At 41.5% G+C, this 72,089-nt stretch overlaps 1 protein-coding gene across 1 annotated transcript; it reads right to left on the bottom strand.

Moving 5' to 3' along the window:
* Window positions 1–33,958: 33,958 nt before the first annotated feature.
* Window positions 33,959–71,756, bottom strand: RAP2A (RAP2A, member of RAS oncogene family). The gene is made up of 2 exons (XM_052650285.1): window positions 71,443–71,756; window positions 33,959–34,196 (listed from the first exon to the last, which is right to left on the bottom strand). The coding sequence occupies exons 1-2, from the start codon at window positions 71,754–71,756 to the stop codon at window positions 33,959–33,961; spliced, it is 552 nt and encodes a 183-aa protein (XP_052506245.1).
* Between the last annotated feature and the right edge of the window lie 333 nt (window positions 71,757–72,089).

Genomic DNA, 72,089 nt, shown 5'->3' with positions numbered 1-72,089 from the left:
GAATTCAGCTGAATTTCAATTATTTAGATCCGACCATGGAAACTGCTTTGGAAGCACTAAAACCTCGCATCTTTGAACCTGGAGAGTTCACCTGGACCTTAATTGGAAACAGACAATCCCAGGAAAGGGAAACTGACTACAGCCTCTCCACTTGGTCCAGCAGGCTCCCAGATCTGCAGTCAAGTCCGCTGACACTCTCTCTGAGACGGAAGATGCCTTGCTCCCCTCCCCCGGCCTCAGGCTCCTCAAAACACAGGGCTTCCCTGACGCCATCCTTTGTCCTCTGCGCCCATTTTGCTCTGTCTTCTGCCTCACAGGACTGCCTCTCATGCCCACGCGAAGCTAAGAGCTGTAAAACGGCCCACCCCCACCCACCGAGTGTTCCAACTGGAAACTTCTCTCTTCGGCCACCAGCCACTTCTAGTTTATCTTCAAGTGTCTATTCCCTTTGGCTGTGGTACTTCCTGTGTTACCAGGAAGCAAAACCTGGCAAACTGTTACTGACTTGGAGAGTTCGGTGGGGCTTGGGTTCCACAGCCAGCCCCACGGGAACCCTTGGAACTGTTGTCAAGAGAAAGCCATGAGTTTGACTTGTGGTTGCCAGGAGGAAGGATAGGGGGAAGGGGTGGTTAGAGAGTTTGGGGTGGACATGTACACACTGGCCTTCACTTGTGGCTCAGCTGCTAAAGAATCCGCCTGCAACGTGGGAGACCTAGGTTTGATCCCTGGGTTGGGAAGATCCCCTGGAGAAGGGAAAGGCTACCCACTCCAGTATTCTGGCCTGGAGAATTCCATGGACTGTATAGTCCATGGGGTGGCAAAGACTCTGACATGACTGAGTGACTTTCACTTCACTTCATGTACACTCTGCTATACTTAAAATGGATAACCAACAAGGTCCTCCTGGATAGCACAGGGAACTCTGCTCAACGTTGTATGGCAGCCTGGATGGGAGTTTGGAGGGAGAATGGATTACATATATGTGTATGGCTGAGTCCCTTCACTGATCACATGAAACTATCACAACATTGTTAATTGGTTATGTGAGTGAGTGAAGTCGCTCAGTCGTGTCCGACTCTTTGCGACCCCATGGACTGTAGCCTACCATGGGATTCTCCAGGCAAGAGTACTGGAGTGGGTTGCCATTTCCTTCTCCAGGAGATCTTCCCAACTCAGGGATCGAACCCTGGTCTCCTGCATTCCAGGCAGACACTTTAACCTCTGAGTCACCAGGGAGCCAGGGAGATCACTTTTTTCACTTTTACTTGGCTATACTCCAATATAAAATAATTTTTTTTTTTAAAGAGAAAGCCATGAGTTTGAGCCTAGGAGAGGTGAAAAAATAACAGGGTCCAATTGGCTTTTGGAGATGCTTCTTACATGTGAAGAGGAGTCCTGAACAGCGCAATGGCTATTTACTGAGCAAATATGAAAACAGGCAGCCATGGATTAAAGCATGCTGTGCAAAGAGAAAGGTCTCGCGCTGCTGTGAGGTGTCACACTGGCAGAGAGGTCCATCATGAGCTGCCCGAGGATTTGCTAAAGAGGGAAAGACAGGAAGAAAAAAAAAAAAAGGAAACAATCGATTTAGAAATGCACACTAACTGTAAAGTTTCCTGTGGGAAACATAAGCAAGTATTTCAAACATCAGAAAGAAAATGCCGTGGGGAATTTCCACCCTTCTTAAATACAGTATGTCTTGGCATGAGTACAAGAAGAGGACTGGAGGAGTTGTTACTGCTCCCAGGCAGGGCATCCCAAACGGTCATCTCAGGCACCGGGTCACAGCCCGACTGTTGAACGGGTGGACCAAAGGGAAGATTTTGTCAATCTACATCTTGTAAAAATCTTAAGAACAATTTTAGGTAACTTGTATTCCAATTTGGAGTGAGGGGGCGGAGCAATAAGGCCCGGAGAGAATCTAGGGATTAAAAAGATCCTTTTTGTTCCTCCTGCCTAGAGTGTGGGAAAGGGCAGAAGTCCTCGGGAGAACCGCGGGATCCATGATGTTCCTTGGGAGCGCTCTGGAGGCTGTGTTGTGTGGAGGCTACAGGAAATCCTGACCTTACTGGTGTTAACTTCTGGAGCGTGTCCCAGGCCTGGGAAACCCGTGGTCCTGCTTCCAGACTATGGGGACCTGTTGGCTCCTAGGCGACCAGGGGAGGTGGAGAAGGGGCCCAACCAATTCCAGAGAGGGGGCTCAGGAACTAAACCTTCAACCAGCGCTCTGAAGACTGCGGGAACCAGTTCGTCTCCGTCCTGCTGCAAAGTGCCCCTAGGAACATCATGGAGCTTTCTACAGCCCTCGCCAATCTCACCTCCACTCTCATTCAGCACGTCACCTGGGGCTCTTGGATGGGAGTGTAGGTCATTGAGCATCTTCCCACCTTCTGATAGAAGGCAGGTCGGATTCTGTTTCAGCTGATGCCCATGGCTCCTCTCATTGCTCAAGGCGGGTGAGATGGCGGTTAGGTATTTCCCCTAAGTCCCTGTCTCTGCACCATGCTCCTAGGAGTGGTGAGCGAATCAATCTAATTGGCCGAATCAATTAAATTAATCAAATTTTGGGCTGAATCAATTAATTAAATTTTTGAGAAGATCATTTCTCATGATTTTCAGTGTGTTCAGAGTATGCTTCAAACTCGCACCCTGTCCCCAGGCCCTGCTTTCTTGTGGAGCTCGGCACCACTGGGTGGACCTTGGCAAGCACTCTGGAGTATTTTCATATGTGGCCCCCTCAGCACTCTGATCAGAATTTCTGAAGCCCTGGGTCCTTCCATCTGTTTGGAAGATGCCTAAGAAATGAAAGGAGTGTGAAAAGATAGTTGCCTGGCTCACAAGGGTTTCTGGACCCAGTGAGAAGATGTCTACATCAGTGTGCGTGCACGCGTGCTCTGTCCGTTTCACTAGTGTCTGACTCTTTGCGACGCTAAGCACTGTAGCCCGCCAGGCTCCTCTGTCCCTGGGATTTCCCAGGCAAGAATACTGGAGTGGGTTGCTGTGCCCTCCTCCAGGGAATCTTCCCGACCCAGGGATCGAACCCAAGTCTCTTTTGTCTTTGGCATTGGCAGGCGGGTTCTTTAGCACTGGCACCACCAGGGAAGCTCCTATATCAGTGTGGCGTCTCCAACAGCCAGTAGCAGTCATCTTTTGCATTCTGCTTCCTGATTTTCTGGTTAAACCAAGGTATTGCTTTCACTTCACCCAGTCCGTTTCATCAAAGGCACACATCACGAAGTTCAAGGCCAGGATAAATTGCCACTGTAACAGCCCTAACAATTTCAAACCCAAGCAAAGCTGAGTTTTCAGTAAATGAGTTTTTCCCCTTTCACCCTGAAATGAGGATCCGCTGTTGCTGCTGCTGCTGCTAAGTCGCTTCAGTCGTGTCCGACTCTGTGCAACCCCATAGACGGCAGCCCACCAGGCTCCGCCATCCCTGGGATTCTCCAGGCAAGAACACCTGAGTGGGCTGCCATTTCCTTCTCCAATGCATGAAAGTGAAAAGTGAAAGTGAAGTCGCCCAGTCGAATCCGACCCTTAGCAACCCCATGGACTGCAGCCTACCAGGCTCCTCCTTCCATGGGCGTTTCCAGGCAAGAGTGCTGGAGTGGGTGCCATTTCTTTCTCCGGAGGATCCGCTAGCCAACTACTTCTCTAGTGCAGTGATGTTTCTTCTTATAGCGTTGACGTTGAGAAAGGAAAGAGCTGGGACTTCCCTGGTGGTCCAGTGGTTAAGAATCTGCCTTGGAACACTGGGGACATGGGTTCAATCCCTGGTTGGGGAACTAAGATGCTGCATGCCTCAGAGCAACTAAGCCCATGGCCACAACTAGAGAGGCATGCGCTGCAACAAAAGGTCCCACATGACACAACGTAGATACCTTGTGCCTGCCGTGACCAAGACCCGAGGCAGCCAAATAAAAAGAAAAAAGAAAGGAAAGAGCTCGTTTACCCACCGCTACAGGCATCGGGTGGACCGAATTTCAGATTATCAATAGAGATTTCTAACACCCAAAGTAGTCTGTGTGACATTTCCCCCACCCACAGCCCAGCACTCTCTACCACCTCTCCTTGCTTTCCTCTTCTCCCTGAAACTTACCACCGTTTGACAACCTATATGTTTGATCGTTGCAAACAAACATTTTTGCCTCACACATGAGTGAATGAATGTCTCCGAAAACAGTGTTTCCTCGGAAATGAAGCTTTTGACCTTCTTTCCCAACCCATATACTTGGAAGCTAGATCAATTGACTTGCAGTGACATCGCACCTTATTTACAGCAAGATCCGAGAAAGACCCGGCAAATAGCCCAGGGGCACAGTCCAGCCTGAAGGTTCGAAGCGTTGAGAGACCCTAGGTCAGCCCTGGGGTCAGTCTTCATATACCGAGTCAACATTCCAGACACAGAACTCACCCAGAGAACGGAGACTGGATGAGAAATGAGTTCACTCTACACAGTTGTTAACTGCTTGTTTTCAACTCTTCCTCCAACAGTCCCAATCAGACTTTTTACATGAAGTGAGGGAGATAAAGACTTGGCCCTGTGTGATGTGACCTTCAGAACACACCAGGGGTGTGACTACAGCCACATGGCTTAAGCTTTGTGAGTCTCTGTTGCGTCATCTCTAAAATAGGGGCTGCTGGGAGAACTGCATTGGCTGATATTTGTAAAATGTTTAGAACAGTGCCTGGTACACGTGAAGTATGCTGTGTGTGTGTGTGTGTGTGTGTGTGTGTGTGTGTGTGTGTGTGTGGTACATGTGAAGTATGCTCTGTGTGTGTGTGTGTGACTATAGCTCACCAGGCTTCTCTGTCCATGGGATTTCCTAGGCAGGAACTCTGGAGGGGGTTATCATTTCCGTCTCCAGAGGATCTTCACCAGGCTTCTCTGTCCATGGGATTTCCTAGGCAGGAACTCTGGAGGGGGTTATCATTTCCGTCTCCAGAGGATCTTCCCTACCCAGGGATCGAACACACATCTCCTTCAATGCAGGCGGATTCTTTACTGCTGAACTACAGTGGAAGCCCTCATGAAGTACGATAGGCTTTAGCTGTTATGTTTATTGGAGGAGACACTCTCCTCACTATCTTTCTTATTGAAACTGCTTGGTTATGCTTGTGAGACCCCTTGCCCCAGATGCACTTAAAAAAAAAAAAAAAAGGACCATTACAAGGCACAATGACCTTGTATACTTTGCAGAGATTTTTTTATATTGGGCCGTAATATCTTAGTGTAATTCAACTCTCAGTCAGTGAGAGTAGAATATGCCCTCTTCACTGTGTGTCTCGAATCACACTAGCTATGAGAGGCCAGCAGCCCTGAACAAGAAAAACCCAGTCCTCACCTTCATGAAAGTGCTCCAGAAATCTGTAGCTCAGGCTGGGAATCAGATGTCATCAGAACTACATTTAATTTAAAATCAAGCCACTTGAGAAAATTCAGCTGTAAGTTTGGCCTTCTCTCAGCTCCCTGAGCACAAGGCAGCAAGCTGCAATCAAGCTGAGAGTTACTCAGACTTTTCCATCAAGACCTTTAAGTTCTTGCTGTAGATTCCCTTGACACGAGAGTAAATAGAATATCACAGGTCCTCAGTGTCTCCACACCAGAAGAGCCTTCTGGCCGCACGAATGGATTTTCAACATAAAGTGCTTGAAATCAGGAGAAAAGGGCTTCTGACTACTTTTTCTGCACTGAACATATACTGTTTTTGTAACGACAACTGAAGATGTTTTAATTTTTAAAGAGTTTACAGTTGCAATAGAGAGTATGCTTGTGAAGCACATCATAAATTAGATACAAGTTAACACTCATATACATTTGAATGATATAAAACATGTAAGGACATTCTCAAGTGTTAATACTTCTCTTTCAACTTTTAAGTTGAGAATTGGGAACACCAGGATGAAGGGGTAGACTGTAGAAGGCAGTGTAGGCAGGTGCACAGAAGAAGTAAGACTATCTCCAAGAAAGTTAAGGGATGTCAGCAAAAACACTTCAGCTTAAAATTGAGCTATAAGGCCTGCAGAAAATATGGCTAAAATTGCATGACAACATTTCTCACTTGCTTGGTTTGGGAACACCTTGTAGAAAGTTGAAGTCAACACTTGTAATCTGACTAAACTTGATCCATTTCCCTTCTGGCCTTGTTTACTAGCAGAAGTGAAATTTCCTGCTATTCACCAAAGGGACTGATGGTGAGTCATGCTTGGCTTACCTGGGACTCTGAGACTACTCTTTTCCCTTCTGTCCAAGGTCTAGAGACCAGAGACGGTATTCTATTCAATCTTTATATCCAAAGGGCCTAATGTGTGAGTGTGCTTAGTCGCTTAGTCGTGTCCTACTCTTTGCTACCTTATGGACTGTAGCTTGCCAGGCTCCTCTGTCTATGGGATTTCCCAGGCAAGAATATTGGAGTGGGTTGCCATTTCCTACTCCAGGGGATCTTCCCGACCCAGGGATTGAACTCATGTCTCTTGCGTCTCCCTCACTGACAGGCAGATTTTTTACCACTGTGCCACCTGGGAAGTGCAGTATCTTTACAGATGTGCTCGGCTGCCCAGTCATGTTTGACTCTTTGTGACACTATGGACTGTAGCCCGGCAGGCTCCTCTGTCCATGGGGTTTTTCAAGTAAGAATACTGGAGTGCGTTGCCATTTCCTCCTCCAGGGGATCTTCCATAGTCAATGACAAATAAGCATTTAAAAGATAAATAGGTGGATAGTGGGCTGCCGTCTATGGGGTCGCACAGAGTCGAACACGACTGAAGTGACTTAGCAGCAGATGGATAAATGGATGGATGGATGGATGGATGGATGTAGAGGATGAGATGGTTAGATAGCATCACCAACTCAATGGACATGAATTTGAGCAAAACTCCAGGAGACAGTGGAGCATAGAGGAGCCTGGAGTGCTTTAGTCCAGGGGGTCAAAAAGAGTCGGACGTGACTTAGCAACTGAACAATAACAACAACACAAAGAGTTAAGGGTACTTAAAGGATGCTTCCATTATTATCTGAAATAGAGACTATAGGAAAAGAAAGAAGTTTGCTGTATCATTTTTGGCTGTTTGAAACATCTATGCACCTTGGGCTGTTGTAAAAGTTCTAGGCTTTGATATCCTCATGGATACAACTGAAGGTTCAGAGGAGTTGTTCTCTAGGTTACCTTCAAGTCCTATGATACTAAGCATAATGATTAAGGATAAAGAAAAGTAGAATTTACCATGGTTTAACAATGGCTTAAAAGTGTGAGAGGCACTTCCCTAGCGGTTGGGTGGCTAAGATTCTGCACTCCCAATGCAGGGGGCCTGGGTTTGATCCCTGGTCAGGGAACTAGACCCTACATGCCATAACTAAAGGTCCTGCATGGCCACAACTAAGACACAGCACAGCTAAATAAATAAATAAATTTTTTAAAAAAACGTGAGAATGCTCTATTATCAGCAAGAAGGCAACTGGTGTTGGGCTTTTAAAAAATGTTTGGTTTCTGATACATTCTGTGCACTTCAAAGTGATATATACCACTTCTGTTTGAAGTAAATTCAAATTGATTTATGTTTCACAGAAAATTCTTGTGATACTTGCCCAGCACATCACAAAAATTAGGCTGGAAGTAAATCTTTTAATGTTTGGAGCTGAGAGATTGGCTTCTGAGAATCCTTCTGCTAGGGCAGGAGAAAACAGGAAGTCGATTAGTAACATCTACCACTTTTTACGGAATTGAACTGGGGTCTACTTACCCGTGCTCAGCAAAGCCAATCTACTGATAACTGGTTATGATGAAAGGGTGCCAAGCAAGAAAAAGTGTGGGCTATCCTAGTAGCTCATCTGGTAAAGAATCCACCTGCAGTGCAGAAGGCCCTGGTTCGATTCCTGGGTCAGGAAGATCTCCTGGAGAAGAGATAGGCTACCCACGCCAGTATTGTTGGGCTTCCCTGGTGGCTCAGATGGTAAAGCATCTGCCTGCAGTGTGGGAGACCTGGGTTCAATCCCTTCGGTTGGGAAGATCCCCTGGAGAAGGGAAAGGCTACCCACTCCAGTATTCTGGCCTGGAGAATTCCATGGCCTGTATAGTCTATGGGGTTGCAAAGAGTCAGACAGGACTGAGCAACTTTCATACACAAACAAGAAGAAGGGCAATTCATGCTCAACAGACTTGAACTTCTTGCTGGCTTTCTGGGAAGAGGTTTTAAAGGCAAGATCAGAGGTGTGTGTTGCAGGGCATGTGATCAGCTCGTGCACAATTCTCTGATTGATGGCGAGGTGACAGGATAATGTTCTGGAATGTTCTGGAATCTCAATCACCCACATTCTGGTTCCAACCTCTCTGGGGCCTACATCCTGATGATCTGCATGGAGTTCACGTCTCCCACCTGGTGTGGGCTTCAGTATCTACAGAATAACTCGAGGAGATGGCTTAGGATATTATCTGGAGTCCTTGAGGAGGAATTAAATGTCCTTGACCTTGTTCTACTGCTAAGCTATTATTTTGTCTTGCTTGACTGCTCTTCTTTGTTTCTACATTTTCTGAGTTCTCTGATTATCTGCTCTTTGGAACTCGGGGAAGGCCCAGGAGGCTGCAGTTTATTGCCACAGCCTCTCTTCCCCTTCCGTGATAAGCAGGGGACACCGAGGCCTCTGTCACTGGGAGAGACCCTGCTTGGCTTCACTCTCATGAGTAAACAAGGTCTCTCAAATCCCAGTCAACCCTTGGATTTTTTGGTTTTCTGGTCTCCACCTTCTACCACTGAGCAGCATTTTCACTGTCCAGGCCCACTATTTTGCAAACTCTACAGCTCTTTCTGCCAAAACCAAATGCTATCTCTTCTCTTCTCCCAATATGATTAACTCACACAACCTTGGACCAAAACATACATCCACGCGCCAGCAGTCAATGTTTTAGCTCCTCTTCTGTCAACATTGTCTCTCAGCCTGGGGCCAAAAAAGTCAGAAAGATCAGTGCCAAATAGTATTGTGCTTTTCATATTGATTCTCTTGCTTAAAATTAATTTGTTTATAGACTTTTGAATATTTTATTTGTACTAAGTATTTTTTTTTTCCTCTTGAACTCTCTCTCTAGCTGCTTTTTATTTTTTCAAATGCTTTAAAGACAATGGAGTTGGATTTAAAATATGTTCTGTTATGTTCTATTTATTTGTCTGGGTCATGGAAATTTCTGACTTTCAAAAGGTCAGTGTGTGCATTTAACCATACAAATAACCAAAATAAAAATGCCACAGCATTTAAATTTTTATCTGCTTTTTAAGCCAGCTCTCCAAACATAGTCAGTTTTAATATCTAAGTCCTCTATGTACAGCCACATAAAATCTTCCCCAATTTGTCTAATGCAGGAGATTCCCAGTGTATTATGATTTATCTTTTTTCCATAGCTATAACACTTGTCACAAACTCCAGTTCAAAAAGTAGATAAAAAGCAGACAGAAAGCCATAAAGTGAAAATAATCAGGCTTTTATTTGCTGTGTATATAAATGATGTTTAAATGGATAACCTGTAAGATCTTGAGCTAATGTTTGCATCTACAGAGATTCAGATACAATCTATGATTCAGTCTATGATTATGCTCAGAGCAGTTTCAGGTGAAGCACTTTTTATTAGAAGGTTGTAGCTATCTGGGAATGTGTAAGCTGTCTTACAGTAATTACTGTAGTATCAGTGAATCGGAATATTCAACTTAGCAGAAAATTCATTTTCTAACTCTCCTTTATATAAAGGAGAAAAGGGGAGGAGTCTGGTGGGGTGGTATAGAAACTCCCCTCCTTCCCCAAGAAGCCAAACTAGCAAATCTAACTTCAGACACACCCTCTGCCCTGTTATTCCAGGTTAGCCATTTGTTTTTCTTTACTCCGTCCTAAACTTAGTTTTCTCTGTGCTGCTATAAGAGTACATTCTTATCGTCTAAACACAACACCTTTTAAAAATTGCACTTTGTTTTCTATTTTTCTATGTAAAATTTTGTCCCTTAACCTTAGTTCTCTGGGGCACAGCCTATATTTTTAATCCTAGCCACAGGTGGGTCAGGAATTATCTCAAAAGAACTTGTAAAACTGTCCCCCATTGTGTAGTTGCTGATCTCTGAAGTTGGTAGAGGTGAAATAATTTGGACAAAGTCAAGAGCTACAGTTAGCAAGGGAGTGAATTAGAATTTTCACCAAGATTTGACATGTGCCAAGTGCTGTGTTCATTTCCTTAGTAATACAGAATAGAGGCACTCTGTGATTTTCAGTATATAAAGGATCTCCATTAACAAGAATCCAAATAACTGTGGTCCTCACTTTTAAAATTGAAATTATGTAAGAGAAAGAGAAAAATTGTAAGAATGGTAACTCTATTAATAGTAATTAAAATATAAGCATGTATATATACAATTCCAGGGAGTATTCTGTCCTTCCCTTAAAACATATGTGGTCTAAAATTCTACTGTTTGATATTATAAGTATTATAGAATGATTAGTATTTAAAAAAAAAAAACAACTCCAAGGCTTTTAAATAAACCAATGCCAAAATATAAATGGTGAATTAATACTAATGCAGGGAAGTAGACTTACATATTTTATTTCATTTAAAGAAAGTTTAAATTTTATACTTTACTGGTTTATAGCAGCCTAACTGTTCTCATAGATATGCTTTTTTCGGGATTGACATATACACACTGCTGGAACTCTGCTCAATATTCTTTAATAACCTAAATGGGAAAAGAGCTTGAAAAAGAACAGATACATGTGTTTGTATGAGTGAATCACTTGCTATATACCTGAAACCAGAACAACACTGTTAATCAACTATACTCCAAAATAGAATTTTTTTAAAGTGACCTTTATTTCTAATTGCTTATTGTAGGAAAAAACAGAAAAACATAAAGATATTCAAAATATACATTCTTTATTCTGCTGTGAACATTTTACCATGTCACTTATAATTCTTTACTTGCATAAATTATACATAACTTAAAATATTCTCATGTGCATATACCATATATTACTTTATATTTTCTCAGTTGAACTTTTATTTATGATGAGATAACGAATACATTAGGCTTAGATTCCTGGAAGTAGAATCATTGGGTCAAAGAGTAGAAACCTGTTCAAAGTTCTTGAGAAGTATTGTTAGATTACTTTTCAGTCATTTCACACCATTTTTCACTCCAGGAGGAACCTTATCAGACAATTACCAGCAATGAGTATTATTATAGCCATGAAGATTTATAATATGGCTTCATTCTAAATTATGTGCTTTATCAGGTTTGAGAAATGACCCTCTTGTGGTTCATGGAACACATTTCCCTAAAGGTTTCGTTGTCTATATAAACGAGTAAAAATGTAGCAGGTATTGTGCTAAGAGATAAAATTATCTCTTAATTATGATCATATTTCATATAATAATATATATTTATAAACAGATAATATACTGTGTGCATGCCAAGTTACTTCAGTCATGTCCGACTCTTTTGTGACCCTGTGGACTGAAGCCTGCCAGAGCCTGCAGTCCATGGAATTCTCCAGGCAAGAATACTGGAGTAGGTTGCCATTTCCTTCTCCAGGGGATCTTCCTGACTCTGGGATCGTACCCGCATCTCTTACATCTCCTGCATTGGCAGGCAGGTTCTTTACCACTAGCGCCATGTGCTGCTGCTGCTAAGTCGCTTCAGTCGTGTCCAACTCTGTGGGACCCCATAGATGGCAGCCCACCAGGCTCCCCTGTCCCTGGGATTCTCCAGGCAAGAACACTGGAGTGGGTTGCCATTTCCTTCTCCAATGCATGAAAGTGAAAAGTCAAAGTGAAGTCACTCAGTTGTGTCCGACTCTTAGCGACCCCATGGACTGCAGCCTACCAGGCTCCTCCGTCCATGGGATTTTCCAGGCAAGTGTACTGGAGTGGGGTGCCATTGCCTTCTCTGAGCGCCATGTGGGAAGCCCAAATAATACACTAATATGTTATAAATATATATTTAGATATAAATAAATTATATATATAATGATTTTCTAGATGAAGAAATTTTCTGTCTTAGAAAAGTTTAGCCCCTTGGCTAAAATAACCCAGCTAGTAGTAGTTGGTATAGCTTCAACCAGGTCTGACTCTGAAGCATCTACAAAATTTTATTTATTTATTTTTCATCAGGCACTTTAAGATCAGGCACTCAAGATCCACAGCCCCCACACTGACATTTTTCTACATTATTATAATGTTCTGATCTCTTCCTTTCCATTTATTTTTCAGATGAACTATTTACAATGATTTTATCAGTTCCCTCAAAATTGGAAGTTTGACTGATGTTGCATTAAATTCAAGAAAAATAGCATCTGAATAGTATTAGATCTTCAGCAGCATCATGTCTTATTATTGTGGTTCCCTCCGCTGTAGCTTCTTCACCTCTCTTGTTAAGGCATTTTTAAACTTATTTGTTTGCCCCATAATAAACAGGAGCATTTCTTTACTATATTTTAATTGATTGTAGTTAGCACTGATTTGCCCTGGAGGAGGGCATGGCAACCCACTCCAGTATCCTTGCCTGGAGAATCCCCATGGGCAGAGGAGCCTGGTGGGCTACAGTGCATGGGGTCGCAAAGAGATGGACACGACTGAGAAACTAAGAACAGCAGAGCCCTAATTTGTGTACGTTTATTTGTATTCGTTTTTAGTTATAATTTTAGTTTTCCAATTGATTTTCTAAGGTTTTCCAACTAGACAACTGTGTCTGCAATATTTTCTTCCCTTAATTCCTACTATTTCTTATCTCTATCTTTTCCATCTTCCAATGAATTAGGGAAACTCCTAGAACTGTTAAATATTGATGATATGGTAATTATAAAAAATATTGTTTTTTTTCCTTTACCGTACTGAAGTTATTTCTAGTATTTTGCCTTTAAGTTAGTATAGATGCATGTGTGAGGGTGTGTGTGTGTTTTAAAGTGTAATGCAGTTAGTAGAAATCCTACCTTGACTTTCCCATTTTGTCAATTTTTCCTTTTCAGTATTTTCATGAGCAATTTAGTGGGGACTTGGAAATAGTACATGGGCTCCAAAACTTGCCGCTACTTTGACTCTGAAATTGAACACATGATTTTTAGGAAGATTTTCAACAAATGATGCAATATATTACTGCCTAATTAACTTTAAAATTTAATTCATTTCCCTAAGCAACTCAGTCTCCTGAGGTAAGATTGTAATCAGCTTTTCCTAATTAGATTTATCTCACACTCCATTATTTTCCATTACCCATATTCTTTCCACCTCCCACTAGAATGTATAGTTTTCCAGACCAGGACTAAAGGAAGTCAACTGTGGAGTTAATAAGGAAAAAGCCCTTGAACCCACTGATTTCTGCTGAGGACGAGAAGTGCTTGGTTCTAGCTGTTCTCATAGCCTGAGCTCTTGATAATATCACGCTCAAGTCTAGCCAAATGACTACAAAGAACTGGGACTTCCTGAGGATAAAAATATATGGACTTTTCCATCAGTGGATGAGTGCGTAGAGAAAATGTGATTATATACATATATATATATACACATATGTATATATAGACACATATATGTGTATATATATATAGCTTCCCTGGTAGCTCAGCTGGTAAAGAATCTGCCTGCAATGCAGGAGTCCCTGGTTCGATTCCTGGGTCAGGAAGATCCACCAGAGAAGGGATAGGCTATACAGACATACACAAGTGGTCCAAATGAGTGCTAATTATAGTCAATTAGAATATAATTAAGAAAAGCTTTCCATCATTATGCTATTGCACGTTTGTTATTACATGCTTGTCCAAACCCGCAGGATGTACCATACCAAGAGTGAACCCTAATGTAAATTGGGCACTTTAGATGATAATGGTGGGGGGTGTTGATAGTGGGGCGGTTGTGTGGAGGGGGCGGGGTGTGTATGGGAACTCTGTACTTTCATTCCTTTTTTATGTGGACCCAAAGCTGCTCTAAAAGGGAGGTTTATTAAAAACATACCTAACTAATATAATTTTATGTCAGTTGTATATAGATAATAAGAAAGAAAGTAAACACACACACAAGTATTACATACCGGCTTAATAACACCTCGACGTCACGTCCAGGGTGTCCACGCACTCCATCTTTGCTCCTGTTGAATGTCTAGCATCTTCCCTCCCAAGGTTCCTTGGCATCACTGTGTAGGATGCTAAGTCCAACAGGGCTAATTTCTCAGGACTGCTCTCTGCTCTCTAATCTGTCTTCCCGCCCCCCTTTCCTTCTCTTTCTTTTTTTAATTCCTGAGCTTTCACCCCACACCATTCTCCCTTATCATGAAACATCTGAAGAGGGTCCTTCTGTAAAGATAATCTTGACCCCTAAACTCTGAGACACCTCATGAGTCGTTTCCTCGTTCACCTCGTTTAAATAAGCTCAGGGTATTTTCACTGTGCCTGAAATATGAAACAAGCAGAAACGCTTCATCTTTCTGTAATGGTCTGAGTGGAATATTTAAAACCTGCCCCTTTGCTGAAAATCCAGAAAATTATTCTATAAACAGCAATCATTTAAGTGAATAAAGGAGGGACAGGGAACAAGACTGACAACAGAAGCGTCCCTATTATGGGGCCGATGGTGTCACTTGCTCCATCGTACAGGGAACCTTAATAGGACTCCACAGGAACCCCTGGAACCTCTGCAGAGTGGGTTACCTTCATCTCAGGTACCCAGTGAATTGCACAGTTTTGCTTTCCTCTTTGGCTTTCACTTTGGCTTCCAGGGAGCTCAGGATGGAACAGGAAGAGCTCAGCTTTCAGGAGTACATGCCCATCTGGCACACAGGGTGAATAATAACGTCACCTCTATTTTTTTCTGATTTTTCTACTTTATATTTTGTTTTCCCTTATTTTCTCGTCAATTTTCATGGCATGATTTTCTGCAAGTCCACAGGATATAGAAAGGAGAGAGGAGTACTTTTTAAACTGACAGTCCAATTCTCAGCATGAGTGTCTCTCACTTTGCAAATATTTGGGGGCCATTTGAATCATGTAACTGACTTCTCTCTGCCACGCGATACACTCTTGAATCACATAAGCTCACCGAGTGCAACATCAATGTGAATGTGAGCTTAAATCAACATAATAAGCAATCAAAATGGTCAGAAAACACCTCTTGTAATGAATTTCCAAAGTAAGTGAAAATGACTTTAGTATTTCCTATATTGTTATTATTAACCCTGCTATTATCCAAACTATTTTTTTCTTTTTTGGGGGGCAGGTACATTGTACTTATTTTGAAAAAGAAATCTAACCAAAATTTGGTTTGGAAAAAATCCTTCCCCGTCATAACACAATATAGGAATCAGTCAGAATTGTGGCTACATTCATTCTAGCTTTATTCTTCTTGTTTTAATGTGACCATGGAAACATGGATAGTAGCTAATAAGCCCCTGATGGTACTCAGGCTGAATTTGATTTTAACTGTCCTCCTGTATCTATCATTAATGTTGGGTTAATTGCAGCACATAATTTACCAGATGGCAACAGTAGGTTTGTGTAACATAATTTTTTTATTCAGATCTACAACAGTGTCTTGTGCATAATAGATGCCTTCTCTCTGCTGACTGAATGACAGTGAGAATAAAGGAATGAATGAATGGTGAATAAAACCAATCAGGCTAAACCTTAAACATGAACTCTGGCAAGGCGGTTAATGGAAAGGAATTCCACTGTGGGCAACTCAGAATCCTTGTTATAAAACACCTGTTGGAAAGAGAACTCAATTTTCCCTTAATGTTGCAGGTGCCAGGACGTAGCTGCAGGCTTTTGGCATTCTTGGGAACAGACATTATTTAAACTGAATCCCTGATGAGAGTCTCTGATGACATGGTCTAAAGTTCTATAGGCACTTAAATTTTATCCCATGTGCCAACTGTTTTTTCTTACTCTGAAGATTGTGGGAAAGGAGGTTGAAAAAGAACCATATGCTTTCTAGTTGTGATGCTGGAGAAGAATCTTGAGAGTCCCTTGGACAGCAAGGAGATCAAGCCAATCAATCCTAAAGGAAATCAATCCTGAATATTCATTGGAGGGACTGATGCTAAAGCTGAAGCTCTAATATTTTGGTCACCTGATGCGAAGAGCCGACTCACTGGAAAAGACCCTGATGCTGGGAAAGACTGAAGGCAGGAGGAGAAGAGGATGACAGAGGATGAGATGGTTGGATGGCATCACTGACTCAATGGACATACGTTTGAGCAAACTTCAGGAGATAGTGAAGGACAGAGAAGCCTGGCGTGCTGCAGTCCATGGGGTTGCAGAGTCAGGCACGACTGAGCAACTGAGCAACAACAAGAAAAGGAAACAAAGAACTCAGCATCCAAGCGCCATGTTATATGCTCAGGGCTGGCTACATAATTAGAGGGAAACCTAGTACCTAAATGTGAAGTCCTTTGTTCAGAATTATTAAGAATTTCAAGATTGTGAGAACAGAGCATTAAGCCAAGCATAGGGTCCTTCTTTGCAGAAGGAAATGGCAACCCACTCCAGTACTCTTGCCTGGAGAATTCTGTGGACAGAGGAGCCTGGTGGGCTGCCGTCTATGGGGTCGCACAGAGTCAGACACGACTGAAGCGACTTAGCAGCTGCAGCAGCAGGGTCCTTCTTAAGTGCAAGGCCATTTATGACAAGACAGGGTGCACACCCATAAAACAAGCCTCACGTATATGTTCTTAAGTCTCTTGCTGTTTCTGAGCAAACAAAATTGAATAGGTCTGATGTAAGCAATTTTTATTCTAGTGTAGTGCCATTCAATAGAACTTCCCATGATGACTGAAATGGTCTGTATCTATGCTAATATAGAGCCACTAACTACCTAAGGCCATTGAGCACTTAAAATGTGGGTAGTGGGACTTGAAATTCTAGTAATGCCACTGAAGAATTAGGTATGGTAGTCGCTCAGTCATGTCATGTCCAACTCTTTGCAACCCATGGACTGTAGCCCATCAGGCTTCTCTTTGCCTGGAATTCTTCAGGCAAAAAGACTGGAGTGGTTGCCATTTCCTTCTCCAGGGGATCTTCCCGACCCAGGGATCGAACCCAGGTCTCCTGCACTGCAGGCAGACGCTTTACCATCTGAACCACCTGGAAAGCCTGAAGAATTATATTCCAATTTTAATTTTACCTGACATAAATTTAAACAGCTACATGCAAACATGGCTACTGGCTGCCATATTGGACATTTAGAAGTTTAATGAATCAACCGATCTACAGACAGCAGAGAAAACAGTTCCATAAAGAATTTGTAGCCGTGAAATTTGTAACAGTGAAAAGCAAACAATGCCTTTTCTGTTAACTGCTTTGGCTGTTAGCCTGCTTACCTAATGGAAAGTTGCAGAATATCTTTTAAACCCCTAAATAGAACAAAAAGTTTCTTTAAGATACAGAACTGTGAAATTTGGAGGCGATCCCTGCCTCTAAAATTTCCTAAGGATAGAGTTTCCATGGCAACAAAGAATCCATCCAAATGTAATTAAACGTGAATGACTAGGTTATCTGTATCATTCAGTTCTAGGACATTTTACCTTTAATTGTATTTTTCCAAGCTACCGATGTGCTAATACGTCAGACAATATTTGTTCAGGACGGAGGCTGACAAAATTCTGTAGGAAGAAGAAATGAAGACACAGTCATCTTGAAGGGAGCTCTGCAGATGGAATAAGACAAGAAGAAAAGATGTGTTCATTTGCTCCTCTTTGGAATTCCTTCCAGTTAGGATGAGAAGGCCAGCCATTATTTTAGGGTTTGTTTTTTTTTTCCACTTCTTACTATCACATTTCTCCATTTCGGACCCTTGCCAGGATTTGCTTCTGAAACGCCTCTTCCTTGAGTCCAAGAAGCATCTGTTCTGGTTCCCCAGTTGGTTGCAGGGTCCTAGCCAGTCCTGTCAATCCTTTCCGGTACTTCCCCCCGGGCCCCAGGCCATGGCCATGGGCGGCCTTGGGAGGCCCTAGAGGTCACCATCACCGTTGTCCTGCTTTAAAGTAAATGCCGAGAAATTGGTTTTGTTATATATAAAAAGTTGGTAATTAAAAAAATACACAATGAATACTAGCGGTATGAGTGAATGAGAGGGTTTCTTGCATCTTTGCTTTGTTTCAGTTGCAAATCACAGTTCTCTGAGTGGAGCCTGAAAACACCGGAAATTGCTGAAGTGAGCTAATGTATTGCTAGAAAAAACAACCAGAGCAACCACCAGACCAGCATCATCCTCCAAAGGAAGTAATGTGAATGCTTTAAATAGCAACTGTCTGTGTTTGGGATGTGGAGAAAATCCAGCCACACGGGGCCACAGAAGATGCAGTGGCAAAGGAGATGAAAAGGAAGGGATGTAGGGAGGCAGGGAGGAGGGAAGCATGTGCTGAAACTCTGAACTGGCTTAAGGGGACCGCTGATGCCTATCCTAAATTTCCCACTCAGTCTCACAGGACGAACTCCGAAATTCCTTATTTGCTCTGGCGTTGGCCACAGTGCAACAGTATCCTGGATTTTCTTTAGTTTGTATTGTTCAACCATAAAGGTGGCAACAAACAAACAAACCAACAGGTGAGTCTTAAGGCAGCAAGTATTATGGGTATCACTTACATTAAGGGAAAAACCTTAACCCAATTCACTGATTCTCAGGAGCAGGGGAGTCCAATCCCCAGTGGAGGAGGTTCTCGAGTCTCAAGATCAGGGGCAAGGATGGCTTTTTCTCCCGAGATTCACATACAGATTTGGATGCACTCGGTTAGGAGGAGGGACCCCTTTCCCTTCCTTGGAGACGTTCCATAGGCAATGCAGTTTTGCCTGTGGGCCCACTTTGCATATATGAGAGACCAGAACGCAGGAAACGGGCATCCTCTCTTTAAAATGTCTGTTTCTTTTCCTTAAATCTAGAACAGTGTCGTCCCCCCTCCCCCAATTTTTGTCTTTTGAGACAAACCTTTTTGCAGCGTTCAAACCTGTTTTTGTGGAATGCCTGTGATGTGGACTTGCTGATTGCCACCCCATAATATCGATGGACATGAGTTTGAGTGAACTCCAGGAGTTGGTGATGGACAGGGAGGCCTGGCGTGCTGTGTTGCGTGGGGTTGCAAAGAGTCGGACACGACTGAGCGACTGAACTGAACTGAATATGATGCAGGGCTTCACAGGTGGTGCTAGCGGTTAAAAAAACAACAACAACAAAAAAACGCCTGCCAATGCGAGAGAAGTAAGAGACACAGGTTCTGTCCCCGGGTCAGGAAGATCGCCTGGAGGAGGCATGGCAAGCCACTCCGATATTCTTCCCTGGAGGATCCCATGGACAGAGGAGCCTGGCGGGCTGCAGTTCATGGAATCATAAAGAGCATTCAAAATCCAAATCAGCTTTTATAAGGGGATGCAAGAGGATGATTTTCTAATTCTGTCTTTCTACATTCATTAACTAGTATCCTATAAAAAGTGGCTACTCCCCTTCCTCCCTTATTTTTAGAGATATTTTAAAATATCCCTATGGACTCTTGGATTCAGATTTTTCGACCCCTTTTTTGTTGGACATTATATCCTTTGCCTTGAGATATATTTACTAAATTAGTCACCTGTGAAACAACACTTGGGTGAAATGCTCTGGGGGGATGCTTTCTGTAGTCAAGTGATTTAGGGATGAAAAGTACCTGCCATCTCTCTTGAAGTTGCCTAGTGTATATCAGAATATTGAGACTCCAAGGAATTCTACAGGAAAGAACCTGCTTAATTTTGTTTAACCAGGTATTTCCCAAACTTACTTGACCATGGAATTCTTTTTTTTTTTTTTCCAACACAGATGTTGTGCTTGGTGAAATACATTTAGGGAAACACTGGCCAAGAACCAAGCTTGTCAAGTAAATGTTTCACTAATAATATGAAACAGGGACTTTGCTGGTGGCCCAGTGGTTAAGACTGCATGCTCCCAATGGCAGGGGGCCTAGGTTTGATCCCTGGTCAGGGAACTAGATCCCACATGCCTCAATTAAGACCTGGGGCAGCAAAAATAAATAAATTAATGAATACTAGTAACAGTAGCTGTATTTCCCTTTGGTCAACAATTTCTGTATGAGTAATTATTCTATAATCATTCCATGTTAAGATCAATGCAGCATACTATTAAGGGCCTGAAGGTCAAGAGCAACCCTGAAGTAATGAAGGAGTTCTTTAAAAGAATACAGAAAATAACTAACTATAAAAGAAAAGATTGATACATTAACTTCATTAAAATTAAGAACTTCTGAGGAGGCTTTGGGGGAGAATGAATATGTGTGTATGTATGGCCGAGTCCCTTTGCTGTTCCCCTTTAACTACCACAACATTCTTAATTGACTATCAGTTCAGTTCAGTTGCTCAGTCGTGTCCAGATCTGCAACCCCATGGACTGCAGCACACCAGGCCTCCCTGTCTATCAACAACTTCTGGAGTTTACTGAAACTCACGTCCACTGAGTCATTGATGCCATCCAACCATCTCATTTTCTGTAATCCCCTTCTCCTCCCACCCTCAATCTTTCCCAGCATCAGGGTCTTTTCCAAAGAGTCTGTTCTTCACATCAGGTGGCCAAAGTATTGGAGTTTCAGCTTCAGCATCAGTCCTGCCAATGAATATTCAGGACTGATTTCCTTCAGGATGGACTGGTTGGCTATCCTTGTAGTCCAAGGTACTCTCAAGAGTCTTCTCCAGCACTACAGTTCAAAAGAATCAATTCTTCAGCACTCAGCTTTCTTTATAGTCCAACTCTCATATCCATACATGTCTACTGGAAAAACCATAGCTTTGACTAGATGGACCTTTGTTGGCAAAGTAATGTCTCTGCTTTTTAATAAGCTGTCTAGGTTGGTTATAACTTCTCTTCCAAGGAGCAAGCACTTTTTAATTTCATGGCTGCAATCACCATCTGCAGTGATTTTGGAGCCCAAAAAAATAAAGTCTGTCTTTTTTTTCACTGTTACCCCATCTATTTGCCATGAAGTGATGGGACCAGATGCCATGATCTTAGTTTTCTGAATGTTGAGCTTTAAGCCAACTTTTTTACTCTCCTCTTTCACTTTTATAGAGAGGCTTTTTAGTTCTTCTTTGCTTTCTGCCTTAAGAGTGGTGTCATCTGCATATCTGAGGTTATTGATAATTTCTCCAAGCAATCTTGATTCTAGCTTGTGCTTCATTCAGGCCAGCATTTCTTATGATGTACTCTGCATATAAGTTAAATAAGCAGGATGACAATATACAACCTTGATGTACTCCTTTCCTGATTTGGATCCAGTCTGTTGTTCCATGTCCAGTTCTAACTGTTGCTTCCTGACCTGCATACAAATTTCTCAAGAGGCAGGTCAGGTGGTCTGGTACTCCCATCTCTTTCAGAATTTTCCACAGTTTGTGGTGATCCACACAGTCAAAGGCACAGTCAATAAAGCAAAAGTAGATGTTTTTTTTGGAACTCCCTTGCTTTTTTGATGATTCAGCAGATGTTGGCAATTTCATCTCTGGTTCCTCTGGTTTTTCTAAATCCAGCTTGAACATCTGGAAGTTCACAGTTCACATATTATTGAAGCCTGGCTTGGAGAATTTTGAGCATTACTTTACTAGCGTGTGAGATGAGTGCAATTATACAGTAGTTTGAGCATTCTTTGGCATTGCCTTTCTTAGGGATTGGAATGTAAACTGACCTTTTCCAGTCCTGTGGCCACTGCTGAGTTCTCCAAATTTGCTGGCATATCGAGTGCAGCATTTTCACAGCATCATCTTTGAGATTTGAAATAGCTCAACTGGAATTCTATCACCTCCACTAGCTTTGTTCGTAGTGATGCTTCCTAAGGCCCACTTGACTTCACATTTCAGGATGTCTGGCTCTAGGTGAGTGATCACCCCATCATGATTATCTGGGTTGTGAAGATCTTTTTTGTACCATTCTTCTGTGTATTCTTGCCACCTCTTCTTAATATCTTCTGCTTCTGTTAGGTCCATAACATTTCTGTCCTTTATTGAGCCCATCTTTGCATGAAATGTTCCCTTGGTATCTCTAATTTTCTTGAAGAGATCTCTAGTCTTTCCCATTCTATTGTTTTCCTCTATTTCTTTCACTGATAACTGAGGAAGGCTTTCTTATCTCTCCTTGCTATTCTTTGGAACTCTGCATTCAAAAATGGGTATATCTTTCCTTTTCTCCTTTGCCTTTTGCTTTTCTTGGGGATGGTCTTGATCACTGCCTCCTGTACAGTGTCACGAACTTCCATCGATAGTTCATCAGGCACTCTGTTAGATCTAATCCCTTGAATCTATTTGTCACTTCCACTGTATAATCATAAGGGATTTAACTTAGGTCATACCTGAATGGTCTAGTGGTTTTCCCTACTTTCTTCAATTTACATCTGAATTTGGCAATAAGCAGTTCGTGATTTGAGCCACAGTCAGCTCCTAGTCTTGTTTTTGCTGACTGTATAGAGCTTCTCCATCTTTGGCTGCAAAGAATATAATCAATCTGATTTTGGTATTGACCATCTGGTGATGTCTACGTGTAGGGTCTTCTCTTGTGTTGTTGGAAGAGGGTGTTTTGCTATGACCAGTGCGTTCTCTTGGCAAAACTACATTAGCCTTTGCCCTGCTTCATTCTGTACTCCAAAGCCAAATTTGCCTGTTACTCCAGGCAAAAGTAGGAAGTCAAAAAGTACCTGTGAAGTGACGTGAAGTCGCTCAGTTGTGTCCGACTCTTTGTGACCCATGGACTGTAGCCCACCAGGCTCCTCTGTCCAGGGGATTTTCCAGGCAAGAGTAGTGGAGTGGGTTGCCATTTCCTTCTCCAGGGGATCTTCCTGGCACAGGGATCAAACCCAGGTCTCCTGCACTGCAGGCAGACACTTTACCATCTGAGCCACCAGGAAGTACCTGTAGTAACAGGCAAATTTGGCTTTGGAGTTAGTTGTCTATATCCCAATACGAAATAAAAAGTTTAAAGTTTGGAGAAAAAATTAAAGACTTTTGCTTATCAGAAGACACCAACAAGAGTATGAAAAGACAAACTTTGCACTGGGATAGTATGTTTGCATATATATAAATTGATAAAATAGATGTCCATCAGCAGATGAATGGATAAGAAAGCTGTGGTACATATACACAATGGAGTATTACTCAGCCGTTAAAAAGAATTCATTTGAATCAGTTCTGATGAGATGGATGAAACTGGAGCCGATTATACAGAGTGAAGTAAGCCAGAAAGAAAAACACCAATACAGTATACTAACACATATATATGGAGTTTAGAAAGATGGCAATGACGACCCTGTATGCAAGACAGGAAAAAAAGACGCAGCTGTGTATAACGGACTTTTGGACTCAGAGGGAGAGGGAGAGGGTGGGATGATATGGGAGAATGGCATTCTATCATGTATACTATCATGTAAGAATTGAATCGCTAGTCTATGTCTGACGCAGGATACAGCATGCTTGGGGCTGGTGCATGGGGATGACCCACAGAGATGTTATGGGGAGGGAGGTGGGAGGGGGGTTCATGTTTGGGAACACATGTAAGAATTAAAGATTTTAAAATTAAAAAAATAAAAAACTCAAAAAAAAAAACCAAAAAAAACCCAAAGACCTAATATGAATATAGAAGAGAAAAAACAACTTGTTTAAACAATGGAAAAAAGACATGAACATCACAAAAAGGTGGTGAACGTCAAAAAGGTACACATCACAAAAGAGGAAACCCAATGGCCAATAAGCATACGATTATTACTGACCTCAGAGAAATGCAAAGTAAAATCCACGATGGCATTCCGCCACACACCCACCAGAATGACTAAAGTGAAGCACACTGACAGCACTAGGTATGCACGTGGGTGTGTGGAGTAGGTAGACACTGCGGGGCACTGCCTGGATCTCCTTTCAATGGAGTGATTGTTGCCTGGATGCTTGGAGCACTGACAGCCTCCATCCTTAATCCTTCTGTGATTGTCTCAGCTGCGTCTCATCCAAGGTCGCAGTGACTGAGGGACGGAGGGCACAAAGGACTTGAGACCAGTGACACGAGTCACTTGGCCCGACTTGGGATAACTCTGCGGGCCATTCTAACTCTCCCGAGCCCAGGCAGTTGTTGGCCCTGCATTGCAGCTCAGTTTCCCTCTCCCTCTATCCAATCTTGGTTCCCACTGCTCCCGTCTGCAGGATCCGATTCCAAGGGCATGTGTGTGTGTGTGTGCTAAGTCACTTCAGTTGTGTCCTACTCTTTGCGATCCTATGGACTGTAGCTCACTAGGCCTCACTGTCCATGGGATGGATACTCCAGGCAAGAATACTGGAGTGGGTTACCGTTTCCTTCTCCAGGGGCTGTTACTGACCCACAGATTGAACTCATGTCTCTTAAGCCTCCTGCATTGGCAGGTGGGTTCTTTACCACTAGTGCCTCCTGGGAAGCCACCTGGGATCCCAAGGGCACTCCGTAATAAACATCCTGCGTGTTACACTCTGTTGCAGTGTCTGCTTCCCAGAGAGCCTGTCCTGTGACCTGTGAAACCTAAGTTCTCACTCACCGCTGGTTTTGGTGTGAGCCGGTACAACCACCTGGGAGAACTGTCAACTGAGACTTTATATTTACCTGGGAGAAGTGAGCCTTGTGTCTGGTCTGCCACCAAAAGCCATCTATGGGAATGTTCATAGCAGCATTTTTTTTTTCCCAATAATAGATCCAAAGTGGGAACAGCACAAATGTCCATCAACTGTAGATTAATTATGTAAGTAAGTTCATACACAGGAATGCTGTATAAGAAGCAGCTACTGTTACACATAACAGCATGGCTGAATCTTACAAACACAATGCTGACCAAAAGCTTCTAGATACAAAACAGCATATACTGTGTGATTTAATTTATATGAAGCTCACGAACTGGCAAAACTAACCCATGGTGGTAGATGTCAGAATGATGTTAACCTGTGGGGTGTGGGTATTGACTGAGAAGGAGCAGGAAGCAGCCCTTTGGAGGGACAGAAATAGTCTATATCATGATGTGGTTGGTGGTTTCATATGTAAAATTCCCTGAATTGTACACTTAGTTTTGGGGATTTTACTCTATGTGTGTCATTGTTGTTGTTCAGTTGCTAAGTTGTGTCTGACTCTTTGCGACCCTGTGGACTATAGCATGCCAGGCTCCCCTGTCTTTCATTGAATCCTGGAGTTTGGCCAGATTCATGGGCATTGAGTAGGTGATGCTATATAACCGTCTCATCCTCTGCTGCCCTCTTCTCCTTTTGCCTTCAATCTTTCCAGCATCAGGGTCTTTTCCAGTGAGTTGGCTCTTCACATCAGGTGGCCAAATTATCAGAGTTTTATTTTCGGCATCAGTTCTTTCAATGAATACTTTGGGTTGATTTCCTTTGGGATTGACTGGTTTGATCTCCTTGCTGTCCAAAGAACTCACAGCAGTCTTCTCCAGCACCACAATTTGAAAGGATCAGTTCTTTCACACTCAGACTTCTTTATGGTCTAACCTCACATCCGTACCTGACTACTGGAAAAACCATAGTTTCGACTATATGGAGCTTTGTCAACAAAGTGATGTCTCTGCTTTTTAATACATGTCTAGGTTTGTCATAGCTTTCCTTCCAAGGAGCAAGAGTTTTGTGTGTGCTATATATATATATGCATACATATATACATCCACACACACGCACATATATGTGTGTGTTACAGGTCAGTTAAAAAAAAAAGCAAACTCTAAATTCCGTATTAACCCATTGTAGATTAACTGGTTTGTGGACTAAATCTGGTTAAGGTGCTATAGTTATCTGTGATACTGTCACTTTCTAGGGAAAGTTGATTGGAATGGGCTTAGTAAAACAATCATCCTGATTAGTACACTGACTTGCTCCTCTGCAGCAGAAAGAACCAAACTCTAGGGCTTGGTGGTCTGATGGGGGAAGAGAGGAATGCTCTAGGGTTCATACTTCTGATTTAATCAAGACAGTTACTCTCGCTCAGATATCTACCACCAGATCTTATCAGCCAAGATTCTCTGGGAGAAAACCTCTCTAGGGAGGAGAACAATCTCTTTTCATGGGCAGTTAGGATAGTCTACAAACCAGTTTATCTGCAGTCAGGTAAATTCAGTAATTGACAGGAAATCAACCATCATTAGACATTTAAACTGCTTCTTTATCAATAATTATGAACCAATTGTACAAGGAAGAAAAAAGAAATCAGATAGTATCTTTTTTAATGAATTTCATAAATATGTTTTCATTAACCTTGACCAAGAGAGATTAAAGCTATAACTTAAAGGCTCAACCTTTCCAACTTCGCTGGTGGTCCAGTGGTTGACTCCGCACTCCCAATGCAGGCTAGAACTTTCGCACTTTCTTACCACACAGACATGACTACGGACCAGATAAATGAAGCCCCTGGCTGCTTTGGTTCACCCTTTTTTGGTTTCCTAACTCAGAGTTTGTGACTTTCTTCACAGAAATTCTATTGTCTCTATCGTATATCATTCCTTGGTGTTAGTAGTTTCCATTCAACAGTGATTTATTTCAGTTGCTGTAAGTATATAGGAATCACTCATTTTGTAGAAGGGTCTTTTTCCAGTCCTGATGTTTGTAACCATAAATCAAAAAACCAAAAAATGTCTAATATCCAACTGTAGGCACAGACTTGGTGTTTACTCTTCTGTGTCCTGATATATACATGCCTCTGCCCCCCTTAGTTTTGCTGTATCCCTAAATTACCTCAGATCCCCCCAGTGCTCACCCTCCAGGAGCAGGGAGGGCCCTTGCAGATCCTGTTGTCAGCCTGAATGCTTCCTTAGGAAAGAGACACTTGCTCCAACAGCAGAACCCTGCTGTATGGCCATCCATCCAGACTCCTCAAGTCCCAAGATGAAACAGCTCAGGTTGGCTGCATTGGCTTTGGAAAGAATGGAGCCAGCTGCAGTGTCTGTGGGCTATGCCCAGGACTCTGGGTCCTCCTGGGTTGCTGGAGCACTGGCATGTAAAAATAGGCAATGAAAAATGAAAGTGTTAGTTGCTCAGTCGTGTGCAACTCTTGGTGACCCCATGGACCATAGCCTGCCAGGCTCCTTTGTCCATGGAATTCTCCAGGCAAGAATACTGGAGTGGGTAGCCATTCCTTTCCCCAGGGGGATATTCCCAACCCAGGGATTGAACCTGGGTCTCCTGCATTGCAGGCAGATGCTTTACCGTCTGAGCCGCCATGGAAGCCCTGAAGTAGGCAAGGTACAAGTTAATTCATTCTTGCCAGTAGGCTAATTCTTATATGGGGAGGTAAAGGGAAAAGCAAGAAGACTAGTAATAGAGGCTGAATGTTTCTTCCCTCAACATTTGTGTGTTGAAACTTAATCCCCAGCGTAATGAGGAGGCTTTTGGGAGGTGAGGGAGGTGACTAGGTCATGAGGGTGGACTGCTCATGAATGGGATTAGTGCCCTGATGAAGGAGACCTGAGGGCTGCCTTCCCCCTTCTGTCCTCTATGTGAGGACACAGGGAAAAGTCAGCCATCTGCAACCTGGAAGAGGGCCCTCTCTGGACACTGAATCTGCCTGAGCCTTGATCCTGGACTCTGCAAGCCCTGAAACTGTGAGAAATAGATGTTTGTTGTATAAGCCACCCAGTTGATGGTATTTTGGGCTTCCCAGGTGGCTCGGTGGTAAAGAATCCACCCGCCAATCCAGGAGACACAGGGGATGTGGTTTGACGCCTGGGTCAGGAAGGTCACCTGGAGGAGGAAATAGCAACCTACTCTAGTATTCTTGCCTGGGAAATCCCATGGACACAGGAGCCCGGTGGGCTACAGTCCATGAGGTCGCAAATATCTGGGCAGAACTGAGTACATGCACAATGGTATTTTGTCAGAGCAGCTTGAAGGGACCAGGACAATTAAATTGTCTTTGATATCAGGGATTATGTGTCTGTGCCTGTCTGTAAGGTTGTGCCATGCCGGTGTAGGAGTAATCCTCAGGGAATAACAGATGAATGAGCCTGGAATGAGTGGATACCATTTAAAAAAAGAAGTAACAGGAAAAAGGTGATTTAAAGTTACATGAGTCTGGATCTGGTACTTTTATTAGTTCAGTGACCATGTGTGATTCATTTTTATTGCTTTAGAGTCAGTTTTCTTATAAGCAACATAGAATTATTTATCCTTCTTACACATGTGTGTGTATCTGTATATGCAGAGAAAGATGTCTAGAATGGTTTACATCAAATATTAACATGGTTGTTTTGGGAATTTGGAAATTGAGTGGCTTTTCCCTTTCTGTACATTTCACTGATATTTGATCTTTTTAAAGGTAAAAGTGTAAAGCATACCCCAAACACAGTCAATATAAAATTGTAATCATATGATAAAACAATGAAATCTTTCATATTTTTGAGTTTTTGAAGTGGGAGATTCGTTAATAAAAATTCCCACAAATGGAATCACATTCTTGTTCTGTCAGTTGTTTTCACCTCTAATTTGTGTGTATAAATAGGTCTTCATATTGAACATTTCCAGCAAATATTCTTCTACTTTTTTCTCCATTAATTGTGCAGGAATCTTTAGAAAGGTTAACATTAAGACTATTGTTCAAAGAAAATATTTGAAGAAATAACATATCACATCACCTAGAAGAGCAGCAGAGAAGACTGAGCATCAAAGAATCGATGCCTTTGAACTGCGGGGCTGGAGAAGACTCTTGAGAGTCCCTTGGACAGCAAGGTTAGTCAAACCAGTCCATCCTAAAGGAAATCAATCTGGAATATTCACTGGAGTCAGGACTAATGTTGAAGCTGAAGCTCCAATACTTCGGCCACCTGATGAGAAGGACCAACGCACTGGAAAAGACCTGATGCTGGGAAAGATTGAGGGCAGGAGGAGAAGGGGATGACAGAGGATGAGATGGTTGGATGGCGTCACCGACTCAATGGACGTGAGTTTGAGCAAACTCCGGGAGACTGGGAAAGACAGGGAGTCTGGTGTGCTGCAGTTCATGGGGTCGCAAAGAGTTGGATGGGACTTAGCGACTGAAAAACAACTTTCAAAAAAAAAAAAAGGCAAAAAGCAGGGGAAAAAAGTTAATATTGAAAATCTAAAACCAGTTTAAAATTTCCATTTAACAAATGAAGTATCACTATGTTTTATTCCTAGTTACTTGGAAACATAGATATTTATGTTGAGATTTGACAGAAAACAAAATTCTGTAAAGCAATTATCCTTCAATTAAAAAATAAATTTAAAAAAAGAAAATAAAGAACATGAAAAAAAGTGTGCTATACTAGAACAAATGGGTGTTTGCTCATGAAAGAGGATGTTTGGTGTTTTTTTTTCCCAGAGATTACATTTTTCACCCTTAAATGTAATATATTTTTCATGTAATAAAGTTTATTTATAGAGAAATAAATAAGAGGTCAGCAGCTTTTTAAAGGGATTTTGTGACAATTTTCTCTGCTTTACAGGTCTCAAGAGGTCAGACGGGTTCCCAATTGGTAGCACTTTTCTCTTTAGCTTTTTATATTTTTATTCATGGACCTCTAACAATCAATAAACAGTACAGTGTGTAAAAATTTCAAAATTTTATTTTCCAGTCACAAAGAAACTCTCCCAATTGAAAGCAGAATGTGATAGGATTACTTTACAAATGCTTCAAATGAGATTATGAAGCCAACCAGCAGATATTTGTTTATTATACTAAAATATAGACACATTTTCCTTTAAATATTTGAGATTCTGCCGACAGTGCCTCTGTTATATTCATTCAAATTATTCTTCTATTCCAAAACAATGAGGCTTCTAAACTGGTGGAATGTTGCCAGGAAATTTCAACACAGTTTGAACAGTTTAAATTGGTTTAGGGAATGAATGGGCTCCTTATCAGAGCAGCTGAAGGCTGTATATAATTAACAGCATCTGTCAACATTCACAGGGCCCTATATAGAACAAGCAGGCCCTATAGCCCTTACTAAACAGCAACCTCCAGCCTCTGGTACCGTAATAAATCCACAAGATCTAAACAAAGAGACACCCCCAAGCCATCACTGGAAGGACACTGATACGTTTTTGTGATACCAGCAGGGCCACAAAGCAACTGCTAATTAATGTTAATTATCTAGAACAATTCTGTGAATGTGAATACCATTGAGATTTCAAATTAGCCAGCTATCATCAAAAATATAAAATACCGTTTATATCTAAAATTACTAATTTAAAAATCTTTCTCATGTTTTTATTTTTAAAAGCTATGAAAATGATCTACTAACCTCCCTTTTTAATATGATGAATTCTCAGTTAGCTTGACCATTTCTGTAAACAGAATTCTACAGCAATTTTTTAGTTTTTGAAAAAAATACATTTCACCCATGAATACATACAAAACAACAACAACAAAAAAAATCCAGAGGCAATTTCATTAAATAAATTTATTTGTTAAAATAATTTAACTCCAAATACAACTGTTGAATTTGCATTGAGTTATAACTACAATTCATGTTTTAACTGAAAGGTCAAGGTTTAACAACTGACATTGTTACAAAACAATAAACTGTTGTTCAATTTTAAATGGTCAGTTGTATTAGAGCTCAACAATTAACTGTGAACTATATTTATCTCTGGGAAACCCCAAATCAATAAAGATAAGTCTGTTTCCAAAACCCACTGCAGTCATTCTTGAAACCCTGATCAAGATTTAAGAGATGCACAATGACATGTTAATTTAAAAAAAAAAAGAGACCCCCATAGTCTTTAACATTTGATTGGCTAAGGAGACCATTAAAGCTTACCCAAGTGCTAACACAGGACTACTGAGAAAACCCAATGGCAACAAGCAAAATAAGCACTTTCATATTCATACATATAGACAACATTCCCACTGGACAGCTCCTGAAAACAAACAGTAGACAGCCTTAGGCAACATTTCTTTATATAGAAAAGCAAATATCAGTAGTTTGACCACAGAAAAGTGATGGCAACTGTAGTGATTAGAGTCAAAAGTTCAGTCCTAATTCTACAAACCAAAGAAGAAAAATCATCAAAGCACCTTTCCATAGTTTAAGAAGATTTTACGTAATACTTTTGATCAGATGCTGGCTTGTTTTGTATGAGTTGAACAAAAAGAAAGGCATCAGTTACCATCACTATCACAGCTTAAGAGAACCAAAAAACAACAAAAAAAAGTTGCAACATAGAACCAAAAATCTTAAAAAAAAAAAAAATGCTGCCTTTGTATAAAAGTAAAACAAGACAAAACAAAGGGAAAAAAAGAAGAAGAAAACCTTATCGTAGTAGCTAAACAAAAAGTGGGTCTTTGGATCAAACCATAACATTTTTAAGGCATGTTAGAAAAACTTTCACTTATCTAGTTGCTATTCTGATCAGGGCATAAAATAAATAGTGACCCAAGGTCACCAACTATTAATTCATGTGCCAACAAATTTCATCTTCCTGTTCTTAAGCTCTGTATTAACATCTCAACAAACACACTCACTCAAGCTGAGTTATTGTCATACCAGATGAAACACCAACAGTAAGAGCACACGAGGGTTTCCAAGTTTCTGGATATATTTGATGCTTTGTCGCTAAAAACGCAGGGCTGGGTGGAAACACTGATCAGGCAGCCATATCAGTTATTAACATCTTTACAGTAAAAAAAACACCAAAAAACCACCTTATTGTCTGACATAAACACATCTAACTAAAACCCAAATTTTTAGATAATCTTTTCCACCTTATATCCTGCCATACCTTTCACATTATTTAACTTATTTTTCTTGTCTGCATAGCAATCCACACTGTAAAACTGTAAAATCTTTATAGATGTTTTTATATGTAATCTTACTTGCCATAAATTTCTACTAAATATGGAATTCTAAAAACCAGAATCATTCTGAGAAGTTAGAGGCTTCAAAACTCAAACAGTGCACTAACAAATATTTCTTTTTCAGTTGATAAAAATCATACTTCTTGAATCATTGACTTGTCTACATGATTGAGTCAAATCACCTTTTACATGACCAAATTTGATGCAGTAAAACTGGTTAGAACTTTCTGGCCTATAAAAGGTGCTTCATAATTGGGAATTATTCAAAAAATTATACTGAAGAATGCAAATATTCACAATTCAAAGACTTCTGACAACCATGCCTGGTTTTACCCACACATCTGTTTTCTCATTTATGAAAAGTACTATCCATCCACCTTTTTTCTCTTCTCCAGCATTAACATCAGTTTACTAAACACTTGGGGGGTGGGCTAGCAATGATTTCAAGAATGTATAAAAGAAAAAAAAAAGGTTTTGATCCATGGTATTCTGCAGGACAGATTCTCAGCATAGGCAATTATCTCTGACTTGTGCCAAATTCTTCAGAACATTAAACACACATGCACACGCAAACACACATTCTTCACTCAGTAACACACGTTAAGACCCGAGGTTACTTGCACAAGAGTGTGAAACCAACAAGAAATATGGGGCGGTATGCAGATCACAGGCTCAGTGATATTGCAGTTCTGAAGGCCAAATTCATCTCCAGAGGATCAGCTCAAAATACTCTCTTCAGCATTTTATAACTCTGAAGGTGGTTGAAAACCCTTCTGCGCTTGATTGTAAAACTTATGAATACGTTTTTCCTGTGCCATTAGTCATGCAAATGATAAATACTTGGCGGCTATAAAAACCAAAAATGTCAGGACTTGAGCACCTTTTCAAGACAAAATATTCACTCTAGCTTTATTTGCCACTTCAGTAATCAGGGCAAAATTGTTGTAAGAAAATCTTTATAGAATTCTCCAGGAAAATTAAAGGGTTTTTTTTTTTTTTTTGTCTCTTACCTTCCACTCTATAATTTCTGTTCTACTTTTAAGCCCCAATTATTTCACATGGTTATTCAATTTTTTTTTAAATGCCTGCAATAAAGCTCTGCTATAGAAAACTTGATTTCGAAAGCAGGTTAGCCAAGAATCACACCACAACCATAGCCCTTAAAGGCAAGAAGGAATTTGCTGCTTTAACGAACATAAAAATGCAAGATATCTGTACTGTCCTGTGAGGTTTCTGCAAACGGGAACATGTGGCTGCAACATGGCTTCATTTTCCTTACACGATGGTACTAGTTCACCTAACTGCAACGCTTCTCGTTAGTAAGGCTAGGCAATCTCTTTCCATCCCAGTTGCTTCCTTCTTGTTCAGTAAAGTAACAAAGACCATCCCTGCTTGGTGAACAGAGGGGTGGGTCTGGGGTTTTAATTTGACTCAAACCCTTGTGAGAGTCTCCACTTTCTGGGCAAAGCAGGTGATGACATTCTAACACCAGGCTGTATTTTCACCCAACCTGGGCTGACTCTGGCTCTGTCAGAGACTGGTGCGTGAGTTAGTTCTGTGTCACAAATTAGGATAACATCTACAATTAAGCATCAACTTTGAAAAGCAGAAGTGTGTCAGCTGAGCAAAGACTCTCTCCCTGGAATGCTGTTGGCAGGTCAGCTGCTGTCATCTTCCTTGATGTGATTCATGGGTTAGAAGCACTATCTCAGTTCCTGAAATTCAGTACTCTGGTAGGAAAATATTTCTCCTTGACTCATCTAATTTTTTTTTTTAAAGAAGACAAAATATTTTAATGGTTAAGTGGTCACAGGAATTCTTCCGGTTTCTGTCCCGTGATTACTTTTAATGTTGACCATAGCTGCTTCTGTCAACTCAAGCGACAATGCCATCATAGCTTTCGAAGGAGGTCGCCCTGTGGATCAACTGGGCCACGACGCCTGAAGTTGCAGGTGCCTGGAGGAGACTGAGGACAATGGTGAAGACTGGAGTAACTGGACCCAAAGGTGACTCAGAGATATCAGCTGACAGTCGCCGCTTGGCTCTGAAGGACAATCTGCTGTTTCACTGGAGGTTCACACCGCACACCCTGCAGGCTCCACGGTCGGGCAGGAGAGGCCGGTGTCGCCTCCGATGGTGGGGGGGCGGGCAGCCACGTGTCAATGCTATTGTATGTTACAGGCGGAGCAGCATGGGTCGTCCTTGTCGGGCTGTGCGGCATAGTTCATCTGCCTCACGATCTCGGCGAAGAGTTCGTCCACCATGGTCTTACTTTTGGCTGACGTCTCCATGAAGGGGCAGCCCCACTCCTCGGCGAGGGCCCGGCCCTCGTTGGAGGACACCTCTCTCTCACTTTCCAGGTCTACTTTGTTCCCCACCAGGATGACCGGCACTTTCTCATACCTAGGAGAGAACAGACATGGGCACACAGGGGTTGGAGACGTTAGCACAGAGCTAGACAGACGAAGTGGACTTTCTCTTTTTTCATGACATGATACTACAGAGTCCCTTGGACAGCAAGGAGATCCAACTGGTCCATCATAGAGGAAATCAGTCCTGAATACTCATTGGAAGGACTGATGCTGAAGCTGAAGCTCCAATACTTTCGCCACCTGATGTGAAGAACTGACTCATTGGAAAAGACCCTGATGCTGGTAAAGAAGGCAGGCAGGAGGAGAAGGGGATGACACAGGATGAGATGGTTGGATGGCATCACCGACTCAATGGACATGAATTTTAGCAAGCTCTGGGAGTTGGTGATGGACAGGGAGGCCTGGCGTGGTGTAGTCCATGGGATAGCAAAGAGTGGGACATGACTGAGCCACTGAACTGAACTGATACTACAGATATTCTCCTTAGCTACATGAAAAATATTTGCTCCAGTTGATTTGACATTGGCCAGAAGGCATTTAGAAGCAGCTCTCATAGTAGATCACAAATGGGTTGTTCAAAATGTTTTAATCAATTACATATCTTTAAAAGTCAATTTACCTTTCCAGAAATACTTGGAAAATTATTCTCAGAATAATCCCCTTAGATGGATTAATGTAAACTTTGTTCATTATTAAGGGATACTTATGCAGAATTTCAGATGATAAGGTAATACCTCTAGTGACTAAACATATAATTTGTAATTTTATAAATTTTACTGTGTTCTAAAAGTATACAAGGGCTTCCCATGTGGCTCAGTGGTAAAGAACCTGCCTGCCAATGCAGGAGACACGGGTTCAATCCCTGGGTCGGGAAGAACCCCTGGAGAAGGACATGACAACCCATTCGAGTATTCTTGCCTGAAAAATGCCTGGTGGGCTACAGTTCGTGGAGCGCAAAAGAGCCAGACATGACTGAGCAACTAAAACGACAATGAAAGTATACAAAACTGATCAGGTTTCAATCATTCGTAAATAAGAAGAAAGCTAGCAGAACTCACTAGGATGGAACCCACCAAATACAACTACGCTCTATCCCTTTATACAAACTGTCATAGATTAGCCTGTTGAAAGATAATTACCATTCTTTTCAGCATGACAAGGACTTAAACATTCCAATCATTAGCTCTGTTTGATGTTATCTCTTCTTTTCCTTCCTGACTAGAATCAGTGTGCTATAGACTAAACGTGTGTTCTCTGAAATTCGGATGTTGAAACCTAATCCCCCATGGGATGGTATTTAGGAGGTCGGGCCTTTGGGAAAGGACTGGGTCATGGATGGGATTTGTGTCCTTATACAAGAGACCCCAGAGATCACCACTGTCCTTATACCCACGTACAGACAAGAGTGAAAAGATGACCCTAGGGAAGTGGGCCCTCACCAGACACTGAATCTTCCAGAGCCTTGACCTTGGACTCCCCAGCCTCAAGAAATATGAGGAATAAACTTCTGTCGTTTAAGCCATGCAGTCCGTGGTATTCTTGTTACAGGAGCCAGATGGACTAAGATAAGGTGTCTTTAAGTCAAGATGTTTGGAAAATGCTCAGACAACAGAAATATGAAAAGAACAAAGACAAGAGGTCGTAAATCATTTTGTACCGAAAGATGATTCTCTCTACAATGGTTATTCATGGTGTAAAAAACAGACAGTGCTACTGTGCAAATTTATTTACTACTTGTGTTTATGTTTGTTCTAAGCAATGTTGCTAAAACATTTTTACTTTATACATCGTTCTAAAGGCTTTTTGTGATTTCAGTATAAATCAATATGTGTGTCTGTACTTTCTCCTCACAGAATGTATCTCTTAATTTATCAAGGAAGCAAACTGCAAAACTGCACACAAGTGATAACAAATGTGAGTGGACACAGCTAATCCGTTAGAAAACTACACACAGTCAGGATTTACTAAGGCAGGGTTTGTGCAGCGTTTTTATCATTCAGGAAACAAGAGCGACAGGCAGGCAGTTAATGCTAGCAACAATACTTTCACAGCTTCATCTTCCGGCCAACATGGTTCTCTCTGCTCACTCTAATTTATAAAACGAACTGTATTCCCAACAGAGTCTCGTTTTCTCTCTTTGACACAGGATCACACTGACAACGGTCTCAACAAGACAGCATGCTCTAGGCAGTGTGCTCCTTAGCAGTCTGAAACACACAACTTCAAAATAAGTGCAGCCATGAAATTAAAAGACTCTTTACTCCCTGGAAGAAAAGCTATGACAAACCTATAAAGCATATTAAAAAGCACAGATAACACTTTGCTGACAAAGGTCCATACAGTCAAAGCTACGGTTTTTTCAGTGGTCATGTATGGATGTGAGAGTTGGACCATAAAGAAGACTGAGCGCTGAACAATTAATGCTTTCAAACTGTGATGCTGGAGAAGAGTCTTGAGAGTCCATTGAACTGCAAGGAGATCAAACCAGTCTATCCTAAAGGAAATCAGCCCTGAATATTCATTGGAAGAACTGATGCTGAAGCTGAAGCTGAAGCTCTAATACTTTTGCCACCTGATGAGAAGAACTGACTCATTGGAAAAAACCCTGATGCTGGGAAAGATTGAGGGTGGGAGGAGAAGGGGATGACAGAGGATGAGATGGTTGGATGGCATCACCAACTCGATGGACATGAGTTTGAACAAACTCTGGAAGACGGTGATGGACAGGGAAGCCGGGCGTGCTGCAGTCCATGAGGGCACAAACAGTCGGACTTGACTTTGTGACAGCACAGCATTATCAAAGATAAATCTAAGATATGGATACTATCATTCCGCAGGAAATGGATCTGGACAACTCTAATTTTTATCAAAGGACTTTACATGCATTTACTGTGTATCAGCAGTGATTATGCTCTCTGATCATACTGAGAGCTCTGAATATAGGACCCAAGAGTTTTGCACATCTTCTAGGACCTTCACATACAACAGTTATGTGTTCCTCCTGTGGCTCAGCTGGTAAAGTATCTGCCTGCAGTGCAGGAGATGCCAGGTTTGATCCCTGTGTCAGGAAGATCCCCTGGAGAAAGGAATGGCTATTCACTTCCGTATTCTTGCCTGGAGAATCCCATGGACAGAGGAACCTGGGGGCATACAGTCCATGGAGTTGCAAAGAGTTGAACACGACTGAGCGACTAACACTTTCACTGTCAGTCAATGTATCATATATTTATCCATCCATTTAACAAGCATTTATTTGATAGAAGCCTATTTTTGTGCTAGATGCTATTCGAGGCACTTAAGATACATCAGCGAACAAAGCAAACAGCTCTGCCATATAGTCTAGCAGAGAAGACAGTGGTCAATAATAACCCCAAGTAAATAACTAAATTATTGGTTTATTAATGAAAGTGAAAGAGGAGAGTGAAAAAGTTGGCTTAAGGCTCAAGATTCAGAAAATGAAGATCATGGCATCTGGTCCCATCACTTCCTGGGAAACAGAGGGGGAAACAGTGTCAGACTTCATTTTGGGGGGCTCCAAAATCACTGCAGATGGTGACTGCAGCCATGAAATTAATAAATGCTTACTCCTTGGAAGAAAAGTTATGACCAACCTAGATAGCATATTCAAAAGCAGAGCATTACTTTGCCAACAAAGGTCTGTCTAGTCAAGGCTATGGTTTTTCCAGTGGTGATGTATGGATGTGAGAGTTGGACTGTGAAAAAAGCTGAGTGCTGAAGAATTGATGCTTTTGAACTGTGGTGTTGGAGAAGACTCTTGAGAGTCCTCTGGACTGCAAGGAGATCCAACCAGGCCATTCTAAAGGAGATCAGCCCTGGGTGTTCTTTGGAAGGACTGCTGCTAAAGCTGAAACTCCAGTACTTTGGCCACCTCATGTGAAGAGTTGACTCATTGGAAAAGACTCTGATGCTGGGAGGGATTGGGGGCAGGAGGAAAAGGGGACGGCAGAGGATGAGATGCCTGGATGGCATCACTGACTTGATGGATGTGAGTCTGAGTGAACTCCGGGAGTTGGTGATGGACAGGGAGGCCTTGCGTGCTGCGATTCATGGGGTCGCTGAGTCGGACACGACTGAGCGACTGAACTGAACTGAACTGAACTGAAATGGTGTTAAGTGCGATGGGAAAAAAAAAAATTGCAGAACAGGGATGGGGCTGGGAGCACAGGTGCAATTTTAAACCAGATGAGCAGGGAAGGCCTTGTTGGGATGGTGGCAGGTGAGCAAGATGTGAAGGGAGGGAGGGAGTTTGCCAAGCAGGTGTCTGGGGAAGAGCATTCCAGACAGGACACAGACCAGGCAGTGTGAACACTGGTGGGAAGAAGAGCAAAGGGCCCGTGGGGTCCATCTGTATCACCTCCCTGACTCCAGCAGCCAGAAATTCTGCAGTATAGGAAACGTGTTCACTTGGAACACATGAACTTTGGAACTTGGGTGGCAAAAGTGCCCTCAGAAGACAAATGTGACCTCTGTGATGAGATCGACTAGATTATTTAGGAAGACTAGGTGCTTGGTTAGCAGGTGACCATTAGTATTTTCATCTCATGCTCATTATTTACCATAGTTTGGTGAGCTGTCTTGATTTCTGCCCCCCACTTTCTATTAATAAACATATTACTTGGGAATGAAATTGAAGATGCAAAATCCCCCAAACACTTAATTTATGTGTTACTGTTGATGTGATCATGAGCAGGGTACCGCTGTATCCACATCTCAGGCATCAGCTGGTTTCTCACCAACTTCAGTGTATCTTCCTTGGTATTTCCTTTGAGAGCGCGACCAGTGGCTTCTGCAGCTCAAATCGCTTTACTTTTGTTTATGGTCTGAGAACTAACACTGGTTTCATTAACATGAATGTCCCTGTTGTTTACAGTATTCATAAGCGCGGTTACATAATGTATTAATAAATAGAGCTAGTTCTTTTGAGCAGCTCTGCTGAATGCATTGAATGAAACATCAGAAACACTGGCTTGAGTATCACTTAGCTGTAGAGCTCTGGTGGGCTTCTCCACACGAGGCGGCTTTGTAAACCTGACTAGTTCAAGCGCATCTGATGTTTATCAATGGTCTTTATGTAACTGTCCTGATAGGGGTATATGTGTGTGTGTATTTCATTCTGGTTGTGTCTAAACTCGGCTAATCACCAAGATTCCCAGGCCCAAATCCAGGGTTACTGGATTTCTGGGATTGGGCCTAAGTGCCTATTTAAAACTACGTCTAAGTTCTGAAGAATGACTGTGAGGTTCGGCAAGGTTTAGGAATCACTGACCTGTTCTGTTACTTTGTGACCCCAAATAGCACTGGATGTGTGTAGTTCATGGTTTTATACTGCGGCAAGCCCAGGATCAGTTCCTTTTCCCTTTGTTGATTCACCAATGATAACCTGGGGACAGATGCCACCACACTCAGTTCCTTTGACTTCCTTTTGAGGGCGCTCTATTGTAGCATGTTAAAAGAGGCTAGGCCCTCACACAAATTTCAACACCCTGCTATTTCCTTACTCACTTTTCCGTAAGCAGGCTGAAATACAATTCTCTTTGAACTCAGAAATGAGAATTGGAGTTTTACTTTCCCTTGTTCAACCTTCTACCCATTGTTAAAAATCTCACCTTCCAAGAGAGTCTCAAGGTAAAATGTCAGAACACCTGATGCTTTAATCATTTCCATGACAACTTCACCAATGGGTTATATCTGAACATCTTTAGTGATGCGGAACTCACATCTCAGGCAACCCATTTTGTCCTGTCAGCTCTGTTAAATGTGAGTGTTAAAAAGTTGGTGCTAAAAAGTTTATCCCTATCTAATGAGCTGTGACCTATAACACCTTGTCCTTCCTGTGACCGTTGAGAACACAGAAATCTTTTCTCACAGCTTTTCTTCCCCATCTCCCTGCTCAAATTAAGTAACACAAGATGACTTTTTAAAGTCCATGACAATATTTAAATAGGTAAAGACGAAAATGAAAAAGCATTCTTCATCTCACCTCCATGAGAATGACTGCTGTAACTATTTTGGTGTGTATCGTTTCACGCTATCTTCTTATATATACCTATATAAACGGAGATTTTTCGGAAAGGCGATCATACCCGGTTATATTTAGTCGCTCTATTTTCACTTATTATCTTGGACTTTGTATACCGATAAGTGGTATGCATCACATTAACGGTTAAGGAGTACTCCATTTTATAGTCTATGTGATAATAAACATACCATAACTTAATTCCCCTTCCCCATTTGTGCATGAAGCGTTCCCCTCACTCCTGTTCTCATTAACCAACAGCAAACTGAGGAACCACACCTACACGTGGAGCTTCTTTCTGAAAAGTCTGCAGAGTGTGTGTTGTACGCATGTATGTATGGCATACCCTTTGAACCAGGAAAATAAAAAACACCACATTTCTAGATTAGTTCGGACTACTGTGCTCACACACATGCAATCTTGACTGACATCCAGGAATTTATATTACAGCCAGTAGAGCTGAGGTCAAGGGTGCCTGTTTCTCCACCCTTGGGGTGGGTATTTTTAATCTTTCAGGGAAGTATTATGGCAGTTCTGGACAAAGAAAATGGTTTTATGGCTGGGAGTTGAAGGCCCCAACCACAGCCTGCTAGCATAAAAACATCAATACTTCTTATAAAGGTGGAAAACGTAAGCTAAGTAAGGCTTCCTTCTTCCTCTAAACTGACTTGTTTTGAGTCGACTAAATATTTCATCTTAAAAGCGAATTTCTGGTAATTTAGCTTGAAGAATAAAAGGAAACCAAAACTCCTTGCGGTGACGGTCTCTTGGTTTCAGCCTGCGTGCATACTGAAGAAGAACAGAGAGAAATTTGTAAATGCAATCTAAAAATTAAGTAAGGGCTGTAATGACACCGGAAAGATATGCAAGGCACTCAGGGCTACTCCATGATGATACAAATGAAAATAACCTGTTTTTCCAGAAATTAAGAGCTGACACTGTATCTGAAGAACAGCGTGATGGTGAGGGACCAATTGGTCATGACAATGTAACTCAGGCACTTTGAATGTTGTGTTGAAAAGCCATTTGGGGGAGAAAATACTTGGCAAAAGGCATCTGGTAAAGGGCTGTTATCCAGCATATACAAGGCAGTCTTAAAACTCAACAAGCAACAAACAACCTGATTGAAAAATGGGCCAAGGACCTTTAAGATACACCTCAACAAGGAAGGTATACAGATGGGCAAATAAGCATGTAAAGAGATGCTGCACATCATATTTTGTCAGAGAAATTAAAATAGAGACACGACGACACAGCTACTGGAATGGCCACCAACTAAAACACTGACAACACCAAATGCTAGAGAGGATGTGGAGCACCAGGAACTTTCATTCATTCCTGGTGGGAATGCAAAACGGTACAGCCACCTGGAACACAGTTCAGTGATTTTTTAGAAAACAGCATATACCCTTACCATACAAACCAGCAATCCCTGGTATTTAGCTCCCCAAACCCAAAATTTACAAATAGACAAAACCTGCACATAGATGTATATAGCAGCTTTATTCATAACTGCCCCAACTTGGAAGCAACCAACATATCCTTCAGCAGGTGAATGGATAAATAAACTGTGGTATATCCAGACAATGAAGTATCATTAGTGTTAATAAGAAATAACCTAATGAGTCATGAAAAAAATAGGAAACTTAAATGCACATTGTTAAGTGAAAGAAACCAATCTGCAATGGCGACATACTGCGTGGTTTCAACTGCATGACATTTTGAAAAATGCAGAATTCTGGAGACAAGTTAGTTAAAAGATCCATGGTTGCCAGTTGATGGGGTGGGGAGGAAGGGCGGAATGGATGGAATACAGAGGATTTTTTAGAGTGAAAATACTCTTCATGATACCATCATGATGGATACATGCTATTAAACATTTACCCAAATTCACACAATGTACAGGGCTTCTCTGATGGCTCAGCAGGTAACGAATCCGCCTGCAATGCAGGAGACACGGGAGATGCAGGTTCAATCCCCGGATCAGGAAGATCCTCTGGAAGGACGAAAATGGTGACCCACTCTAGTATTCTTGCCTAGAGAACCCCATGGACAGAGGAGCCTGGCGGGCTACAGTCCATCAAGTTGCAAAGGGTTGGACACGACTGAGCAACTGACACACGCACGCACACAACATACAACACCAGGGGTGTACTAACGTAAACCACTGGGTGATTACGGCCAGTCAGTGTCGATTCATCAATTTAACCAAGGTCATAGCTCAGCTAGTAAAGAATCTGCCTGCATGCAGGAGACCCCAGTTCAATTCCTGGGTTGGGAAGACGTGCTGGAGAAGGGACAGGCCTCCCACTCCATATTCTTGGGCTTTCCTTGTGGCTCTGCTGGTAAAGAATCTGCCTGCAATGTGGGAGACCTGGGTTTGATCCCTGGGTTGGGAAGATCCCCTGGAGAAGGGAAAGGCTACCCACTCCAGTATTCTGGCCTGGAGAATTCCATGGACTGATAGTGCATAGGGGTCGCAAAGAGTTGGACACCACTGAGCACCTTTCACCTTCCCTTCCCTTGCCCCAGTCCGTTGGGGGATGGTGTTAATGGGAGAGGCTATACATGTGTGGGGTCAAGAGCTATACAATAAATCTCTGCATCATCTCAATGGTGCTGTGAACCTTAAACTACTCTAAAGAAAGAGTCTTTAAAAAAGAAAGCTACTGGAGGACTAGGGTAGCCAAGGGGGCTTAAGTTCACTAAAGTCTTTATATCCCACTGATCACAAGTGAAAACTCATGAGAGAATACAAAAAGTAACTACCAAACAACTCTGAGATGTAAAGAGAAAAACAGGCAGATTGGGGCAGGGGGCCAATTCCTGGAGAGAAGACCCATGAGGCTGAGTTTCCTGGTTTTTTCTCTTTGCTCCGAGAGTGGGCAGTCAGTGGTATGCACACAGCCAGAACTCTGGGAGAAATTCATTCTACCCAGAAGGTCAAGTGAAGGGATGCCTGTGAGCTGGAAGGTGTGTGTGGGTGGGAAAGCTGCCCTTTCTTCTTCGCTTGTCCTTTCACAGCTCACCTACAACAGGTCCCCTAGCAGAGCTGGGGTGGTGGGCAATGCCAACAGCTAAGACTTCATTAGAAATTTCTGGTTAGAGGAATTGAAAACAGGGCTTCTAAAGGTCCAAAGAGGATGAGAGAAAGGTCTAGTTTTTCCCCTCCTCTCTTCTCTGCCCACTTTGCTAGGAAGATGACCCAAACCGGGAGAGCTAGTGGTTGTAGTACAGCAGTACAGAAGGATACCAACCAACTTTACCTAATTAGTATTTATAGGGTACTCTACTTCATAAAAGTAGAATACATATTCTTGTCAAGTGCACCTGGAATAGTCACTTAAGACCATATTTTTGGCTATAAAAACTGTAACAAATGTAAAAGAGCTGAAATGATACAAAATATGTTCTCAGACCATAATGGAATTAAACTAGAAATCAGTAATGAAAGATACTCAGAAAAATCTCCAGATACTGAGAAACTGAACCATATATTTCTAAATAATCCATGGGCCAAAGAAGACATCGTTAAAACATTAGAAACATTTAAGTGAATGAAAATTAAACATAACAAAATCTGTGGGATGCAGTTAAAGCACTGCAGAGAGGGAAATTACAGCGCTACATGTTTATATGCCTCACATCAGTGGGATATGCTAGCACTTTAAGAAACTAAGAGAAAAGGCAAAAAATAAGTCCAAATTAAGCAGAAGGAAGAAATGCTAAAGGACAAAAATAAAAGATGTGACAGTTGGGCCATAAAGAAGGCTGAGTGCTGAAGAACTCACGCTCTTTAATTGTGGTGCTGGAGAAGATTCTTGAGAGTCCCTTGGACAGCAAGGAGATCAAACCAGTCAATCCTAAAGGAAATTAGTTCTGAATATTCATTGGAAGGGCTGATGCTGAAGCGGAAGTCCCAGTACTTTGGCCACCTAATGTGAAGAGCCAACTCGTCGGAAAAGACCCTGATGCTGGGAAAGATTGAGGGCGGGAGGAGAAGCAGGCAACAGAGGACGAGATGTTTGGATGGCATCACCAACTGAATGGACATGAATTTGAGCAAACTCTGGGAGATCGTAAAAGGGACGCCGGGCGTGCTGCAGTCCATGAGGTTGCAAAGAGCTTGACACAACTTAAGTGACTGGACAACAACAACGAAAATAAAAGAACTAGAAAACAGAAAAACAGTATAGAAAAAAATCAGTAACACTAAAAATGTAGTTCTCTGAAAAAGAGCAATAAAATTGGTAAACTTTTATCCAGACTGATCAAGAAAAAAAAGATGACACAAATTAACAATACCAGAAAGAGGAAACTTACTACACACACTACTGACATGGAAAAGAATATGCTCCTGAAAGAGAAACTAGGATGAAATGCACCAATACCCTGGAACATATGTGATGTCACTTCTGCCCCTCTTTTCAGAGGATGACAGCACTGCTGATATAATCTGTAAACCTCTCCATTTCACTTCTTCAGGTATCTAAACTCTAGTTCTTCATTATCTAATTCAACTTTCTCTCCTACAGCTTGATAAAGAGAATCTTCCATTCTGAATTCTGTCTGCCTGTTCATAATAGTTCTCTAATGAGAATGGTCCCTACCAATCAAATTCTAAGACCCATTCAAAGCTTAGGTCAGATTTCATCTTTCAAAATCCTCCCTTACTTTTATAAATAGCTGAACTCTTATATTTACATTTTATGTCATTAAGAATTTGGGCTTCATAGGTTTTCATTAATTTATTTCTTTGAGTATCTACTAGGCATTGTGTGAGGGACTGTGGATAAAAGACATATGAAATCCTTAAGAGTTTGTGCTCAAGTTCAAGGAAACACTATAAACAAATAACCAATATCACTAAAGACTGTGATACCTGTTTCAAAGAAAATCAATATTGATTAATATACAGTAACTTGAGTGGGCCAACATTACATGAGGGCATCAAAGGCGGCATTTCTAGGGTGATGAATTCTAAGCCGAAACCTAAAAATTGAGAGTTGAGTCAGCCACAGGAAAAAAAAAACCAGGAATCAAACATTTTAACCAGGAGAAAATATAAAGGAAAGGCAATAGAAAGCTGCCAGCTTTATTCAGGGAACAAAATGGAGACTGGCTTAGTTACAGCACAAAGAGCAAGGGCAAGAAAAGCATGCGGGACGACTGAAGAAGCACCTATGACCGCTCTGCTAAGAAGAGGAGGAAGTGACTGAAGGTCTGTTAGCAGGGAAGTGAGGAGGCTTCTGTGTCAAGAGAGCAGTGTGGCTAATACACAGAAAATGTTCTTCAGGGGCACAGAAGTAGCAGGCAGACAGGAGATGACTGCTGTCTTCAAGGCATTAATTGATGGCTTGAATTGGAATGACGGCAATGCCAGTGGGAAGAAAGAACAGTTAAAATACATTTTGGAGGCAGCATCAACAAAAATGGACTGGCTGAAGAAGACAGCAGGTAATGGTTGGACGACAGAGAAATCAGTAAACGATTCGTAGGTAAACTACTGCTTTTACAAGTATAGCTTTATCTCATGATTTATGGCCAAGGTCCATCTACAGTTCTTTGGGGAAATGGTCTTTTAAATAAATAGCACTGGGTCAACTGGATAGCCATACATGGGGGGACAAAAAGAAAAATCTTGACTCTCTGTGTCTCACACCTTTCGTACAAATTAAGAGATAAATCCCAGAATAAAAGTCAATACACCTTCTGGAATTAAATATGGAAGATGAATCTTCATAACCTTGGAGTGAAGAAAGATGTATTAACTAGGAAACAGAAAAGAACTAAACATAAAAATAAAAGATTAAGAATTTATGTTCTTGAAAAGAAGCTACTAAGCAAGTGAAAAGGGAAGGCAAAAGGGGAAAAAGGTACCTGCAATACATGTATCTCCAAAACGTATAAAGAATGTCTACAAAATTTAAGAAAAAGACAAAACAATCTTTAAGTGGACCAAACATGTGAGTAAGTTGTTTTAAAAAGAGGATATGCCAACAGTCATTAAGCAGATAGAAAAGTGTTTATCATTACATGCCAGAGAAATAAAAACTAACATCAAAATGAGGTGCCACTCAACTCTTACCAGATAAGCTAAAATTTTAAAAGGCTGATAATATCAAATGTCGGTTAGCAAGTGGAACAACTCATTGGGAGAAGAGTAAGTTGGCACGACGGTTTTGGAGAATCATTTGTCACTACAGTTGACCCTTCAACAACTTGGGGATAATCTGCTCATAGCTTACAGCTGGCCCTCTGTAGGCATGGTCACAACTAGGGCTTCAACACACCATGGGCTACGCGGCACTGCAGGAGTTACTACTGGAAGATGTCTGCATGTGAGTGGACCTGCACAGTTTGCCCCATGCTGTCCAAGGGTCAGCTGTATCTACTGTGCATTCATGACCCAATGATTCTGCTCCGAGGTATTCACCAAGGGACAGTGTACACATATGCGCCAAAAGATTGGTACTAGAACGTTCACAGAAGTGTTACTCATGATAGCCCTGATCTCAAAACTGCCCAAATGCCCATCAACAGAATAAACAATGAAATCATGGGATAGCCACACAAGGGACTACTGTACCTCAATGAAGTGTTTGCTGCTGCTACAAGCGACATGAATGACTCTCATAACGAGGATGCTGAATGATGAGACCCCGGTTTGATCCCTGGGTCAGGAAGATCCCCTGGAGAAGGAAATGGCAATCCACTCCAGTATTCTTGCCTTGAGGATCCCATAGACAGAGGAGCCTGGCGGGCTACAGTCCATGTGGTCGCAATGAATCAGACACAACTGAGCAACCAACACTTTCACTTTCAGAAGCCTAAAAATAAACAAAACTAGTCTGTGTTGGTCTTCGAGCATGGAAGTGACAGGCATGAAACAAGAGGGAAACTGCTGTGTTGTTTGAAAGGTCTGTCCTACATCTTTATGCAGGATTTGGCTACCTGGAGTATACATTTAGCTGTCTGATCTTATTTGTGTGTTTTACCACATAAAAGTTATACCTCAATTAAAGAAAGAAACTGAAACAAAAAAAATCAACAAATTAGATAATTATCTAAATGATTTCCTCACTGAAATAGGAATAGTAAAATAACCTTCAAGACCAACTGAGTGAGCATGCATGTCGGTAATGGGTGTAAGCTGCACAAAGTACATGATTAAGTTGATCAGTTGGTTTACTGCTCAGCTAAATACTGCTAATGTATTCTAAAATTCTGTCCACGTCCTATGCTATTTATTTTATATTCAAAGCTGGCTGAAGACTGAAAGCATAAGGAATACTAAAGTAAATGCTTTCAGAAATAAAAATGATGAAAACTCTGAACATTTTCTTCACTATTGGATCTATAAATTGCATCCATCTGACTACAATTCTTCTCAGGCATAGCAAGATGTCACAGTAAGCCAGAGAACTCCAAATATCCATGTTAGAAACAGAATAGAACTATGACTACATTCAACCTGGCTTTTTATCTATTAGATATGAAAATACTTCCCCCTAGATGTGTCTTATGTGGGCAAGTGTTTGCAACTGGAAGCCTTAAACCTTGTTATTTGGAAACTACACGTGCAAATATCTGAATAAACCATTATTATTTTTTTTAAAGCACAATATCCAAGATATCCAAAATAAGGCAGAGGAAAGCAGCTACTGGTTCACTTTATGTACTTTAATGTGTAACTAAATTTCAACCTGCATTTTAATGTATATTCAGTCATCAATTAATCTGTCAACAAAGTAAGCATCTTTTTACATAATTTAAACAGCAGGGACAATTCAAGCGTGGACACATATTTGAAGAACACAGAACTCTCATCTATCTAAGAAACAAAGGTCTTCAAACATAAAACTTGCATTTTATCTTTAGAGATGGCTGAAATCTAAAACCTCTGCACTAAAAAACAGCTCCATCTATTGTACTTGAAAAGACTAAATTGAGTCAATTACTCAGAAATACACAAGTTATTTGAACTGTTATCTATGTTTACATCAAATTATAGGATATTTCTTTTCAGCATCCCCTCATTTCAGCATTCTTGGCAAAAACGTTGATGAATGGAAATTCATATGTTTTTGGTACACAGTTAAAGTTCAGTTACAAGTATTTTTTAAAAAGTTACCTCTGACTGAAGAACATTTAAAGATGCATCAAAGCTAGGTAGAGCTAAGATTTTCTAAGAAACTTTGAGATCTTAAAATATTTATTTCCAAATCACTAAATACAAACAGCACCAAATAAAACTAAAAAACAGAAACAGGCTGCATCTCCAGAAAGTTCACGTTATCAGACCAGCAGAATGAGCTTTTCTTCTCTCAGCAATAAACAGCTCAGGCAATGAGTGCCATCAATTATGCACGGCAGGTTGTAACTGGTTGGTTCAACTGGGCGTAAGTTTGACTGGTGATGTCTATTAAAAAGGATTTTTCATTTGAACTGGGAGAAGTTAACAGGTGACAGATGGCAGAGGCAAAACAAAACAAATGCACAGTGAAGAAAGGAGCTGGAAACCCTCATTATTGGCAGAGATTATGGTGCCCAAGAGCAGCCAAAGGAGAATGATGAGCTACGGGTATGTTGGCAGGATTCAACCCAACAGCAAAGTAAAAGAAGTTAGCAATGGTTGTAAGAGGTCACTGTGGGAGCGAGGGAGAAAGGATGGTCAGCAAAAGTCGTCAAGAGTCTCTAAAGTAATCAAGTTTGAGACGAGAGGCTGTAACAACAGGTCTGGAACAGTACTGATTACAGGGGACAGGCAGGGTGGGAATTATTGGATGCGAGAAAACTGGTCCCTTCATTTTCATTCCTGCCACAAAACTCCTTTAATTTCCAAAACAACTCACGCCTGAGCTATGCAAGTCTCCTAACTGGTCCTACCTCCAATTTTTTGCCCCGCTATTCTATCCTCTATGTCATGTCCACAACAGTTATCCTAAAACCCTGCACATGGTCCTCTCCCCATCCCCACAAATCACAACCTTAGAAACATAAATGGTGGCTCTACAACCACTGGGGCCTCCCCGGTGGCTCAGTGGTGAAGAACCCGCCTGCCAATGCCGGATGTGGGTTCAATCCCTGCATCAGGAAGGTCCCTTGTAGAAGGTAATGGCACCCCACTCGAGTATGCTTGCTGGGGAAATCCCATGGACAGAGGAGCCTCGCGGGCTACGGTCCATGGGGTCGCAAAGAGTTGGATATGACTTAGCAACTAAAGAACAACAATTACAACCACTAGATAAAGGCTAACACTTAAGGTCAACCACAGCTTGGTCATTGGCTAAAATCATGATGGAGTCCACAAGGGGAAGAGAACTGGATGTATATTTAGGGTACTTAGAAAAAGTCCCAGCTGTGCTCCCTAAGACATGTCACGTGACCTCTCAGCTTCAGGTCCTCCCCACCTCCTTTTCTCTCCTTTAAATTTGGCTGTGCCATGCAGCATGTGGGATCTTAGTTCCCTGGCCAGGGACTGAACCCACGCCCTCCTCACTGGAAGCTCGGAGTCCAACCACTAGACTGCCAGGCAAGTTCCCCTCCTGTTCCTCGCTTGTGAAACAAACATTACTGATCCTTAGATATTATAGTATGGAAGAAGATGGTGATGACTTTACTAAATAATAGCTTAGCACCCATAGAGGGCTTAGTAGGTGCCAGACACTGTGCTAAGCAGTTTACATGAATTATCCATGTAAGTATTATGGATACTGTAAAATACTACAAAATGCTAATTATTCTTTTCTAAGTTCTCTCAAACCATCTGTTAGTAAGTCAGTTTTAGAATTTTAATTGTGGTGATATAGCTGCAAAAAAGTACAAAAATTGTTACATAGTATCTTATTTCTTATCTCCAGCTTCCATTCCCCAGCAGGATGATCTTCTACAATAAAGGCCATTACTTTTATTGGCACAACATGAGAACGACAGGATAGATATTAATATCAAATTAGTCTGCTACTACAATCAAATTGCCTCTAATATCAAAAGCTGACAGTTTACCATCTTCTCCAAACAGAAGTATCTTTCCTTACTCTATTTCATCTTGCTTCAAACACTGCTGAGTCAAGTCACTAGATATGAACCATGTCTCTGACGAGATCGGGCGTGTTCAGGGTGGTATGGCCGTAGGCTGAACCATGACTCTGAAGCCTTACAGAACAATATGGTGTAATAAAAAAGAAAATGGAACAGAACTGAAGAGAATGAGGAGAACCGAGGTCTCGTTTCTGCCTTAAACCAGCTGTGCCATCTTTGAAGTTAGATCTGGGACCTCAGGAAAGCAAAGGCCAGGGATGTTTTTATGTAGCTATTTCTCTAGTACTGGAATAAATTCTTGACACTTACAGTCCTACAAAACAGAATGACTTAATGAAGTGATGATCTGCAAATATGACAGCCTTCGCATGGAGCCCCTAGTGAAAATGCAAACATATCCATGGCTGCTGCTGCTGTTTCAGTCGCTCAGTCGTGTTTGACTCTTTGCGACCCCATGGACTGTTGCCCACCAGGCTCCTCTGTCCATGGACTTCTCCAGGCCAGAGTACTGGAGTGGGTTGCCATTTCCTTCTCCAGGGGATCTTCCTGACCAGGGATTGAACCTGCGTCTCATGCACTGGCAGGGAGATTCTTCACCATTGAGCCACCAGGAAAGCCATATCCATGGTCCCCAAGCTGAGAAAGCATTTTCGATGTACTTTATCTAGAAAGCTTTATTTTTCTTTATCCTTTATCATGCTTTCCATTAGATGCCAAAATGCTTAAAACTGATTTGCAGCATAAAGGCTCTCCAGATATTTGGAAGAAAAATGGTCAAAATCCATAATGCAATGAACTAAAGGAACATTTATTTATAATTCAACAAATACTTTCTTTGTACCAAGTGCTAGATATCAAAATTGAAGCAGACTACCACCAAATCAATACATGGAAGAAGCTTTTATTCTTAAGACAGATTAGATGGTGTTTGTCAACTACTTTTATAAACAATATACACTGTGGGCAGAGTACAGAGGGAGAGTCCAGTAAGATGATTATTATTACAAGCAGTTGCAAAACATATACACGTAGACTTAGATTTTTCTGCTGAAACTAAACTTTAATATGTTATAATCTAATAAAATTAAATATGATCTTCAGTTCAGGCAGTTGCTCAGTCATGTCCGACTCTTTGCGACCCCATGAGCTGCAGCATGCCAGGCCTCCCTGTCCATCACCAACTCCTGGAGTCCACCCAAACCCATGTCCATTGAGTCGGTGATGCCATCCAACCATCTCATCCTCTGTCGTCGCCTTCTCCTCCTGCCCTCAATCTTTCCCAGCATCAGGGTCTTTTCCAATGAGTCAGCTCTTCACATCAGGTGGCCAAAGTATTGGAGTTTCAGCTTCAACATCAGTTCTTCCAATGAACACCCAGGACTGATCTCCTTTAGGATGGACTGGTTGGATCTCCTTGCAGTCCAAGGGACTCCCAAGAGTCTTCTCCAACACCACAGTTCAAAAGTATCAATTGTTCGGCGCTCAGCCTTCTTTGTAGTCCAACTCTCACCTCCATACATGACCACGGGAAAAACCATAGCCTTGACTAGACAGACCTTTGTTGGCATAGTAATGTCTCTGCTTTTTAATATGCTGTCTAGGTTGGTCATAACTTTCCTTCCAAGGAGTAAGCGTCTTTTAATTTCATTGCTGCAATCACCATCTGCAGTGATTTTGGAGCCCAGAAAAATAAAGTCAGCCACTGTTTCCACTGTTTCCCCATCTATCTGCCATGAAGTGATGGGACCGGATGCCATGATCTTAGTTTTCTGAATGTTGAGCTTTAAGCCAGCTTTTTCACTCTCCTCTTTCACTTTCATCAAGAGGCTCTTTAGTTGTTCTTCACTTTCTGCCAAAAGGGTGGTGTCATCTGCATATCTGAGGTGATTGCTATCTCTTCCGGCAATCTTGATTCCAGCTTGTAAGTGTGGTTAGTCATGTGTGGTTAAGAACAGTAAAATGACACAGGGCATATAAAATGTGAAGGCAAATGGTGAGCGCCTGCATCAGTTTGCCACCTTTTAATAGCTAAAATACATTCATCCATTCACTTACCACTCATCCTCAATATTCTTTAAAGATCTTCACAGAGAGAAATCCAAAGGATCAATGATACTCTTTTATCAAAATAATTTATAAAATATCAACATGTTCATCTAATGTTTTACTGTTTCAGATAACTATTGCTGTATAAAAAACCACCCCAAAACTAATGCATTAACGTAACCATTTTACTGTATTTCGTGGTGGTGTGAGTCAGGAATTTGGGGAGCATTCAGTTGGGTGATTCTTCTGCTCCATGTGGTACTGACTGGGCTCATTCAGTGGTGCTCAGCTAGGGCTGTGCTGGGCAGACAGTCAACACTGGCTGCACCCTAGGCCTGGCCAGTCGGTGGGCACAGTTGGATGGGCAGCTCCCTTTCTCTCTCCACACAGTCTCAGGGCCTTTTCAGGGCAGCTGGACTTCTCACATGGCAGCTCAGGGCTCCAAAAGACCACGGTGGAAGGTGCACAGTCCTTGTAGAGACTAGGCCTCAAACTTGCTTAGCATCACTTCCACCATCTTTCTTGGTCAAAGTAGTTACAGGCCAGTCGAGAGTCAAGGGGAGGGGAGATAGATCCCACCTCTTTCTAGGAGTCGTGTCCAGCAATCCACAGCCATCTTCAGTCTAGGATGTTTTGTAAAGAAGATGTCATTCTTTAAACTGAATTCCCAGTTCCTGAGGATCTGCTGCCCCAAGTTAAGAAATATAATACAGAAGGATGGTGGTCAAGTTAAAGAAATTGTTTATACAGACTGGGTATTTCAAAAATACATGTGAAAAACCGGGCTGTAATTGTCATGATTCTAAAAACAGAGAACTTAAGGTAAGAGTCTAGAGGGACTATATAATTTACTGCCAAGAGATGCTTTTGAGAGGGAAAGGGACACCGTAAACAAATGTGCCAAGGCAACAGGCATAAACCTGAACTGTCCCAGGTAAAGAGGCATTGGGTCACCTTTGGAGAAAAGGGAACAGATGAAAGTGGTGGTATTCATTCAAAGGGAAATATTCATGGGGTTGTTAGAAGTCAATCAGTATGGTGTACAAAAGCTTTCAGTTCAGTTCAGTTCAGTTGCTTAGTCTTGTCCGACTCTTTGCAACCCCATGGACCACACCACGCCAGGCCTCCCTGTCCATCACCAACTCCCGGAGTTTACCCAAACTCATGTTCATCGAGTCGGTGATGCCATCCAACCACCTCATCATCTATTGTCCCCTTCCCCTCCAAAAGCTTTAGGATTTGTGATTTCAACAGCATGTGCTGATGGGAGCAACAACCACTCGCCTTCCCCAAATAGTCCTTCCTCCATAAATGTCCAACTATCTCATTTAGTAAAACCAGATGATGTGCTCAGGATACCCTGAGGAATAAACATCAAGAGTGGCCTTTTCAAATGGATGTAGCTCTGGGAGGCGTCCTACCTACCACCCGACAGTGTTTACGTCCTTCCCCTCTGAAGACAGCAGTATGCCAAACTGGTTAATGGCCTTTTGAGAACAAGAACAGGTAGAGTTCATGCAAGCATTACAGCTCTTTAATGTAAGGCCACTGAAACAAGTTCTGTGTCATTAGTATTACGCATAAACGATAAATCATCGAGATGTTATTTTCTCATCTCTGCTACTGCTAAGTCGCTTCAGTCGTGTCCGACTCTGTGCAACCCCACAGACGGCAGCCCACCAGGCTCCCCCATTCCTGGGATTCTCCAGGCAAGAACACTGGAGTGGGCTGCCATTTCCTTCTCCAATGCATGAAAGTGAAAAGTGAAAGTGAAGTCACTCAGTCGTGTCCAACTCTTCAAGACCCCATGGACTGTAGCCCACCAGGCTCCTCTGTCCATGGGATTTTCCAGGCAAGAGTACTGGAGTGGGGTGCCATCACCTTCTCATCTCTAGCTCCTCTAAAATAAAACTTAAAAATCACCTTAACTTTCTAGTTAGTGTTCATGTAGTATGCACCTATCTTAACAGGGAGCATCTAGCCCCTCATTATACCAACAGGATTGATGGTCAAAGTTTGTTTGGCTCACAAAGCAAAAGAGAAAACATTCTGAGTACATGTGGGTCGTCTGGGTGAGGAGGAGATTATATCTCAGTATAGTTTCAGAGAAGGAAATGGAAACCCACTCCAGTGTTCTTGCCTGGTGCCCGGGAAATCCCATGGACAGAGGATCCTGGCAGGCTACAGTTTATGGGGTCTCAAAGGGTCGGACACGACTTAGAGGCTGAACAAAAAGAGTTTCATATATATCATGTTTGGAAATTTCAGTTTTACTAAATGCAAAGACAAAAAAAAAAAACCTGATATGATGATAAAGCTTATCCTTTGTTTCTCAGTCTATATTAAGCTATCCCTGATAATGAACTTTTATTTTTAAGTGAACTTTTATCTTTAGCTTATCTCCCAGCTATCTTCCCTGGGTACTAGCTAACCTACTCTATTTTCTCTCAATTATCCATAAATCAGTTTGCTTTTTTAATGCTTTCTAAGACAACAATTCTGTTCAAACCATTCAACAACCAAATACAAACAGCAAGTTTTAAGATTTCATTTCCAGGGAGGATTAAGATGTACTAAATAAAGCAAATACACAATTGTTGACATTAGACTTAGAGAGAAATTTTTGAGTCAGAATGCATCTTTAGAAAAGGTGAGAGAAATAGGTGAGGCGGATTAAGAGGCACAGACTTCCAGTTACAAAATATGATTCAGAGGTATGAAAATATATAGTATACAGCTGTACAGGGGAATAGCATAATAATAATGTATACTCTTTGTATGATGACAGATGGTAACAGGGCTTATCACGGTGGTCATTTTGCAAATGTGTAGAAATATCGAATCACTATGTTGTGCACCGGGAACCCACAGAGCATTGTAGGCCAATTTTGCCTCAAAAGCAAAAACAGGAAAACAAACTCACAGGAAAAGAACAGATCTCCCCTCCCCAGAGGCAGGGGAGGAACTGGATGAAGGAGTCAAAATGCACTGATTTCCAGTTCTAAGTAAATAAGGATATAATGTACAACAGGATTAAATGTAATTAACACTGCTGTATGTTATCAATGAAACTTGTTAGGAGAGTAAATTCTAAAAGTCTCATCGCAAGGAAAAAAAAATCTTTTTTTCCTGTTTCTTTAATGTTGTATCTGTATGAGATGACGAATGTTCACTGAACCTCCTGTGATGATCATTTCACGATGTACCTGAATCAAATCATTATGCCGTACACTTTAAACTTATATAGTGCTGTGGGTGAGTTACAGCTCAATACAATAGGAAGGGGGGAAAAAAGTTGTACCCCCCAAAAGCTTCCTTAGAAAAAGTGGTCTAGTAAAAGCAATGTGTTTGGTGGAATAATACTTTAAAACTTAGAAATAAAACTGTTCAAAAAAAAAATGTATTCTGTCTCTCTCTCCATATATAATAAACTCAACACTGTCAAACATATATTCATTTGCAGTACATGTTGACACACCAGATGGATGAAGATAGAATCTTGTACTTATTCTGCATAACGCCCAGGGCAATGTTATGCAAATAAAATGCTTTAAACCATAGTATTTGATGTTGACAGTGATGACTTTTATGCAAAGACAAGATTTCTAGAATCAATTTATTAAAAAGCTCTGTCAACGTATTTCCCTTCATTGCCCCCTCCTTCTCTCTCTCTCTCTCTCCATATATATATATATACACACACACGCATCTATACAGACGTAGTTATATGTAACCAGCCATAAATACTATTAAAATTATTTCTACCCCATGCACAGTTTTGGCTTTCACACAAGGTCTATTATCACTGATTGTCAACTTTTTAAAGAAGAAATGTTATTTAACAAATACTTTCTATATGTCTGATCATTTCCTATGAATTATTTTTACATTTTACATACAAGTACTAAAAAAAAAATGGAGAAGGAAATGGCACCCCACTCCAGTATTCTTGCCTGGAGAATTCCATGGACAGAGAAGCCTGGCAGGCTACAGTCCATGGGGTCGCAAAGAGTTGGACACGACTGAGTCACACACACACACACACAAATCACAATTCTTTGTGAGTCCAAAATCATACTGCACATACATCACAAAGCACTCAGGCCTGTAAGGTCTGTAACACACGCTGGATGAGCACTTCAGGCATGGAGGAGAAAGCAGCGGCGAAATGGAAATGCAATTCTAGACTGTGCTGTGTGCTAAGTCGCTTCATCGAGAAGCTGAAGCTCCGATACTCTGGCCACCTGATGTGAAGAACTGACTCAATGGAAAAGACCACGATGCTGGGAAAGATTGAAGGTGGGAGGAGAAGGGGACGACAGAGGATGAGATGGTTAGATGGCCTCACTGACTCGATGGACATGAGTTTGAGCAAGCTCTGGGAGTTGGTGATGGACAGGGAAGCCTGGAGTGCTGCAGTCCATAGGGTCGCAAAGAGTCAGATGTGACTGAGGAACTGAATCAAAGCAAAGAAAGTTTACATTCATTACCTCATCAGTTATTTTATTATAGCTATATTCCAGATGAGGAAGTTGAGATGCAGAGAATGCTAACTCGCTCCTCATAACATAACCAGTAAGTACTGAAGCTCAGCTTTAACCAGATTAACCCTTATGGTCTTCATAGGTAAAATCTGATCATTACATACGATAAAATTAAAAACGGAATTAGCTTTTAATTCAGTAAAATTAACAACTACAATAAACACAGTATATTTGTTATATTCATTGGAAACCTAAGAACACATATATTTAGAATTAAGAACAAAATAAAAATTTCCACCCAAAATGCGAGAAAAACACTCTAAGGCTTCATTTGCAGAAAGATGTAAAGACATCTGGTAAGGAGAAAATATTAAGATGTACTGAATTATTAACAGGATGTAGGATTTCCACATTTGAATTATTAATTTTTAAGGGCTGTTCCAAGAAAAGCATGAAAAACAACTCTTAAGTGTTTTAAGTAAAGGTTTATAATGTTTCTCTGGGGGTAATTTTACTGAGTGATTTTAAGATAGCTATAATTATGGTCATCTTCATCTATTTTTACTGTCTTAAAGGCAGAGCTGAATCAATATCATCTTGGAGAGATGCAGCAAGCCTCTTATAAAGATCAGTCTCCCCAGCAACCTGTTGTGGTAATGAACATGCATTCTGGTTGAAATCCTACTGCAACGTCCCGTTCTCTGTTCTACACTGCACAGGGCCAGAGCTATCCTGCCTTATCAGGACAAACAAAACTACAGGAGAAACAAGTCCTCGTAACTGTAATCTGCCCAACAAACAGTAACAAATGCTTCCTCAAAAGATACACTTCCTGTATCTTTTTGATCCTTGACCAAATGGTTTCTTTTTCCGTAACAGAGACTGCATTTACTAACTCAAGTTGGGAAATTCATTTCACTTTTAGAGCATTTATACAGCATTGCTGGAAAATGGAAAACCGGGAAGAGAAGATACAAGTTGTTTCAAACTATGAAAGAGATAGTTCCATTTATTTTTCTTAGAGAAAAATGTTCCACAATAGCAGTTTTCAAATTGTGTGTGATGAGATCAATTTAGTGGATCAAGAGGAACACTTATAAACAACGATGTAAGAAAAGAATAATACAGAAACTATAATAATAGCAACACAGCAAGTGTAACTCTTGTTTCATGAAATTTTGGTTTCAGTTATACGTATTTATATCTGTATGTGCATTGTAAAATGTATTTCCGAGAGCCATGATTCAAGAAAATGTAAAAGCCCCTCACTGCTGACTGAATACAAAGAAGTAGATAGTTTCTTAAAAAATATTCTTTTTGACAGATAATAACAATTTTAAAAAATAAGACATTGATGAGAGAAAATGAAGGAAAATCTAAGATCGCTCTGTACTCAAGGCCTAGAAGATTATTCTTAAAATGTCCATACTACCCAAAGCAGTCTACAGATTCAATTCAATCTGTATCAAAACTCCAATGGCATTTTACACATAAATATAATAAACAATTGTAAAATTGTATGGAATTACAAAAGACCTCAAATAGCCAAAGGAATCTTGAGAAAGAAGAACCAAGCAGAGGCCATCACACTTCTTGATTCCAAACTATATTACAAAGCTACAGAAATCAAAACAGTATGGTACCAACATAAAAACAGACATATATTAATATATCAATGGAACAGACTAAAGAATGCCCACACATATACGATCAACTACTTCACAGCAAAGCAGCCAAGAATATACAATGGGAATGAATAGTTTCTTTAGGAACTGGTGCTGGGAAAATTGGACAGCTGCATGTTTGGGAATAGAACTGGAGTATTATCTTCCATCTCAAACAAAAATCAACTCAAAATGGATTTAAACACAAAACCTAAAACCATAAAACTCCTAAAAGAAAACATAGGGTGGTAAGCTGTTTGACACTGGTCTTGGTAATAAGTTTTTGGATTTGACATAAAAAGTGAAGGCAACAAAATAAATAAAAAAGAGTGGGACTACATCAAACTAAAAAGCTTCTGCACAGCAAAGGAAACCATCAACCAAATGAAAAGGCAATCTACAGAATGGAAGAGAACATTTACAGATCATATACCTTATAAGGGGTTAATACCCAAAATATAAGAGGGACTCATACAACTCAATAGAAAAAAAAATCCAATTAAAAAATGGGAAGAGCATCTGAACGGACATTTTTCTGAAGGAGACATACAGATGACCAACAAGTACATGTAAAGGTGCTCAACACTGCTAATCAGGGAAGGATGTATCAAAGTCACAATGAGATGATCACCTGTTAGAGTGACTATCACCCAGAACACAGAAAACAAGTGTTGTTGAGAATGTGGAGAAGACAGAACCTCTGTGCACAGTGGGCAGGGATGTAAACTGGCACAGCCACCATGGAGAACAGTATGGAAGCTCCTCAAAAAATTTAAAAGAGAACTATCATACGATCTAGCGATGCCACATTTGGACATTTACATCTGAAGAAAACAAAATCACTATTTCGGAGAGATACACGCGCCCTCAAGTTCACTGCCACATTATTTACAAGAGCCAAGACATGGAGACAGCCTAAGCATCCACTGATGGACAGGCTGATAAACGAAATACGGCATATATGCAAAACAGAACATTACTAAACCATAAGAGAAAAGAAAAAAAGGAAATCCTGCCATTTGAGACAATATGGGATAGAACTTAAGGGTATTCTGCAAAGTGAAATAAGTCAGGCAGAAAAAGACAGATACTGTATAATTTCACTTACATAGAGAATCTTAAAAGAAACAAATAAACCACAAAACTGAACTCAAAGATACAGAGAACAGAGGGAGAGTGGTTAATGGGCGAAGGTGGTTAAAAAAAAAAAAGGTATACGCTACCAGTTATAAAATAACTAATAAGTTAGCCCTGGGGAGGTAAGGTACAGCATGGTAATAATACTGTATTGGATATTTGAGAGCTGCAAGAAACCTAAATGCAGATCAGGAAGCAAGAGTTGTAACTGGACATGGAACAACAGACTGGTTCCAAATAGGAAAAGGGGTACGTCAAGGCTGCATACTGTCACCCTGCTTATTTAACTTATATGCAGAGTACATCATGAGAAACACTGGGCTGGAAGAAGCACAAGCTGGAATCAAGATTTCCGGGAGAAATATCAATAACCTCAGATATGCAGATGACACCACCCTTATGGCAGAGAGTGAAGAGGAACTAAAAAGCCTCTTGATGAAAGTGAAAGTAGAAAGTGAAAAAGTTGGCTTAAAGCTCAACATTCAGAAAACGAAGATCATGGCATCCGGTCCCATCACTTCATGGCAAATAGATGGGGAAACAGTGGAAACAGGGTCAGACTTTATGTTTTGGGCTCCAAAATCACTGCAGATGGTGACTGCAGCCATGAAATTAAAAGACGCTTACTCCTTGGAAGAAAAGTTATGACCAACCTAGATAGCATATTAAGAAGCAGAGACATTACTTTACCGACTAAGGTCCGTCTAGTCAAGGCTATGGTTTTTCCTGTGGTCATGTATGGATGTGAGAGTTGGACTGTGAAGAAGGCTGAGCGCCGAAGAATTGATGCTTTTGAACTGTGGTGTTGGAGAAGACTCTTGGGAGTCCCTTGGACTGCAAGGAGATCCAACCAGTCCATTCTGAAGATCAGCCCTGGGATTTCTTTGGAAGGAACGATGCTAAAGCTGAAATTCCAGTACTTTGGCCACCTCATGCGAAGAGTTGACTCATTGGAAAAGACTCTGATGCTGGGAGGGATTGGGGGCAGGAGGAGAAGGGGATGACCGAGGATGAGATGGCTGGATGGCATCACGGACTTGATGGACATGAGTCTGAGTGAACTCCGGGAGTTGGTAATGGACAGGGAGGCCTGGCGTGCTGTAGTTCATGGGGTCGCAAAGAGTCGGACACGACTGACTGACTGAACTGAACTGAAGGGAGTAAACCATGAAAGTTGTCAGCACACACACACAAATTCTACCTATGTGTAGTGACAGATGTTAACTAAACTTACTGTGGTGATTGTTTTGTAGTATATATGTGTATCAAATCATTATATTTTATGAGAAATAACTTCTAAATATTTTAAGTTAAACCTTTAGAATGTTTTTGTCCTGGGTAATTTTACTGAGTGAAAAAAACCCTACAACAATTACAATGTATATGTCAATTATCTCAATAAGAATAAACTTTAAAAACCCACAAAATCATTAATCAGCATACTTCCCCATAAAATACCAATCTGATTTGTTTCCAAAACAAAAAACAAAACAAAACCAACAATCCATCCAATGTGACCAGTGAATACATTTCAGCATTTTGATTTAAAGAATGTGTAATTTACAAGTATACTTTATTCACATGCTGCAATCTGTTTTAAATAGCTTATTCGGATAGAGTTCAGCACTGTATGATAAGTTCATTTCCAACATTAAGTAATGAAATACATCAAACTGCAAAGAATCCCAATGCTGTTCTGTTACTAGATCTCCCAAACCATGTCTTCAATATAATATGCTGCTGACATTTGATTCAGATAACCAATAACCTTATTCTGACTCACATGCTGGGAAAAAAAAAACAACTTATTTCATAGCGGTGACCTTTAATTTAAACTGAAATTTATTAAAAATCAGGCTAATATAGGTGTCTGTTTTTTATTAGAGTTTTCCTACAAGAATAAAAGGTGAAGTAGTTGAAATATTAGGTCAGACATTTCCAAAGAGGTTTCAATCTTTTAGAAGTATAATTTAAACAGTATTTAGTACTCTGTGTGTATGTGAGTTGCTCAATCATATCTGACTCTTTGCCACCCCATGGACTGTAGTGCACCAGGCTCCTCTGTCCACGGAATTCTCTAGGCAAGAATACTGGAGTTGCCATGCCCTCCTCCAGGGGATCTTCCCAACCCAGGGACTGGAGCCAGGTGTCCTGCATTGCGGGCAGATTCTTTACCATCTGAACCACCAGGGAAGCCCATTCAATAGTATACACCATGTCAAAATCTTAGAAGCTTTAATCTTTAAGGTTATCAAAATATGTGTTTTAATATATTTTGATAACCTTAAATCTTATCAATATATTTTACTTATATACTTTACTGAAATGCAGATGTCTAAAATCACAGCATTGTCATTATTGATATCATTGTACTAAAACGCTAGATCTGATAAACCATAAAAGTGTGTTTAAGAAATTTTTCTGTCAGGCTGAGAATGACTTTTAATTTAATGAACCACAGCGGTCAAAGGGCTTCCCTGATAGCTCAGTTGGTAAAGAATCGGCCTGCAATGCAGGAGACCCTGGTTCGATTCCTAGGTAGGGAAGATCCGCTGGAGAAGGGATAGGCTACCCACTCCAGTTTTCTTGGGCTTCCCTTGTGACTTAGCTGGTAAAAAAAAATCCTCCTGCAATACGGAAGACCTGGGTTTGATCCCTGGGTTGGGAAGATCCCCTGGAGAAGGGAAAGGCTCCCCACTCCAGTATTCTGGCCTGGAGAATCCCATGGACTATATAGGCCATGGGGTTGCAAAGAGTCGGACGCAACTGAGCGACTTTCACTTTCACAACTGTCCAAGTTACAGATAAAAAGGCAAATATCTACATGGTAGATTTCTGTACGCCATTAATATTTCATAAGCCATTTCCTAGAGAAATCCACTCTCTTCATTTTAACTTCTGCAATTATTCCGTCTCCAACAGTTTTATCTTGGGTTAAAGTCTACTCATATTCAAACTCAAATATTTTTCCCCACAAATGTGGGGTACATTTTATACTATAGGCCAGAAAAACATAAGGACATGAGGAAACAGTAGGTAAGAACAGATGGAGAGAAAGGGGGAAGCCCCAACAGGGCCAGAGGAAAGCCTAGAATGGGAGCCACCCTTCTTTCCCCAGGGGTTCAGGTTCCAGAGACGATGACTGAGAGAGAAACCATAGGAAGGAAAAGTTATCCTTGGGAAAAAACCTGAAGCATGGTATGCCTGGTGTTATGTAAAGATCACTGCTTAGAAATATGTATGAATATCTAATGTATGTACCTGAATGTGCCATGTATAATTTCTGAAAAGATGTCATACAATTAGACCACTCAAGGGTAGTGTTACTGGGAAACTTAGAAAGATCCCAGCTGTCGTGGCTTTTCCTGTCGGTTTTGTCATCCAGACATATCTTACTAGTTCCTACTCCTTAACGTTTATCAATTATTGGCTTTTTCCTAAAGGAGAGTTAGAAGGTCAGTCAGTGTCCTCTGCCTGCCTGAAGACTTCTCATTTCAGTGGCCGGTCAGATTGCCTTTCGAATCATCCATCTGTTCCATTTGCCAGAGGATTTATCCATTTGGGGAGGGCTTCTATCTTTCATCGGTGTGCAGGGGCATGGATGGCTGGCTAAATTCATTTTTGCCCTCTCTACCTTTAAAAAGAAACTGTAATGATTCCCCTGATTAGAGATTTTATTGATACGATGATTACAAAACCTTAACTAGATTAAGATTTGCAAGTCACAGGCTGCTGATTCTTTAAGATTCATAGCAAACTACTTTTTCCCTTATCGTGCTAACTAGACAGAGGTATTCCCAGAAAGCTGGGCTGGAGGGACATCATCTACAAAGTGAACTCAAAAAATTCTAATCCTGGGATGGTAAAAAGAACCCGACTCTACTGTAATTTACTCTAATTTTACATTGCAGTCAAACCAAGTTCCCCTTTCGGGGGAAAAAAAAAACTCTGGGCTGTAAAAAGATGACTCATATCTATTAGGCTCTGTACCTTGGAGGAGCTCTCAATTACAATTTTGGTTTTCGGAGGGATCAAACCAGGCAAGGTAGTGTTTGGGGAAGAAGGAGCTGGTGGCAGACTCCAGAAATCATTTATCGGGACAAACAGCACCGGATGTATTTCCTGGTTTTAGCTCTATGCGCCAAATTACTGCGGGTCAAGATCTATGCTTTAGCAATTAGCAATCCATCTCTACCGTAGACCAGGCTTTTTGGCAACTTGCTGTGAAAAGAAAAAGGGCAAACAACCAGCTGGTCACTTAAAAGTGATCTCTCAAATGATAGAGAAATATAAATAAGAATAGTAAAAAAAAAAAAAAAAAAAAAGTCACTCACTCACTTGGGTAGTACATATTAACCACCCCTTTCCCCAGTTCTTTTTCCCAGTCTTAAAGCGCGCCATTTCTTCTAATGTAACAAAGTCTCCCCTAGGTAACTTGCAATTCTCAAGTTCTATCCTTGGCCATGTACATTTTATTTTCTATTACTGGCCACCCACTTCCGTCTCGCTATACTCTATCCAGAAGGTCTTGTCTACTCTCCAAGTCTGAATTATGATGATCTCGAGTCTCTGTATTTATTCATACATAAACTGACCTTTCAGGCTTTATTCCAATATCCTAATTGCTTATTAGGTGCATCTATCTGGATGATTACCATCTCCAAAGGTGAAAACATCTCCTGCAGCTATTCCTCCCTAATCCTATTCGCTCATGTTCAGAATGTGAAGGTTACTTTTGACCTTTCCCTCATCTCTCCCCCTAAGTTTGATTAATTCACATTGTTTGCATCCATTCTTTCCTTTCTGTTCCAACAGACACTGTGCTAACTCAGAATCTTTATATGAGATTCTGACAAGATCTTACAACTCTTCCTTCTGACTCTGGTCTATTATCACTAAGCCAGAATCTATCATATCATCACCATATTACCATTTCAGCAAGAATCTTGATCATGCTCCTTGACTACAAGATCAAGTCTGAAAGTCTTTAACCTTCTGTAATTCAGCTTTGCATATTAATATTTAGCCTTACCTCCTCTCACACTTTATATAAATTCCTGGTTTAGCTAATCTGGTCTACTTAACAGTCAACAAAGAGGAACTAAAATGCCTCTTGATGAAGGTGAAAGAGGAGAGTGAAAAGATGTCTTAAAACTCAACATTCAAAAAACTAAGATCATGGCATCTGGTCCCATCACTTGATGGCAAATAGATGGGGAAAAATGGAAACAGAAACAACCTTTATTTTCTTGGGCTCCAAAATCACTGTGGACTGTGACTACAGCCATGAAATCAAAACATGCTTGTTCCTTGGAAGAAAACCTATGACAAACCTAGACGGCATATTAAAAAGCAGAGATATTACTTTATCAACAATGGTCCATCTAGTCAAAGCTATGGTTTAGATCTGAGAGACATGTATGGATGTGAGAGCTGGACTATAAAGAAGGTTGAGCGCCTAAAAATTGATGCTTTTGAACTGTGGTGCTGGAGAAGACTCCTGAGAGTCCCTTGGACTGCAAGGATATCAAATCAGCCAATCCTAAAGGAAATCAGTCCTGAATATTCATTGGAAGGACTGATGTTGAAGCTGAAACTCCAATACTTTGGCCATGTGATGGAAAGAGCTGAGTCATTGGAAAAGACCTTGATCCTGGGAAAGACTGAAGGCAGGAGAAGGCGATGACAGAAGATGGGATGGTTGGACGGCACTGCCGATTCAATGGACATGATTTTGAGCAAACTATGGGAGATATGGAAGGACAGGGAAGCCTGGCATGCTGCATCCATGGGGTCGCAAAGAGTGGGACATGACTAAGGACCTGAACAAAACCCCCTATGCATTTCCCATGCCGTGTTCTCCATCTGGACAACGTCACGTTCCTAATTCGTTAAGGTTATTACTAAACTACCTCTTTTCTGGTTGCCCTAAGCAGAGAGAAGTATTCTCTTAGAGTTGAAGGGAGACTGTCTACTCCAGCTACAAAATGGACTTTAAAGAATCACCTCCTCTCTCTGTAAAATTCAAATGCTTGGGGAAACTGAGGCCACTAAAGTAATTCTTTCTTTGAACACTAAATTTTTTCAACATATTTTTCTTGATTGTTTCCTAAGTGCCAGGAGCTGTGCTAGCCACATGGCATTACAGTTTAATAAGAAAGACTGATTGTACTTAAGTATCACCCAAATATTTAAACTTTGATGAGCACTACCAGAAGAGGGGAAGCACAGGGTACCACTGATGTCTGAAATATGTGTGGTTGAGGGAAGGGGTGAGGCATGAAGTCAGTGTAGTGTGGGAAGACGGGAAGGAGGAAATTCAATTTGGGAAGATGAGGAAGGCTTCCCTGAGGAGGAAATCTTTTATGTGTGTGTTAGTGATTCAATCATATCCGACTCTTTGCTACCCCACGGACTGTAGCCTGCCAGGTTCCTCTGGCTTTGGAATTCTCCAGGCAAGAATATTGGAGTGGATAGCCATTTGCTCCTCCAGGGTATCTTCCTAACCCAGGGATGGAACCCGGGTCTCCTGCATTCCAGGCAGATTCTTTACTGTCTGAGCCACCAGGAGATGCAGATTCAATCCCTGGGTCGGGAAGATCTCATGGAGAATGAAATGGCAACCCACTCCAGTATTTTTGCCTGGGAAATCCCACAAACAGCGGGGCCTGGCAGGCTACAGTCCATAGGGTTGCAAAGAGTCGGATATGACTCCGCGACTAAAAAACTACAACCACCAAGAGGAGGATTTAACTGCAAAAGGCAGGTGATTTCTACATGTAGAAGGAATGCCCAGAAGACAGGCAATTTTGAGGAACTAAAAGGACCTAAAAGGAGGTCTGGGTACTCAGATGCAAGGGGCGAGGAAGGTTGCCAGAGGTGAAGCTGGAAAGGCCAGGAAGGATGAGAGCATGCTGAGCCTGGTCATGGGGAGGATTTCTGGGCTTTATCTTAAGACAAGCCTTGGAGAGCATGTTCCAAGATAGTTCAAGTCAGGACCACAGCTTACCCTGGGAGGAATGGGACAAGCACCCATGACATTAGAAAGAATTCGAGTTTTATTTCAACTGAAATATATTCTATATCCCCGCCACTCTTCCCTATGTGTTTGATCTCATCCAAAGTCAATTTCGAAAAAAGAAAGCACGGGAATTTATAAAAACCATCATTTAGTCGGCCCGCTAGGCTTGGATAGGAACTTGCGTATGCACTTTCCAAATGTCCTGTACTTTTCCAAAGTTGCTTTATGCCACTTCGCGTTTATAAAAGACCCCTGTTAGTACCTGTTTTTGATGATTTTTGCTTTTAAAAGTGAAAAATGAAAATGGCGTTCAGCATTTGGTTTGATGTGAGCAGCTAAGAAGTAGCACTACCCTATCAAGGAGAGAGGCACCCCCAAGCTCCCTCCCCAGGAACCACTCAGCATCTCAGCATCAAGCTGCCACAGCTTTGAACTGTGTCTGTGCACATCTGAGCTTTACCTAGATTTTTTTGTGTGTATCTGTAAGCACGATGTGTCCTAAGGTAACCACTTCTTTACTTTATGCCATTGTGGCTTAGGAAAGGTTTCATAGGAATGCTTTCCTTTCAGATGGGGCATGGGAAATCTGTGTATGAATATCCATGAACCTATGACTACTCTTTTTCCAGCAGTCATGTATGGATGTGAGAGTTGGACTATAAAGAAAGCTGAGCACTGAAGAATTGATGCTTTTGAACTGTGGTGTTGGAGAATACTCTTTCGAGTCCCTTGGACTGCAAGGAGATCCAACCAGTCCATCCTAAAGGAAATCAGTCCTGAATATTCATTGGAGGGACTGATGCTGAAGCTGAAACTCCAATACTTTGGCCATTTGATGCAAAGAACTGACTCATTAGAAAAGACCCTAATGCTGGGAAAGAATGAACTCAAGAGGAAAAGGGGACAACAGAGGATGAGATGGTTGGATGGCATCACTGACGCAATCGATATGAGTTTGAGTAGGCTCCAGGAGTTGGTGATGGACAGGGAGGCCTGGTGTGCGGCAATCCATGGGGTTGCAAAGAGTTGGACACAACTGAGCGACTAAACTGAACTGATAGACACTTTTATATTTTCTAGAAGCAACACTCAACACAAGACACACTCCATTTCACTGTTGCCCACGCATAGATGGTACAGTTAAAGTTACATGTCCATTCTGTGGCCTTTCCTGCAAGATCCTTAATAAGCGAAAATATTTTAAAAGAATACCAACAAAATTTTTCCAAGGATCACTATCACTTTTTTAGTATTATCTTGGGCTTCCCTGGTGGCTCACATGGTAGAGAATCTGTCTGCAATGGCAGGAGACCCGGGTTCAATCCCTGGGTCAGGTTGATTCCCCTGGAGAAGGGAATAGCTCCCCACTCCAGTATTCTTGTCTGGGAGATCCCATGGATAGAGGAGCCTGGGGGGCTACAATCTATGGGGACGCAGAGTCAGACATAACTGAGTGACTAACACTTTACTGGTCTATACCAGGTAATGAATTTCAAAATGCAGCCACAAATTTATTTCCCCTAAAATAACATTTAAGCAGACAAGGAGACAAAGTTAAATAACAGCTGGCATTTTTATGTTCAAGGTATTGCGCTGGATACCTTAAAATGTATTACCTCATTTAATATTAACAAAGACCTCTGAGAGGTGCATGCACGTGTGTGTGTTAGTCGCTTAGTGGTGTCCAGCTCTTTGCGACCCCATGGGCTGTAGCCTACCAGGCTCCTCTGTCCATGGGATTCTCCAGGCAGAAATACTGGAGTGGGTTGCCATTTCCTTCTCCAGGGGATCTTCCTGACCCAGGGATCGAACCTGGGTCTCCAGCACTGCAGGCAGATTCTTTGAGAGGTGCGTGCCATACTCTTAATTCACAACATGGAAGCTGGAGCTTAGAGAAGCAAGTGTTTTCCCAAAATATTTACACCTTAGACCTCCACTGTCCCATATGTTAGCCTTGGAGCCAGGTGTGGCTGCCAAGCAACTGAAATACAGCAATAATACTGTATAAATACTGAAATGTGCAGTAAGTATAAACAGAACCCCAAGTTTTGAAAATTTAGTATGCAAAAGAAAATGATGAAAATACCTCAATTTCTGAATACTGATTAGATGTTGAAATGACAATATTTTATAGTGGGTTAAATAAAATTTATTATTAAAATTAATTTTACCTGTTTCACATATTAAAAAAAAAATTCAGCTACTAGACATTTCAAAACTACACATGTGGCCCACAATTATATTTGAATTGAATAGTACTGCCGTAGACGAAAGGCTGCATAATTGAATTTGTCAGTAAATGCCAAGTTCAAAGGCAGCCTGGTGTAGAGGAAGAGAAGAGTACATGGATTCATGCAGATTTGGTTTAAATATCCCCTCCACCAGTGACTAGTTTTTGGCAAAAAATATCAACCCTCTCTACATTTCACTTATGTCATCAGCATTATGGTGATATTAAACATCCTCAAACAACTGTTGTATGTAATATGTAAAGCAGCTAACTGGCAGAGGGGAAAGAACAACTACAAATACCTCCTACAGCAACTGCTTAAAAATTGATCCTCAAAAAGAATAGAAAATGCACTTATTTGAAAATCACATTTTATTCTTTAAGTGGGAAAAGTTAAAGAATCAATACACTGAATGCCTGCTCTAGCATAATATATGCATAATAGATACTGTATTATACATAAAATACACAGATTCTTTCTTTCAATATTGTTTAAAATATGCTATAGGCTGGGAGGCCAGATAATGAGGTTAGGGTGAGGTAAAAAAAATATCAGGACACAGATAGGCCCAAGTGGTTCTTACAGACAATTATCTTGAGCTTATGAACTCCACATCAGCTGATTTTTTTCAACCTTTTACATCAGGAACTAAGACGAGTGAGTAAAATGACATCAGGGCAAGTGGAGTGTTACTTTTTTTCTTCCTGGGTCATACTGCAAACAAATAAATTGTTCCAGTACACTAAGTTCAGACTAACTCATTACTGGTGATCTCAAATATACCAAGAGAAACTACAAAATCCTGTGAACTATACTATCCAATGACATTTTGCCCTATTCTATCCCCTAGGCTCCTGTCAAGAAGTTTGCACCGAGCATGTGACTTTATCAATGTATGTATTATCTGTATATATGTAAATGCGAAGAGTGGAGCAGTTGGGGCATTTACTTAAATGTGATATATGTATACAGCCTAAGATTGACATGTGACAATGTGTTTGATTGCCCTGTTCTCTAGGGATTTTTTGTTGTTGTTAATAGACCAGGGGAAGTGTTAAAGATTTGAGCCTCTTAATATCATATACTTTAACACCCAAAGTATTCCTATGTTAACTATAGCAATTAACTTTAAGAAAATGATACTGAAGTAAAAAAAAAAAAAGCTATCAGATTCAGATCTTAGAACATCATCAGAAACCATAAAAATATTCACTTTATTCTAGTTTGAAATTTAATGGAAGAAGTAATATACAAAATTTTAATTTACCTATTAAAGTGCATATTCAATGAGTTAAAGGTCAGGGGGCACTTCACGAGAGGGCTTCCCCTTTGATCTCATATGTGGCATCAAAAATCTGCTTCTTGTAATGAATTTTTGAACAACCCCTGACGGCACATGACTTGGTATTTGCTCTTTCAAAATGAGTTGATTCAACTTGGCTAAAAATGAGATTACGTCTACAGTACACTTACAGCTAGCTTTCAGCCAATGTCTATTAATTTAGGGTTATAGGTAGAATTGGGTAAGAAAAACAAAATTACACTAGATCAAAATTATTAGCAATTATTAATAATAAGAATCAGACAAACCAGTAATGTGCACTTAACCAGTAATTAGAAAAATTTGCCAAAACTCTGAACTGAGGCATTGCATTTCTGATTCTTGAAATTATAGGAAAAAATACAATCAATTTAAGAGAATACAAATATTATAAGCCATTTCAGCTACCAGCCATATTTTCAAAATGCACAGTTTAGAGTAAAAGAGTTCCTATCAGGAAAGTGCTTATTTCCATTAACTTTACATTAGCTAATATTTGAGTCACACCTTTGAAGAAACTTGCTTTATTTTCAGGAATGTCTCCCCCTCCCCCCTTTTCTTTCTTTCTTTTTTGTTTTTGAGAGGAATAAGGCAGCTAGACTAAAAAAAGAAAAAAAAAAGTTGTCACATTCTTTAACGGGAGTGGTATATTTGTGCTTCTATATACTAGAATATACTCTATCGATTCCACTGAGCCAAGTCTTCAAATAATATGATAATCTGTCTTTCAAGTTTCATCTTAATTGCAGAGTTCATTTTTGTTCAAACGCCCTGGCACCATTCAGTCTTCTATGAAATGAGAAAGGTCTTTTTCCTTCGGACTTGACATGTTTACCACGTATGTGTGAGCAATTTTTGCTGTCATCTAACTGCAAAGGTCTTTTTATTGTTGTTGAATCTGAAAATGTCTCCACTATACTTGCACAGCTGCCCTCTTCCCAGCAGAAACCAACCCGCCCCTCTCCCCTCTGCGAGTTTTAAACTTTCTTTGCTTTGGGGGTTCTGCACAAGCGCTACTAGTAACAACCAAGAGACAAAGAGCTGTGCTTGTGGGATGCCAAATTTGAGTTGTGAAACAAAGCACTCAAATTTGAGATTCAAGAGGATGAGGATGATGCTGGTAAAAAAAAAAAATTATGATAAAGCGTTATGATCCTAGAGCCGTCTCGCTAGACAGCTCCTCCAGCCCACGGCCACCCCAGAGCACGCGGGAGGGAGTTCTGATCCCCGAACAGGAGGGCTGCGGGGGCCCCACCAGCGAAGCCCCCTGCCCGCGCCCCCGGCCCTCTCACCGCTTTACTCGGATGATCTGGTCCCGCATGGGCTTGATGTCCTGGAAGCTCTGCTGGTTGACGAGGCTGTAGACGAGGATGAAGCCCTGGCCGTTCTTGATGTACAGGTCCCGCATGGACGCGAACTGCTCGGTGCCCGCCGTGTCCAGGATCTCCAGCACCGACGGCGACGAGTCCACCTCGATCTCCTTGCGGTAGAAGTCCTCGATGGTGGGGTCGTATTTCTCGATGAAGGTGCCGGTCACGAACTGCACGGTCAGGGCGGATTTGCCGACCCCGCCCGAGCCCAGCACCACCACTTTGTACTCGCGCATCGTCCCTCCGCGGCCGCCGCCGCCGCCGCCGCCCGCGACATAGACCTACGCCCGCCTAGCTGCGCGCCCGGACCCTGCGCCGGCGGCCGGCCCCGCCGACTCCCGCGGCCGCCCCCACCTCACGGCCGCCGCGGCCCCCCGGGCGCCGGCGGAGGTAAGCGCAGCCCTGGGCATAGGGGCCGAGCCAGGTTGCAAAGCGGCCCCGCGGGCGCCGGCAGGCACTGAAGGCGAGCGGGGAGCGGGAGCTAAGGAGCCGCCCGAGCCGCCCGAACCGCGGGCCCGCAGTGCCGCCCGCCCGGCCGCCCCGCCCCTCGCGCCTCCACGCCCAGCTCC

The sequence above is a fragment of the Budorcas taxicolor genome, chromosome 12 (genome assembly GCF_023091745.1).
Source record: "Budorcas taxicolor isolate Tak-1 chromosome 12, Takin1.1, whole genome shotgun sequence".
In the NCBI taxonomy this organism is placed as follows: Eukaryota; Metazoa; Chordata; class Mammalia; order Artiodactyla; family Bovidae; genus Budorcas; species Budorcas taxicolor.
Note: the sequence above shows the minus strand (reverse complement) of the source record. Positions and strands in the feature narration are given on the sequence as shown.

Bases quoted from the DNA above. Each gene is read 5' to 3' on its own strand.
- RAP2A (XM_052650285.1), bottom strand. From the start codon at position 71,756: ATGCGCGAGTACAAAGTGGTGGTGCTGGGCTCGGGCGGGGTCGGCAAA. The intron at 34,197-71,442 runs GTGAGAGGGCCG...GTTCTCTCCTAG, and splicing joins CAGATCATCCGAGTAAAGCG to GTATGAGAAAGTGCCGGTCA.